General features: G+C 39.7%; 1 protein-coding gene and 1 pseudogene across 1 annotated transcript; both read right to left on the bottom strand.

Annotated features, from left to right (window-relative positions):
- Positions 1-14,304: 14,304 nt before the first annotated feature.
- Positions 14,305-51,249, bottom strand: LOC148873903 (Chaperone DnaJ-domain superfamily protein). Its single transcript, XM_088960140.1, has 8 exons — positions 49,977-51,249; positions 34,259-35,954; positions 34,042-34,180; positions 33,841-33,938; positions 33,598-33,663; positions 33,398-33,487; positions 23,683-23,859; positions 14,305-14,804 (listed from the first exon to the last, which is right to left on the bottom strand). Exons 1-8 carry the CDS (start codon positions 50,672-50,674, stop codon positions 14,766-14,768), a joined length of 3,003 nt encoding a protein of 1,000 aa, XP_088816266.1. The 5' UTR covers positions 50,675-51,249; the 3' UTR covers positions 14,305-14,765.
- On the bottom strand, positions 29,122-30,974 carry LOC148873904 (NADH dehydrogenase [ubiquinone] flavoprotein 1, mitochondrial pseudogene; annotated as a pseudogene).
- Positions 51,250-60,948: the final 9,699 nt, after the last annotated feature.

The raw sequence follows: 60,948 nt of genomic DNA, 5'->3' as shown, positions 1-60,948 counted from the left end.
TATATTACATATTATATAATGAATTTTGGTTAATTCAGTTTTTTTGGTTAATTGAATTTTTAATTCTGAAAACCAAAACCGAAAACTGAAATTTATAAAAACTGAATTAACCAAACCAAAATTTTCCAAAAACAGAATTAACCAAAATGAAAAAATTGAAACAAAAATTTTTATTTGGTTTTTTAGTTTTAACCGAATAATGCTCACCCCCATCTGCTTAGATCATATACAAATCACAGTAGGGTTGAGCTGAAGATTCAATTAAGCTTGACTAACTGCTTTGAAGTGCTCCAGGTATGCTATTCAAGGAGGCTGAAGTGGACAGTCTTTAAATGATTGACTAACATCCGATTTGGGCTCTTTGGATTTTTCATCAACATAGCTTAGGCTGTTTGGGTAGGGCCCACCTCAGAAAGCTAGAAGTTATTGCACTTCAAACCCTTCTAAATGGGCATGTAGTGTTAGAAGGGTTATAATCTATCATATGGATGGCTGAACCATGCTAGATGGTTGGGCAAATTTCATAAATTTTTCTCACCAATCACAGGAACCGATTTTCTGGTGATTTTGAAAACTGAATTTTCTGAATCGATCTTGCATTGAATCGAACTAGATTTGAAACAAAAAAAATAAAGATAATTGTACCTAATACAAAGACCACAAAATGCAACTTCCAAAGTGAATGTTTACGCTTAATATCAGTCCCCAAACCAACCTCCAACTAAAGATAGCATAGTGTACAGGAGAAGCCAGTTCAACAACACTATTTTTAGCAAAACTGCTATCCAACTTGATTGGATCAAATGGGATGTGTGAGCCTGATTTTTTCAACATTTTTCTTGCAAAAACTTAGAGGAAAAACTGATAAAAATCAGTTTTTGAAAAGACTAGATTGTGATAGGGTTCTTGAGAGACAAGAGAGAAGAGAAGAGAGCAAGAAGCTGTGAATTGGCTAGGCTTGTTCGCCCACTTCCCTCTTCATCTCTTTAGGCTCAGTTTGGAAGGAGTACAAATACAAATATGTATAGTGCAAATACATATAAAATAATACAAAATACAAGGTTTTGTACCCTACAAATTTGCATTTGCACTCCTTCCAAACCAAGTCTTATGGAGCAAACTCCTAATATGATTAGGAAATAATCCAAAACTGATTTGAATTAGAACTCTTCTATTCTTAAAACATTATCCTCTTAAGACGATAAGTGCTCCATACCCAGATTCATACCTAGTTTTGACCCAAATCACATAACTTAAGTTGTCATGTGACTGCTTAATTAATCATATCAGTAATGGGCCTTAGACCCATTTCTTTTAAAGTCTCATATCCCTTACGGATGGCAATTTTTTCCATCCTCGATGGGGATCTGACTTCCCCGACCTGATGGGGTCATGGATGTGGATTGTTTTGGTGGGGCGGGGATGGGGATTGGGGTCCCCGCCCCACCCCGACCCTGATTATATATATATATATCTTTTGCAAAATTAGATTTCAAACACAAATAAAATCCACTACAGACAGTTTAGGTTTTCATCAGAGAGAGTTTATAACATGATATTCACTTTGTCCGACAAAGAGGTCGATTCTATCACTATGATCACTCACTCAAGTAATTTCCCAAATTGCCTTAACATGCCTAGATATTTGACCCATAATGGATTTCACCAGTAGGCATATCAAAGGTAGCTTGGTCCATTACTTAGTGTAGTATCATAATCAAGTATAGGGTTATGTGCAACTTTCCAAGGTCTAGTGCATAATTGAAAATTAGTCCAAGTTCAATGCTTCTTATAAACACACCCACTGGTTGTGCTAGGGGTCTAACCCTAACCGTTGAGACAAGTTATTCCAACTGCTTGGCAGTATACTAGTGTCATCCTTGTCAGGCAGTAGATTATTGCTTACAAGAAGACCAAGAGAGAAGATTGGGTCCAAGAAAGGCAAATACCCCCCTTGAGGCTGAAAGTCATCTAGACATCCTGCCCAATCAGCATTAGTGAACACATGCAATTTCATGGAAAGAGGCTGGAGGAGAAAAAAGAAGGCCATGATTGAGCGTGGCCTTGAGATAGCACAATATATGCTTTACAACAGCAAAATGAACACTAGTGGGTGCTTGCATAAATTAGCTTGCTTTATTCATTGAGAATGCCAATTTTGGTATGGTAATAGTGACATATTGGAGTACGCATATGAGCTGTCAATAAAGAGAGGGATCAGCTAAGGGTTCCCCATCATACTTGAAGAGACAAGTGCCAATTACCATGGGAGTCGACATAGCACATCAGCTTTCTTCCTTTTAATACTGGTGGAAATTGTGATCTCCACACTAGATAATTCAATCCATTCAATTTGGCTTCTATCACAAGAGCAAATTTCAAGCCAATTGGAGTAGAAGACGAATTGATAGAGTCCATTTGAGTTTTGAGAGGTAGTTGACATGATGACAGAGAGAAGAGAAAAGATAACGCTTTGTTTTCAGAGTTTCAGCTCTGATACCGAAAGTGATTTTGATTGAATAAATCTCACTAGTGTACAACAGAGTTGAAAAATAGAAAATACTAATAGTGTTTAAGGCTTTTTATAACCTTTAAGAACATAGAAAAAACTAATTGATCTTTGCTAATCACTTTTCTAATCCATTTTATTTTAGTTTGAGGAAAGGTAACTTACATCCTTTTTTAAAACATTTTGAGGAGGCTATCACTAAGTGGGGGTAGACCTAATTCTCATTGGCTCCCCACAATACATCCCACCCAACCATGCATTGGGAAGGAGTTTGGATCTGGTCTCATTGTAGCTACATGTACATCAGGAACATCTCGCCATGAAGGACAAGGAAATGTTCCCAATGCACGGCTGCAATGGCTGTTGGGACCAGTTGTTGAGCTGTGTTAAAACTAGATCCAAACCATTGGGAACATCTCCCCATTATAAGCGTAGGAGTCAATTTGAACTCGAATAGACCAACACTATAAATCATCCATTACAATCCTATATAGTATTTATCCATCTTGTTCATGGAGCCAAAAAGAAAAAAGGAACTGTCTAGTTCACTTATGGGGAGTTCTACAACAATAACATTTTTGTTTTCATGTTTTTGGAATCATTACATCAGCAAAAAAGCAAAAACATGTTCTTGAATTCTGATTTTGTTTTCAAAGGGGAAAACAAGTTGGTTTTGTTTTAAAAAACAATACATGTTTTTAGAACCAACAAAATATTGGTTTTTAAAACAGACAGATTTTTTATTATAAAAATTATATGATTTATGAAAATAATGTTGAATAATCAGATGAAAACATGTTTCTGAAACCACATTTTAGAACATTTTCTCGATTTCTGTTTTGAAAATGGAAAACACACAACCAAGGACATGTTTTTTGTGTTTTTGTTTTAAGAAAGAATCTGATTTCACACAAGATGATTTTATTTGTTTTTTTGCAGAATTGGCAACAAGAAAAATAACTCATGTTGTAGAACACCCCCTTAATTTCTCTCTAACTACATATGTTAATTTCCTCTATCTTTTAATTACAAAGTTGCTCTCAGATTATTTTTCTTGTAACTAGCATTATGCCAGGTACCAGAATAGCCATCCAAATGCTCCATAGTATGTAGCATCTTCCATTCAAGTAGTCTAGTAGTTTAGAGTTAGCCATATGCCATATGACAATGATACTTTTATCTTTTGCTAAACTTGTTGCTCATCTTATTGCTATCACCTCCCATACATCAATGATGTCTTTGCATTCTATATTTTCCTCCAAATTTGACCCAAATAATTTTTGGCAATGCATCCTATACCACCCCAAATAATTTTTGTAATCCAATTGACTATATACATATTATATATATATTAGGTCGGTTTGGTTTTGGTTAGCTTATAAATGGCCAAATCGAAATTAACCCATTTTGGTCAGGTTGGAAGATTATTGAACCAAAGTTGATCGGAAATAATAGAGTTGGGTCAGGTTGGTCGTTTCATCGATTTGATGAACCCTAACTAAAATTAATTATTGTTACTTTTGTATTGTAAAACAATTATTAAAAGTAATATATAAATATAAATAATTATTAATTATTTAAAAAGTTAAATTATATACTCTTATGTATTTCTATTGTTTAGCTTTCGCTTAACAAAGCTCGTGCACTACATAAGTCCCCGCTAGTATTGTATATATATATATATATATATATATATTGATATTGTTGCTGCCAAAGTTGGGGCCAAGGGCAACAAGGAAATTTTATTGGTGTCCGAGGCTGACGGATCCAACTTGTAAGTAGGAGAAGAGTACACGTCAGAGTTCCTAGGTGTTATCTCACGGGCGGAGGCTTTGATGGTCAAGAATGCCAAAGAGGGGTCAGACCAGGCTTGAGATGAGGGCTCAGAGCTTAGTCCTTAATAGCCAAGAAGAGATCTCTTGGGATTCTGTAAGTAAGAGTGCAAAGTGAGTTTACCTTGGGATGAGAAGTCCCTTTTATAGTTGAATTTGCCTTGGAGTGGTTGGTGGCAATTAGAGATGTGCGGACAGGATTGCATTGACTGATGCCACGTGGTGTGATCCGAGGACTACCAAGTATACTCACATCGGATACTTTGAACTGAGAGGAGCCACTTTTTTCATAAAAGCCAAAGGTTATGACCAGTGTTTAGAGATCTAGACTTGATTTGCTTGGTCTCACCAGAAAAACGATGAACTGGTCCATCTGCCAATTTGGTTAGGCTTCAGAAACTGGGGGTTAGAAAGACCAGCTGTTTCATCTGGGAAACCGATGAACTCTGGTCATGGTTTCATAAAACCAACCAGTTTTTATTCATATAAATTCCAATGTATCTGAAATCTTCCAAGGCTACAGCTCTGCACTTGGTGGTTCATTGAAATGGTTATTTTATTTTTTTATTTATTTATTGATAGCTTGCTTTTCAAGGTCTATGCGTTTCAAGGCCTGAGCCCAGCCCATCGTGGATCCTGGAGCACTTGGAGCTGAATATAAAGCCTAGTTAGCTATTTCATAACTTCATGATAGTTTCTGCAACAGTTAAAACAATGCGAGTTTGTTGGAAAATTAATGAAAGAATCTGCCCCTCTTCATTATCATGGGTGTATGAGCTGATGAGGCTAAGTTTAGGCACTGTGCGAGCCAGTGTCGCCATTAATTCTAATTGTTAGGTCCATGCCAGCATCCAAGGTTGTTGCTTATAGAATAGACCCACCACCAATGCTACTTAATTAACTACCAGGAGCTCAAAATGAATGAGAGAAACACAAAACATGGTTGTTCTTCCACTAACAGCTTTAGTTTATAGAAACGTAGCCAGCCAAGAAGCTAGGCGGAGTGTTCTTAATTACAGTACAGAAAACGATGACATGTACATCAACTCTAATTTCTAAAGTTGGTAGAGGCTAACCAGAGTTCATGACAAAGGAACAGATTAATGGAGATCGAATTAATGTGGGTGATTCAGAAGGAGGCGAAGAAACAGACCTCTCAAAACCCATCACTGTGTATATATGCTTATGTCCTTCTGTTCTGCAAATAAGTGAAGAAGGTGGTGGATAGTGACTGTAGTAAGACACAAGCAAGAGATGGCAAACATAATTGCATTAATGAGAGAGAGAGAGAGAGAGAGAGATTGCTGGTCACCTGGTGCCCTCATTCACTGTGGCTGCAGTTGAAAGAGATGGCAAACATGCTTCCCTGCAATCAACCTAATGAAGATTGATGAGCGACCCATAATTTAATTTTCAGAAGATAAAAGGAGGAGGCCTTAAGGCTGTGTTTGGTTTTAAAAAACCCATGTTTCCCTACATTTCCTTACCTTATCTTTCAAACCAAACAAAATATATAAAATAATGGAAATTCTAGTATTTACCTTGAATTCAAAATATTTAAAATATTAGAATTTTCATTTGATAGTTGGGGTGCTCGTGTCTTAATGGGGGATCGCAAGTAAACCTGTTCATGAGCCGGGTAGCCCAATGGGCCAGCCGGCTTGGCCCGATCTAAGTCAGGCTTGGATAGGATTTTAGGCCTGCGGGCTTGGGTCGGGCTTTTTCAAAATTGCTCGACCTGAGCCGAAGCCTGACTTGATAATGTATTATATAATAAAAATATATTTTATATAATAATATACATATATAATATTTTCTTTGTTTTTCTTTTCTTTTTTCAAGTAATAGTGAGATCTTTCATTATATTGTTAGATTTTGAGGTTTATAAATATAAATAAAATAGTTTTTAATTGAATAAAAAAGGAAAATAATATTCTTTTCCCAAATTTCTGGCCGGGCTCAAGCTCGGGCTTGGGCCTGAGCATATTATGTTAATGTATAGGCAAAGCTTGGCCCATGAATAGGTTTAGTCACAAGCAAACAGTATAAAGAAAGACATTGAGAGGAATTGATGCTTGATTCCACCATGGCTGCAGTTTCAAAATATTTTCTTAAGAAATTTAAGTAATTCATTAATAGAGAACACAAAAGCAGTCCTTAAAGCTCACCGTTAACGGAACATTTGTTTTTTAGGCTACGTTTGGAAACGTTGCAATGTGTGAATGCAAATATGTATAGTGTAAAATAGTTCATATAGATAAATTGCAACATTGGGTTAGTTTTGCATAGACAAATTTACCTTCTTACCAAACTGATTTTTAGTTGTAGTGGATGCAAGCACAAATTTCAATAAAGCATATGCTTTTTTTTTATCAAAAGTTCACTTGAATGTAAATTTACTTATTTTTTATTGATGTACTTTTACATCTTATTATCAATGTAAATATGCATTGATCTGTCATTTGTCAATGTAAAAATGTAATATTGTTAAACACAGGCAAAAGTGAACCAGAGTGCAAATTTACCCTGAATCGGGATTTACACTCCATTTGTTTCCAAACGCAGCCTTATAAAAATATCAGAAAAAGAGATTCGTGGCATAGACTTAATTTTCATTCTATTTTGCAATTATCACTTATGTATGAACCCAAATTCTAAATTTTCTTATGGACCAACTTCCTAATTAATACATTATTATTTGTAGTTTGTTATGTTCTAAAGCAATTTGATAACTGTAATGTACATTTGACTGCATATTTTGATTTCGACAATTTTTATGATACCGAAAACGAAAAAGTGTGATACCTGAAAAACTTTAACCAATCAGCATCAGAAACCCACATGAATTTTGTCTTTTCTTTGAAATCAACTTTGAATTTGGACGGCTTTCTAGCCCTATGCAAACTTTGAGCTTCCTTCTTCTTGACAGACACATGTATTGTTCAATAAATCATCTGACCATGAAAGCAGTTCTACCTATATATAATGGCCAGATATGTCCACTCTATCATCAACAATTAGTGAAGTTAACTTGGTTCCTGTGAGCTCTTCATGAATCTATTATCTAGCTATACATCAATGCATGTCCTGTTCTGTTCTCTGACCTCCATTAATTACAGTTAGTAATCACCTGGAGGCACTTATCTCTATGCATTTTTTTCCTGTCTACTGTCTACAGCACTTATCTCTGAGCAGTTGCATGTCCTGTTCAGTGACATCGTAAAGTGCTGTAAGGAGATAATTAATGGTATGTAGTTGTAATGCTGTATCCCCATAACGACGCGTGGAGTTGCATCTCTAGATAGGTTAGCCTTGGTCTTGATTCTTGGGGTCATCACTAATTGACCATTCACAAAGCCAAAAACACTTGGGCAGATTCTTTAATTTGGAGGTATGTAAATTAATGGGTCGTCAGATTACCAGAAACAGAATAACAGCTTTCTCTTGCTTGGCTTGCCGGAAGGAAAGAGAGAGAGAAGGTTTTAACAGTTGGTGCACTCTTATTCGGTATCTAAGTATACATTTTAGGGTGTAAATTAGGTCGGATTAGCTTGAACACAACTCAAAAAATAAAATATCAGATTAGATAAGGTTAGTGCTAGAAAAATATGAATTTGATTTAACTTTGGGTTGGTTAGCTTAGGGACTTAGGGTTGAGGATTTAGACAACCCGATTACCTGATCCATCCTCAAGTTAAATATGTATTCATATTTGTGTATAAATATGCATTTATGTATGTATTCATGCATATATGCATACAGGCATTTGTGTTTATGAATCAATAATTTAAAGTTAAAGGTAAAGTTTTTAGTATAAATACGATAATCTAAAGCACCTAACTTCGTCCTTGTATAAAATCTTAAGTTTTAAGAAGTGAAAACATTAATGGAACCAGTCCGGTAACTTTGAGTTATAGGTTCAACAATCGGGTTGGATTGGATTGTGGGTTATAGGTTCAACCAAGATTTAAAAAATCGTTATGCATTGGCCTGTATCAGTCAATACATATCATATCGGAGCCTTCCTGATATGTTTTTATAGGGATTGTATCGAGTCAGGGCTTAGTTTCGAGGGTAGCTAGGACTTAAACTGATCCTTCTAAATCGGTTTAAAAAAAATAAAACTTAAAAAAAAAAACCGATACAAACTTATATGCCCTAACAACGTATCACCCTGTATTGATACTTTGAACCTTGGGGTTGGATTGGATTGATACATCCCTAATTCATTCTCCTCAATTGGATTGGATTGTGGGTTATAGGTTCAACAACTCGGGTTGGATTGGATTGATACACATCCCTAATGCATTCTCCTCATCGATGTTGTAAGACTCAGATCACACTATGGTCAGACTGTAAAAAATCGGGAACCGGTGGCCTATCCTCATCAGTGATAGTTTTCACAAGTTGAATGGACTAACTGCATGCCCAGTTAACTGACAAAGCCATGACTATCCAAGGAGCATTCTGGTGGTTTTTAGTCCAATCAAATCTTAAAAAATTACCCCTAATTAACGAGTTCAGATTGGCTCAAGAACTCCTTACCCACAAAACACTACCTCCCTGCGTTGAGAAGTGGGAATATTTTTCCATGTATAATAAAAGTCCGGATCTCCTGTCCATATAAACTTTGTTCACATTTATCGTAGTCATACATAGAGAACATCTCAATCTCTGCATAATATTATGCAGGGGAAGATGTTCCCAATTCACGGGAGATAATATATTATGGGTAGAGGTGGGCAGAGTTTTCATAGACAGGAGATCCGGAGTGGTATAATAACATATAAGAGAATGAAATGTTCCTTATATGTGGCTGCAGTGTTACATAGGTAAGTGTGGGTAGAGTTGTAATGGGCAGGAACTCTACGTGCAATGAGAATATCATCTGTACTTATCATAGGGAGATGTTTCCAATGAATGATTAGAATGTGCTGTAGGGTGCATTATGGGAAACCAATGCAATCACCTTATTAGCAGGGTGTGGGTCCATAAACCTTGGACCCAAACATAAATATGGGCATTTTGGATCCAAATGAGTCGGGTTCAGCTTCAGATCTGATAATCTTGATATTGAAGCGGATAAAACAAATCCACTTTTTTTTTCTATTATTTCATTGCATAGTTTAAATGTTAAATTTTAACTCCTAAGTCTAGGATTAGCCACAATGAACTCCAATTAAATTTAAGATATTTAGGCTCCATTTGTTGCAGTGCAAATCTGAACAGGATACATTGCACCCAGTTCAGTTTTGCATGCATTTATTCATAATCATGATTTAGATTCTTAATACAAAAATTATACTTTTATCTTGTTTCCAGCCACTGACAGTGCAAATTTTGCATCCCAAAAACTGATATGAATTTTGCAGAACCTTCTTCTTACCTTAATTCTCTCTATATAAAAACTCCTCTGACTTTCGTTCTCTTTTATAAAAGCTGAAGACCACATCATTTTACTCTTACAAAAAATAAGGCAAAATCAAATCTAAAGCAAAAGTAAATCCGAATTTACACTTTGTACTCCCAAGGAACTACATATAAAAATTAAATGGATTGTGGATTTAAACCAAGTAGCTCAAATGATCATTAAAAGTCCAACTATACCAGAAGAACTTGTTAAAATAACATTTGGTTTTAAATTTTAAAAGTAGTATTAATAAAATTAATACTGTTTTTTTGAGGTATGCATGTCTATTTCAATTCCTTTATCATCCTTTAATTAATGTTTTCTATGTGTATCGGTTCACACTTCATATGAACTATTAAAGATGTAATGTTGTATATGTATGTCAAAATTATCTTTTTGATTCTTTGTGATACCGATGATTTGAACTTTTCTTTTCATGTTTAATTGATAACATGAAATTCCTTGTTGTGACGGGAAATCAGGAAATATAAATGTTATTTGTGTCTGTGTGTGTCTCTATCTATCTGTCTATTTGTCTATATGTATATTTGTGTGTGTCTATATATATATATATATATATATATATATATATATTAAACATAATTTTTTAATACGGAAAGTGGGAAATTTCTTATATTTGATACTTCTTAGTCTAAAATATTTTATATCATAAATTAATTTTTTTAATTTATTTTTAATAATATCACTATAAGTTTTAAATTTTATTTTTTAAGTTTGAATCTTTTGAACCAATTAATCAAACCGAAAATCAACCCAAACAAATACAACCTGAGTTGTTTGGTTTTCACTAATGGTTAGTTGGTTTTGGGTGACCAACTCCCCAACATACCAGGTCTATTTGGTTGGCCAAACAGCCTACAACCGACCTAAACCGACTCGTGAGCACTCCTAATTTCAGCTAAATTAAAAGTCTAATCTCTAATAAATATCAAAATTTTAATCTCGAACAATTATTGAAAATTTATAGCAAAAATATACAATTATTGAAAATAAATTTATAATAAAAATATAATAATTAACTAATAAAAATACAATAAATACTAAAAATATACTAAATTAGTCAATAAAATAATTATAACAAAAGGACAAACTTATTAAAAATAAACTTATAACAAAAATATGATAAATAAAATAAGTACGATAAATTAAATTTAAAGAGTTAAATTTTAGTATATATAAATATATAATAAAATGGATTAAGATTTTAAAAATAATATTAATAAATATTATTTTTTTTAAGTTATTGTCTAGAATTACTAATTGATACAAGTGAAATTAGTTATTTACACTATTATTTAGTTATTTAAATAATATCATTATTTAAAATTTTAAATATTTATTATTTATTGAGTTTAATAATCTGTATAATTACAATTTATACTATTATTACATAATTTCGTTATTAATTTTATAAAAAATTAAATTATTATTAATTTGAATATTATGAAATCAATTATAAATATTTTTCTACTTTAAGATTTTTTTTAAATTTATTACATAATTTCGTTATTTTAACTATTTAACTAGTGGGGACCCATGCGATGCACGGAATTTATTAAGCGAAAGCTAAATAATAGAAATGGTCATTTACTAAAATACCCCCTATAGTTTCATGGATATACTAAAATCTACTATATAGTTAGTATTTTACTAAAATACCACTTATAATTAATTTACAATGGATTTAATCAATCTTCCATTAGACGACTGTGGAAAATGATAGTGTTGAACCTAATGTTTATTTAAATAAATTTAATCAAAAGAAAATAAAAATAAAAATATCATTTTTTCCTTTAATAAGACATGGGAAACCACTCTATTGGCTATATTTGGTCAATTTTGTTTTCTATGCAAAAAAAGTGTTAAGGGTATTTTTGGAATAAAAAATCATGGGCCTAATGGAAAAATTAGCACTCCTTAATGAAAGGTTGATTAAGTAAGTTGTAAAATATATGTGATGTTTTAGTAAAATGAAAATTATAAGGTAGGTTTAAGTAAATATGTAAAACTATAAGATGTGTTCTAGTAATGACCCTAATAGAAATACGTAAGTATACAATTATTTTATATTTCAACTTTTCAAATAATTAATAATTGTTCATATTTTATATACTATTTTTAGTAAACTTTTTATAACACAAAATAACAATAATTAATTTCAGTTAGGTTTATTCATCAAATTGATGAAACCAACCAATCTGATCAACTTGACCCGACCCGAGTTGGTTGGTTTTCTAGTATTTTAGGTCAGTTTTGGTTTAAAAATTTCCCAATTCGACCAAGTTGAATCAGTTTCACTTTGGCCATTTTTAAACCGACCAAAACCGAATGACTTAACCATGAATATATATATATATATATATATATATATATATATATTTTAAATATGGAAAAGTGAGAAATTTTCCATATTTCTTAGTCCAAAATGTTTTATATCATTAATCTAATTTTTAAATTTATTTTTTAATAATTACATTGTAATTTTTAAAATTAAATTAAATTTTTAAGTTTAAATCTTTCGAACCGACTAACCAAACCAAAAAAATCGACCCAAACCAATACAACTTGAGTGGGTCGATTTTCACAAAAGGCTAATTGATTTCAGGTGACCAACTCTCCAACCTGATCAAATCAATTTAGTTGGCCAAATAGCCTATGACCGAACCAAACCAACTCATGAACACTCATAATTTCAACTAAATTAATAGTCTCATCTTTGATAAATAACAATAGTTTAATCTCCAATAGTTATTGAAAATTTATAGTGAAAATACACAATTATTGAAAAATTATTGATAATGAAAAAAATACAATAAGTACTAAAAATATATTAGCTTAGTCAATAAATAGTATAATCTCAAATAATAGTTTTATCTCTAATAAATATTAATCAATAAGTTATAACAAAAATACAATAGATACAATAAGTACAATAAATTAAACTTAATTTTTTTAATAATATAATTTAATCTCCAATAATTATTGAAAATTTTCTGTTAAATAACAAAACAAAATAAATTTATACATAATCATTGAAAATACATTGATCACAAAAACAATAAATAATTAGTGAATTTAATTATCCATCAAATCATAATTTATACTATTATTACGTAATTTCATTATTAATTTTGTAATATATTAAATTATTATTAATTTCAATACTATGTTATAATTCTTTTTCTACTTTGAAGAAATTTTTGAAATTTATTACATAATTTCGTTATTTTAACTATTTAAAATCTAGTTATGATAAATATTTAGTTATTTAAATATTTGAATAATCTATAAAATATTTAAATTTTTTTATTTGAATTTTATTTATTTAAAGCTATTACATACTATTAAATATTTGAAAAGCATTTAAATTGATAATCCAGAAAAACTTAATTCAAATTGTTAATACATAATTTCATGATATATTTTATAAAAATATAAAATTAAGTTTTTTGTGTTTTAAATAAATATTTTAAAGTTATTATATAATTTTGTTATAATATTTATATAAGCTTTTGTGTTTTAAATTGTTAGTTCTTAAATTTTTTAATCCAAACTTTCTTTAGATAGATATAGATAAAAATTAGGGAAGAGGATAAATAAGAATTAGAGATAATTTAGGAGAGAAACTCTTTACTGAATTAGAGATAATTTTGAAGATAAATAGATATTAGAGATAATTTAGAAGATAAATAGGAATTAGAGATAATTTGGAGAAAGTGGGGGATAGTGGGGGAGGTAGTCTATGAGAAATTTTAGGAAAATAGATTATTTAGGTTATTGGGAAAGTGCATCTCATTGGTTGTTTAAAAAATGACATGGAATTAAAAAATAAAAAATTCAAAAATGGAAGAAAATTTCTAGACTTCATTGTTTTATTATATATATATATATATATATATTTAAAGTAATTTTCATTATTGAATTTAATTTAATTTAAAGTCATTACATAATATTAAATATTTTTTATATAATTATTTTGCTATTTTTATATTTTATTATTTAAGATATTTACTTATTGAAATATTGAAATAATATTTTATTTTTTTTATGTTAAATTTTTATTATTTGAATAAAATTTAAATTGAATAATCCATAAAATCCTAATTTATATTGTTAGTACATAATTTTGTGATGAATTTTTTTTAAATATAAAATTATTAAACCTATTATAATTATTTTTGTGTTTTTAATAAACATTTTAAAGTTATTATAATTCTTAAATTTTTTTTTAATTCATACCTTCTTTAAATAGATATAGATAAAAAGTGGAAGAGTGGATAAATAGATAAGAATGGGAGATAATTTAGGAGAAAGTGAATGCTAATGGTGCCACTTAACTAGACATTAGAAAAGCAAATCTCACTTTCTTTATCGTTGTTAGAGACAATTTATCCTATGTTGTTTCAATATTGGTTTAATGGGTAATTACGTGTGTGTGTGTGTGTGTGCACGCGCATCTAATCTAAGGCTAATTATAAATTTACCTCTTAAAATTAGAATAAGCAATTAAAAGGGTTTGAATTGCACTCAACTTCACAGCTCAAGAAATATAAATTGCAGGTGTCCATTTTGATATAATAAGACACCAATAAAAATGTTGGTATTCATTCAACCGATACAACCCCCAAAAAAAAGAAAAAAAAAAAAAGAATTATCATAGAAGAAACTAAACTGACTGCCGAAATCAGGCATGAGCGTGTATGACAATCAGTATGGCCAATAATACTTTACACTAATCAGCCATTACAATTTTCACATACAGACGGTAGCTTCAAAATTCATACATTTCTCGAGTAAGATCAATTTACAGAAACATAACAAACAAGAGGACTTTACGTTCCTTGAAGTGCGGTAGTGTAGGAATGAAGCCTTTTTGATGACACCAAGCCGCAGCAGAGTAATTCCTCATCATCTAATGCAACTCCAACGCTCCTCTGTATAATTCGTGCAACTTTCCTGATAAAGTGGCTTGGAATGAAAGAGTAGGAGGAATTTAGAAGAGCTCCTCTGAGTTGAACTTGTTCCATGCTTCCTGTTTCAATTACGTTAAATAATTAGCCAACAAAATGTGACATTTCAAAAAGATCAAGACATTGATAACACTTCAGCTAATTGCAGCTTGGCAAGCATTTGTGGTTTTGTAGAAATAAATCATAATAACGGGCAAACTGAACACTACCCATGTTTATAGCTTCCACTGAAACTGATTCATTCCCACCAAATTGTTTCCATCTCAACAGCACTAGAAATTAATGTTTCTCGGAACAAACATCAGCTTAGTGGGAGTTGGTTGGTTTGTTTTGGTTTTTGTGTTTGTAGTCTTGTACGAGTTGGAGCAGGTTTTTGAAGGTGGAGTTTTGTTTCTTTCTTCTTTCAGGTGACCGCCGGTCACCTTCCTTTGTATTTTCTTTTTCTTTTTTAATAAAATTTTATATTATTTTATTATAAAAAAAAACAATAAATTTCAGACAGAATTTTAATGCACATTTCAAGAATCCAATTCCTGCAAAGGAAATATTATATTCATAGTATAAATGTGAAACTTCAACCAAGGCATGTACCTACAAAATGACTTCAAGAAAAGTAAGAAATGGATAACTTTATATTAAATAATAAACAAATAAATAAGAGACTTTAATGCAAATTATAAACAAAAATAGCAATATCTATTGTTGTAATTTATGAGTACTTCCAGATGTTGTTACAGTACACCATAAATCGACAAAACTGCACGATAAAGTTCTACTATTTAGTATGCATCTAACATCTATTGAGACATTTTTAGAGGGAAGAACATATGGTTTTCATTGATTTACATAAAGCATATGACAGAGTCCCCGAGGAGGTAATATGGTAGGCTATGGAAAATGAGTCCCAAGTAGGCATATGGAGCTAATTGACGTACAAGGGTGCAAATTGCAAAAGCCAACATTAAAACTGTAAGACAGATCAGATTTTGCAGTTACAATAGGTCTTCACCAAGTGTCACTGCTTAATCCTTATTTATTTACATTAGTCATAGACAATGTTCAAAATTTTGTCACGTATTGGGTACTGTATCGTATTGATCCCACCCCAGTAAACAAAATATTAAATATTTTAAAATTTTAATATAATCAGGGATAGGCCATGCATAGACTGAACTCTTGTAAATTAAAAAAAAAAAAAAAAAAAAAACAGAAATAAGAAAATAGGAAGTATGTTGGTCAAATCCCCGATATGCATGTTCCGGCATTTCAAGCTGTATCGATATATTGAACCTTGATCATAGATGAAATTGACTAAACATATTGAGGATTATGTAGCTCATAAAATTAGAGCAGAATGAGAAAAATGGAGGGGTACACTTGTGATTGGAGACCAATAGATAACTCGATGTGACCTCTTCCATTACCTTGATTCAATAATTCATAACAAAGGGGATATTGAGGATTATGTAGCTCATAAAATTAGAGCAGAATGAGAAAAATGGAGGGGTACACTTGGGATTGGAGACCAATAGATAACTCGACGTGACCTCTTCCATTACCTTGATTCAATAATTCATAACAAAGGGGATATTGAGGATTATGTAGCTCATAAAATTATAGCAGGATGAGAAAAATGGAGGGGTACATCCTGAGTCTTTTTTTTTTTGGTAATCCATCCTGAGTCTTATATGATGGGTGGATACCACCTCAGCTAGAAAGAAGATTCTATAAAACAGCTGTTAAGGCCAACTGTGTATGAAGCAGAGTGTTGAGCAGTTGAGAAACGACATGTTCAAGAAATGAGTGGCAGAAATGCAATGCTTAGATGGATGAGTGGTAAAACAGAAAAGGATAGGGTCAGAAACGAAGTCATACAAAGGAAATTAGGAGTAGCTCCAATAGGTGATAACTGACAAGATGAGAGTAGATTTATGTGCTTTGGTCACGTGCATGGAAGAACATCTACAACACCCGTTAGAAAAAGTGATCTGTTACAGGTTGAAGAGGCTAGAAGAGCTAGTGTCAGTCAGACCAAAAAGGACTTGGGTGGAAATAGTAATGTAAGCACCTATAATTTGACGACAGATATGGCACTGAACAGAAAGAATGAAATGGCAAAACAGGACTCATGTTACTGACAACATATAGTGGGGACCAATGTTCAAAGAACCGGACCTGGAATACAACTAGAAAAGGGAGAGGTTCATGGGTTAGAGGTTCAACCAGTCAAACCGGAGGTCGAACTGTGATGACATGGCATAAGCATATATATTTTGTAGTCATATAAATACTACGTATAATATGTTTTTACAAATATTATTACACTTCATGTGGTGGATAGATGGAAAGTAGAAATCACTGTTTGCAAATCTAGATGAATTCTTTGTGAAAAGAAAGAAGAAGAAGATGAAGAGTTTCAGCAGTAGAGAAGAAAGAAAGAGCAAGATGTCAACCGAAATTGAATTGTTTCTGGCCGCCAACCCCTCATTATATTTTGTACTTAAAAGAAAAAGAGATTACAAGAATGCCCTTAGTAGGGCAGCTACTAAAATAGCTGAATAGTCACAACTTAAAAACATAAGCTAATGGGCCTAAAGCCCAACAACTTCCTAACTTAACAACTTAAAAATAAAAGCTAAATAACTGGGCCCAATAACTAGAAATCGGCCCAACTCAACACTCCCCCTCAAGTTGGGAGTAAATGTCACACATTCCCAACTTGTGTAGATCATGCTCCAGCTTGTTCCTTACAACACCTTTTGTGAGAACATCAGCAAGCTGTAGCTCATAAGCAATGTATGGGAGACGAACTTCCCCAAAATTCACCATTTCTTTGATGAAATGTCTATCCACTTCAATGTGATTTGTCCGGTCATGGTGAACTGGGTTATGGGCAATGTTGATTGCTGCCTAGTTATCATAATACATCATAGGTTCTTCTGCCTGTACACCAATCTCTCCTAACAAGGAACAAATCCAGAGAAGTTCTGAAACTCCATGTGCCATGGCCTTGTATTCAGCTTTAGCACTTGATCTTGCCACCACTGTTTGTTTCTTACTCTTCCATGAGACAAGGTTACCCCCAACAAGGGTGCATACTCCTGAAGTAGATCTCCTGTCATCAAGGCATCCTGCCCAATCTGCATCTGTATAAGCCTTTAGTTTCAACTATCCATGATCAGCAAACAATATGCCTCTGCCCGGGTGTCCCTTCAGATAAGCAAGAATCCTGTCCACAGCCTCCCAATGTTGGACTCGTGGAGCATGCATGTATTGACTTACCACACTGCATAGGAAATGTCTGGTCTTGTCATACACAAGTATAGCAGTCGCCCCACAAGTCTCTGATATCTCCCAATGTCCTTTAGTGGCTCACTTTCTAATGCATTAATTCTGTGATTCTGATCAATAGGAGTATTGATTGCCTTTGTTCCAAACTTCCCTGATTCTTGTAGAAGATCCAAGACATACTTCCTCTAAGAGATAAAAATTCCATGTTTTGATCTTACAACTTCAATGCCTAAGAAGTATCTAATTTCTCCAAGATCCTTAATTTCAAATTCTTTGTATAGATTCTTCTTCAGGCAATCAATCTCACTTAGATCATTCCCTGTGACAACAATATCATCCACATAAACAATTAGGATTGACACCAAAGATCCCCTCCACTTCACAAACAAGGTATGGTCAGATTGAGTCTGAGTGTAACCAAAAGCAACCACGGCCTTCTTGAACTTGTCAAACCATGCTTTGGGCAAGGTTCAAAGTATCGATCGTATCATATCTTTTGAAAACCATACGGTCCAAAACACCTGTCTGTTTCCAAGTGTTTCGAACCCCCAATTTTTTTTAATAATAAAAAGCATGCTAAAAGCTTCACAAAAAAACAGAATTTGAAAAAAAAAAACTAAAAAAAATAGAGTTTTAGCCATTTCTAAGTGTCGATACGATACAGCCAAAATTTGTATCGTATCGATACTTTGAACCCTGTCTCTAGGAGACTGCTTTAAGCCATAAAGTGACTTCTTAAGTTTGCATACCTTTCCCTTTTCAGCATCACTGTAGAAACCAACATGAAGATCCATATGCACTTCCTCTTGCAGATCTCCATTTAGGAAAGCATTCTTCACATCAAGTTGAAACAGGGGCCAAGAGAATGTGGCAGCAAGAGAAAGAAGTATCCGAACAGAGGTCATCTTTGCAACTGGTGCAAAGGTCTCTAAGTTAATCAATGCCATAGGTCTGTGTGCACCCTTTTGCAACAAGTCTGGCCTTATACCTTTCTATACTTCCATCTGCCTTATATTTGACTGTGTAAACCCATCTGCATCCAACAATCTATTTGCCCTCTGGTAGGTCCACAATCTCCCATGTCTGATTCTTAATTAAAGGTTCCATCTCTTCGTGCATAGTTGCCTTCCACTTAGGTTTGGAGAGAGCCTCACTGACACCCTTGGGTATAGACACAGAGTCAAGAGATGAAAGAAAAGCTCGGTAGGAAGGAGAAAGTCCATTGTAGGATAGGTATTGTGAAATACAATGAGTAGTCCACTTTCTCTTCCCTTTTCTAAGAGCAATAGGAAGGTCCACGTTATCTGTAATGGGGTTGGTAGAATCAATGGGAACTGAAACAATAGAGGGATCAGGAGGAATACCTGAATCCGTGTCAGCTGAATCTGGAGTCTCCAAGGAACCGGCAGAAAGTGGTGTGAGTTCTGCTGCAGTGGAATCAACCTCCCTGTGAAGTCTCTGTCGTGAGTAACGTTGAGAAGCAGGATACAAGGGAGGTGGTAAGGGTAGGTGACACAGGATGATCAGGCACAGGAGTGGACACAAGAACTAGAATTGGAAGAGGGATAGACTGCTCATCACTTCCCCAAAACACTCCCCCTGAGAAGGATTCTTCAAGAAGTATATGGACTCAAAAAAAGTGACATCCATAGTAACATACCGACTCCCAGAGGCTAGACCATAGCAGCAATACCCGTTCTGATTTTCTGCATATCCAAGGAAGACACACTTCTTTGCCTTCGGATCAAGTTTCGAGCGGTGAGAACCAAGGATATGTGCAAAGCAAACACACCCAAACACCCTGAGAGGAATATGAAACATCTCCCCCTCAGGAAAAAGGACACTGAATGGGGTGTTGAATCCAAGTATACGAGAGGGCACCCTGTTAATAAAAAATACTGCTGTGAGAACTGCATCACCCCAAAACCTAACTAGAACTGTAGATGTGATCATCATGCTTCTTGCAATCTCAACAATGTGTCTGTTCTTCCTTTCTATAACACCATTGTATTGTGGACTGTAGGAACAATTGGTTTGATGGACAACACCATATTCTAACAGATATGAAGCAAGGTGTTTTTCAAAATATTCCTTGGCATTGTCTGATCTAAACACCTTTATTCGTATTCCAAACTATGTTAGCACCATCTGATGAAATTGACTTACCAAGGATGGTACCTCATCTTGGGATCTCATCAAGTAAATCCAAGAATATCGAGAGAAATCATCCACAAATATGAGAAAATACCGATAACCACCCATAGAAGGAATATGATAGGGTCCCCACACATTAGAATGAATAACATTAAAAGGAGATGAACATCTTTTATTACTAGCTTTAAAGGAATGTGACTCTAATAGATTTGGAAACAAAAGACTCAAAGAAGAAAAAGGCAAATGACCTAAACGATTATGCCAAAGCATAATCTGACTCACAGCCCCTGACTCACTATCCCTACTGAATGATGACTCTGATGAGGAGGAAGCACATCCAGGAGGTAGATTCCATTCACTTCACGACCACTCCCAATCGTCCTATTTGAATCTAGATCTTGCAAGATACAATGACCAAGAGAAAAAATTACTGAACAGTTCAGGTTCTTAATCAAACTACTAACAGATAACAGATTAGTACTCAATCTGGGAACATGAAGGATAGAGGGAAAGGAACTGGAATCACTAATCTTGACAGACCCCTTCCCAGCAATGGGAACATGAGATCCATTAGCTGTGGAGACCTTGTCTCTACTAGAACAGAGTTGGTAAGAAGAAAAAAAAGTGGAACTATGGGTCATGTGCTCTAAGGCTCCAGAATCTATAATCCAAGGAGGTCCCTCCTTACCTGAAGTAGAAACATAATTTGCAGTGGCATGTGAACTACCTATGTGAGCAAAGGAAGTACAGTGTGTTCCACTAGAACCACCTGTTGCTGAGCTAGAACTGGTTGTATCCCGTTGGTTCAGAAAATGCCCATACCTCTCAAGTTCGGCCCTTATTGCAACAGCTACAACAGACTCCAGAGTAGTTGTAGTAGGAGGGGCCGGAATGTCACCAATGATTGCCATGTGAGCATTTCCCTTCTTATTTTTTAGTCTATTCGACACAAGATGGGGATGAAGCTTCCAACAAGTATATTTCCGTGTTTAGACTTCTTACAAATAGTCACAGATCAAATCCTTTTTGTCTTCATTCTTGATTTCACTGCCACCCCGGTCTCCACCTTGTTTAGGCCTCACAATGCTAACCATAGCTGATTGATCAAACCCAGAATTTTTCATCATCACATTTCTCTTACTCTCTTCCCCTGACACAGGCATATGCCTAGGAGAGAGTAACACTCTCCCTAGAAAGAATGTGTTGTCTTATAATATCATACTTGGGATTAAGGCCAGTAAGAAATTCAAACACCCTATACTTCTCTAAGAGCTTCTGGTAGGCAGTTGCATCCTTAGTGGTTTCCCAAACAACTGTCTCCAAATGGTCGATCTCCTGCCACAGGGTTGAAAAGGGCTGAAAAGTAAACAGCAATAGGTCTATCTCCCTGCCTTGCAGCAACAATCTGATTTCTCAACTGATAAGTCCTAGCAACATTCTCCCTCTGTGAATAGGTCTCTGCAACCCCATCCCATATTTCCTTAGTTATATTTGCCCACCAAAAGTTTTTACTTATATGGGGCAACATGGAATTACCCAGCCAAGTCATCACCATATAGTTCTCCTGTACCCACCGGAAGCTATTAGTTTCGGGTTTCACTTCTTCACCAGTGCTAACTTCCCACGAGCACCAATGACCATCTTTGTAGATTGTGACCATTCTAAGTAATTTGATCCATCCAATTTAACTATAGTAATGGTCCCAGCCCCGAAAAGGTCTCTAGTACCTCCTCCCACTAGTCCCATTTCACTCTCAGGCTTGTTTTCAACTCCGTTACCCTCCATACTTCTCAAAAAGGGGATAGAAGATTACTGTAATATGCAAGAATATCAAATAAATCACTTTTGGTACCAACGACACCCTTCTGGTGCCTTAGATGGTCCTCCCACAAAAGATTCCTTTTTTGCGAGACGGGAAAAGAGAGAGAAGAGGCAGTCGCTCTCTCCAAAAAACTCCAAAGTCAGGCAGGACTTGAACCGACCCCTACAGAAAACTCCAAGGAACCCTAAAAAATTAGGACACCACTTCCTAGGTCAAAATTGAGAAGTCCAACCGAAACAGGACTATCCCCCCTTCTCCAGTTTTTTTCCTGATTTTGATGGAAAACCCTAGACCAGCTATAGAGCTAAGCAGATCCACCAAAAAAATCCCAAAACTGGGCTTACTTGAGATCTTTGATCAGCCTCTTAAAACACCATGCAATCGGCCGATCTAGGGCTGCATGAGAAAACAGCTCAAGGAACCTTCGTCCCGCTCTGATACCAAGTAGAAATCACTGTTTGTAAATCTAGATGAATTCCTTGTGAAGAGAAAGAAGAAGAAATGAAGAGTTTCAGCAGTAGAGAAGAAAGAAAGAGTAGGATGTCAACCAGAATTGAATTGTTTCTGGCCGCCAACCCCTCATTATATTTTATATTTAACTTAAAAGAATAAGAGATTACAAGAATGCCCTTAGTAGGGCGACTACTAAAGTAGTTGAATAGTCACAACTTAAAAACATAAGCTAATGGGCCTAAAGCCCAACAACTTCCTAACTTAAACAACTTAAAAATAAGAGCTAAATAACTGGGCCCAATAACTAGAAATTGGGCCAACTCAACAGCTAGCTTTTGAGTTTTTAAAATAAATTACCAGGGCTTAAGTCTCATAATTCATAGTTTCCTTAAAATACGTGTGTTAAAGCAATATATACATTAAAAAGGCACAAATAAATTCAAGAGACAGATTAATGGTAACAAGGTAATACACATAAATAAGAGGTCTTGGGTTCAAGTCTTGTCATTACCATTTTGAAGTTTCTATCTACCAGGACCAGTTCATAAGTTACCCAGTTAAACCAGCCAGTCAGCTGGCTTTTAGTGGTTTTCAGGGTATAACCAAACCAGCTAGAGGCCCAAATCATGGCCCAACCGGCCAGTCCAGTCTGGGTTTTCTAAACAATGTTTGGGACAAAGCTTAAATAATAATGATGAAACATTAAAATGTTACATGTTAGTTTGGTATTTTTTTTCCAACTTTTCACTGTATTTTCTGACATTTCAATGTTCTTATAAAATCTAGACAAAACACTTATATTGAAGAAGACAACTTTATTTGAAGGAATGGATCTCATGTCCATGCACAAAATGATAATGTCAGTTGGAGCATAAATTTACATTACAATTTTCAGTTAAACAATTCTCCTTGGTTCAAGGTCTGGATGATGATTATACATTATATATGCAACATAGCAGATATCGACATTATAAAGGATTAAGATTCTTCTGTAAGAAGTAGCACCATTTAGATGATATGCTTCTAAACCTGATGTGCATTTTTATCATATGTAGAACCACTTTCCCAGAGCACTTTAAAACTTTGCAAATAAATTACATAGTATAAGAAAAATATATCAATGCAACCTTTCATCTATTATGTCTTCTATGTCCAAACTATACTAATGCAGAATTATGTATAAATTACATAATGGAATTCACTTAAGATTAATGGTGTACCTTAAGAAGGTCAAACACCTTCTCTGCTATATATTTTTGTTGAAGATTGGCACCTTTCTGCTGCACCTTATCGGGATGGATAAACAAGGTAGCCTTTCTATAAACCTTTTTAACTGAGGCAGATGTAATCAAATCAGTCAAAGAAACTGGCTGCCAACCACATTCCGGCCAAAGCACCTGTTAATCATTCAATGGATAATGGAGATCAGCTTACATAAAAAATAATGGGTCTAAAAATGATCCTTAAATAAAAATAAACTCTACCCTCACTTGTGACAGAATTTTTATATGATTAACCAATTTGGCAAATCGTAGTAAAGCATCAACCAAAACTCAAAATGAAACAAGATCAGAAAACTTGTACATGAGAAATTGTAGGACTTAGCCTGACATTCTCATGATGCAAACTGAAAATCAAACAATTACACTTCCTCGAGAAGTGAACTACTGGTCCTTTCACAAGATGTAAGGTGACAATTCATTGTTTCTTTCCCTTGGAGTTGAGGATTCACTATTTAACAGAGAATATTACCCCTGATAGTGGAATGACAAAATAAGATACTAGCCAACTCAAAATACTAGATCCAATGGAAAGTTTTGACATGCTAGGTGCATTTCATCAATTTGAAATTCCTCATCAGTCATCTCATTATCCTTGCCCACTTCAACTAAGTCTCATTTACCATTGCAGATGGAGGATCTTTTCCCTCCTTGAGATCCTGCTCTGACCACAGCCAAGTTCTACCTCCACTCCAAACAAAAGATTTGGGCCCTGTTTGGTTTCACTTCTTTTAAGTACTTAAAAGAAGTGCTGAGACCACACATTAAGTGAAAAATAAGCACTTATACCTGTTTGGTAAATGTCAGGTACAAGTGCTTATTTTCAAAAAAAGCACTTAACAAATAAGCAGCCTCAAGGTGGCTTTCTTTAAGCACTTGTTCAATATGCTTATTCAAAAAATTCTGGGATGGTCCAATCCCTTAAATTTTTTTGAAATGCCCAAACTACCCCCCCCCCCGGTTCAATGGAAACCAATGTCTTCTCCATTCGCCCAGTTCGAGCAGGGCAGCGGCGGCAAGAGTTTAGAGGACAACCTGCAACGACTTCACCAGAGTGAAATTGACCAGTGGGTGGGTAGTTTTGCATTTCCAGACGTTCATCTTCGTTCAAAACTCAGTTTTCTTTGTTTTTTGAAGTATTTTAACATCTGAGTTGTTTCTTGTGTGATTTCTCCCAGATCTGAAATTTTGGACAGAAACCCCACCTGAAACTTGCTGGCGACCATAGGTAGCCTTCCTAGTCCTACTACTTTGGTCATTTCAGAGTTTCTACCTTTTTTCTTGTATATTTTAGTGAAAGTCATTTTTTTTTCGATTCTTCAGTAATATGAACTGAAAAATGATGCAATGTTGTATGTGTGTTTGGTTTTATAATAGTTTGTATGAACAACTACAATTCTTTTCTCGTTCTTGTTGGATATTACACAAATAATAGGTAATTACTGATTTTTTTTTTGTTATGTTCTTGCATATTCCGAAATTTGCTTCATTATTTTTGGAATTTTAATGTGATCGGTGATATCTTTTTTTAATTCCTATTGCATTCTTGTGGTGTTTCTAGTATTTTTTTTGGTCCATTTTTGTTGAAGATTATGTTAATAATATGCTGAAATATGTGGTTGCTGAATTTTTCTTGAATTTTAACATGAATAATAATATGCTGAAATAAGTAGTATTTTTTTGTAGTATCCATCTCTTTGCATATTTGTGATGTTTTCTACATTTTTTTAAACCGAAATTTCATTTATTGTTTTATTATTAATATGAATAAAAATTATTATCCTACTTTTTTTTTTAAATCTCTCATTGCATTTTTGAGATGTGTTTTACATTTTTCTTTCCATCTCTTTTCATTTATATGTGGATGAAATGAAGGCTAAAATTGCCATTTATGGTAAAATAAACACTTGTGGGGAAAGTAGCTCACCAAACATCATCCCCACCCCAATAAGTGCTTAAAAAACCCAATAAGTGATTTGGCAAATGGATCACCAAACCGCTTTATCACCAAAACATAGCCTTAGAAGAAGGGAGGACATCCACTTCTTCCATTGTCTTGAATGAACCTTGGAAGGCTTAGAGTTTTATAAAATAGCCCTCAAGTAAATGCTTTCATATTATACTCCAATAGGCAGTGGGTCTTAAGCATCCCTGGGCTACTAATGGCCTTCAGTTTGTCCACACTGACTCTAGTAGAGAGGGCCTCTAGCTGCTTACCCAACCTGGGTCCAATCTCCAAGCTCAAGAAAAAGCACCCCTCCCCCCTCCAAGCTTCTAAATTCAACATGTTTGGGAGCACAATTCAAAACCTACTTGAAAGTCAGCATTCCCCTAAAAGGTGGAACAATTCAAAAGTTGCACCCGCCTCTTCAGCTTTGTCAATCTCAACAATGGTGCTCAACAAGCCTTCTTATCAGTAACCCACTTCGTATTCTTCTCCTTACTCCAAATTTTTAGTTTACCCTTGACAGCCTTTAATTTTGATGCCATAACAAAAGAACTAGAGCCCTCCACTTGCAACTCATTCCACACAGAGCTGATTAAGGGGATAAGATTTTCCTCCTCAAACCAAGCGTTTTCAAACTTAAATGGGGATTTGACTGTCTCACGGAGACCACAAACAAGCTGAATAGGGCTATGGTCAGACATCAGTCTAGGAAGGGTAAGCTGTCTGAAATCAGGAAAGGATTTGTCCCAGTTTGAAGAAACCAAGAATCTGTCCAGCCTAACCAGGGTCGGGACAGATTGGTTATTGGTCCAAGTGAATCTATTACCCTGAATTGGGACGTCCATTAATCCCATACTATTTATGAAGTCAGCAAACATGTTCATCGAACCAGCTCTTCTGCCCCTTGTATTCTTCTCATCCACCAAAATAGTTGCATTAAAATCACCCCCAATTACCCAAGGACAGTTCTGAGGGTCTCTCAAATCTGATAATTCTGCCCAAAAAGCCACCCGAAAATTAGAATCAACAGGACCATAAACGTTTGTGACTTGAATAAGTTTTCCATCTTGTAGTTTCAGCCTCAAAGTGATTGAGAAATTACCAATTCTGCAAGAAACCAAAGAACAGAAAGTGGGGTCCCAAAGGCTCACAAGTCCACCAGCACTTCCCGAGGCAGCCAAGGCTTTCCATCTGACCTGACCCTCCCCCCAAACACTTTGGATTGTAGCAGCGTCAACCCTCTCCAGCTTAGTTTCTTGGAGCAAGACAATCTTTGACTTCGATTGCTTCAAAGAATCACATACCATCATCCTCCTCCTTCCCAACCCCAGCCCTCTAACATTCCAGGAAAGAATTTTCACTTCCATAAGAATTAACTAAAGAAAAGGACCCACACCTCACATCTTCTTTGACCCCCTTGCAGCCCCTTCACTGCTCCCCGCCTTATCATTCAGACCCCAAGTTAATCTCATCATTTCTCTACTTCTCTTTGTTTTTAATCCCCCTTTTATGCTGCCAATTTTCCCTTCTCCATAAGCACTCTTTGTTCAATTCCTTCCAAGAACTTAATAGTATCAGCTTCCATCCCTCCAGCGATATTCCCAGGAAAGTCCCCAGCCCCAGAAGTTTCGATGTCACCCAAGAAGATTGATTATTTTCAGACTTACTATCCTTGCCTACCTCCGTTGCTTCTCCACATTTGCTCAAGGCTTCCACCGCTATTTCCCAACTCTTTGGATTGGTCAAGACAATTTTCCACATTCCCACTATGAACCTCATTACCCACCACCGCAATAGGGGTCACCACCAACGGAGTCTCTTCCACTGTCTCTTCCACTGGCACCAAAGGCAGCTCTTGACTTTGTTGCCGCCTGTTGTCCATCTCCCACGCACTTTTTGAAGAAGACCAAACTTTTTGGGATGAAGTAGTAGCTTGACTTAGACCACCCATCTCCATATTATCAGGACTGGGAATGTGGTCTAGAGGAGAACCAGCACTTGGATTCAACTGCTGTTTGAATGGCAGACTAACTCAGGTCAGTTCCAACCGAACCAGACTATAATCTGTTTGTCTACCAGTGGGCCACCGAGGCTCACTAAAAAACTTTTTACCTTCAAGTTTCTTCGCCATTTGAGTAGAGCGAGTAGGTAAAGACTTAAAACTAGCTTGACCCGGATCTGGAACCTGAGTCCAAATCTGAGTCTCCTCATCTTCCTTGGAATCCAAGTCGGGCCCTTGTCGAGCCTCCCTCCCCTTAAACCTCAAGATCTCCACGTCTAACTCCACGTGTAGTTCTTTAATGCACTGCTTTATAAGAATTTTTAAATCCTCCACCCTTGGAAAGCCCCCACTTCTTCCCTTCATTAACTCTGGCGTGCAAGATTCAAAGCACTCAACCTAAGGACGATCCTGGCCATCCAAAGGAACTGCTTGTGGACGGATAAGATTGATCCCACGACCACTTTCTTCCCCTCAATCGACCTCTGGCAAGCTACTTAGTGGCAGTTTGAAACTCAGTGAACTTTTATGAAACTCTTGCGGCAATGAGCTTTCTCCCTCGTCTTCTAAGACCACTGTTTTAGAGATTTCCGAGCTCCTTCCCTGCAATCGGAACTGAAAGTTCTCATGAATCTCCTGCATCCAACTTCGGACCGTCGGTAGTGATTCAGACCAAATGCGGATTTAAAATTCCGATTACCCCACAACCACCTCCACTTTTTCAGGAATCTTCCCGGACCTTATCACCTTCATTTGAACTTATCAACACTACTAATATCACCTGGATGAGTCCCAAGACATCAACTAATAGATACAAGGTCTATTAGTTTCCCCTTCCACCAGAATCCAAAGAATGTCCCTTTCACCACCAAGGCATCAACTAATAGATACAAGGTCTTGAACATTACCACTAAAGATCCTCCCCAAATAAGCAAGCATGCTGACCCCACTGATAGCTAATAACTAAGATTGTTTTTCATCTGCTTTGATGAAGACAGGCAATGCATCCTTGATTTCTTTAAAGACCAAATACTAAACATGGATAAGGATGACAAAGAGTCTAACCCACCTCCAAAAATGGCCTTTGGCAGTTTGGCTTCCTAACCAGTTGTTAGGTCCCAAAAACTTGACACACAATTCCCAGACTCACAGCAGAATTCACACAACTATAACATCAACAAAGGAACTGGTACTCATTCAGAAGAAAAGAAGAACATTAACAATTGGTCGGTTCTTCGAGAGACCGTCAGCTCTCCCAATCACTCAGTAATCTTCACTCAACAAAAGCCTATCTCCCCCATCCCCCAAAGCCCCTTCTTATACTCTTCTCATAGCATAACTGACTCCCTCAATAAATGCCCAGTTGGCCAAGTTATAAATGCCCATACTCTTCTTATTCCTAACTGACATAGCTATAAATGCCTCTCAAGACTCTCCTTATTCCCTCCAGCTATAATTGCCCTCATGTTCAATTATTTCCCCCCTTAGCCGAAAGCTGACCTTTCCCCTTCCTGGCATATGTAAAGTTAATTGGGGGCCTATCATTACCCACCGCCCAAAGTCTAACCTTGTCCTCAAGGTTAAAATGAGGAAATTGGTCTCGAAGCAAGTCAAAAGGCTCCCAAGAATCTTCAAAATCAGGTAGGCCCTGCCAATGAATAAGCACTTCCAAACCAGTAACTCCACGCATAGTGGATGGATGCACATCGCACACTGATATGTCCCTGCACAGGCCAAGCAGCAGCATCGCCCAATGCACAGATGGTGTGTCTGCTTTGTCACCTCTTGAAGCATGTCTATTTCCTCCAGCTTTGCGTTTCCAACCTTCAGCCTCTCCATGATCATCCACAGCCATCCTGTCCCCTCCCTGCATGGTGTGCACTGCCCACAACTTTCATGCTTATAGAAGTAAGAGAGCCTAGCAAATGCATCCACAATATCAGTTGACTTGTCCATCACAATTACAGCAGCTGTCCCTAAACCCGTTTGGACAGCCTTGAGTGCATCATAATCCATCAACACATCATCACATGTGTTCTTTGGAATCAATGGAACAGAAGAACCCCCTGGTATCACTATAAGCAAATTATCCCATCCACCTCTAACTCCTCCACAGTGCCTCTCTATCAGCACCTTCAATGGAATACTCATCTCCCCTTCAACTGTACAAGGCTTATTCACGTGGCCTGAGACACAGAATAGCTTTGTCCCAGAATTGTTCTTCCCGTCAAAACTAGCAAACCATTCAAGACCACGCCTTAAAATGGTGGGGGAAGCAGTCACAGTTTCAACATTTGTAACAGTTGTTGGATATCCATATAGCCCTGCATTATCTGGAAAAGGAGGCTTCAACCTTTGTTTTCCTTGTTTTCCTTCAAGGCTTTTCAACAACGCCGTCTCTTCTCCACAAATGAAAGCATTAGCTCCATAGTGGATATGAACATCAAAATCATATCCAGATCCACAAGCATTTTTTCCCAAAAGTCCAGCTTGATAAGCTTCCCTCCTTGCCTTCTCAAGGTTTTTCCACTCATTTACATACTCTCCCCTTATGTAGATATAAGCAGCAGTGGCCCACATACCAACCCCTGCAATCAAGCAACCCTCTAGTAGTTTATGTGGGTCATGGCGCATAATTTCTCTGTCCTTACATGCTCCTCGCTCACTCTCATCAACATTGACAGCAGGATAAGGACGGCCATCAGATACTTTTGGCATGAAAGATCACTTAAGGCCAGATGGAAAACCAGCTCTACCATGGCCTCGAAGACCAGATTTCTTCATTTCAATGACAATCCAATCAGAGCCCTTAGGTACCAAGTCTTTGGTTCTATACCAATCACCCCGCTTCATTGCACCGTTCAGGAAAGGGTCATGCAACCCATTAACAAATGCTACTTCAAGGACTAATTCCGGCAGGTTACGTAAGGAAGCGGAGATCACCTCGAATTGGCAACGATATCCCTTAATAGTAGAAGACTGATGTAACGAGAAGAGTTGCTCCTGTAAATTACCCTCCTGAGTCAATCGAAAACATTCAGAGAGATGCTCTTTGAATTCTGTCCAACCACGAAAAGGTCACCGACCAACTTCCCAGTAGTACCACGCCAATGCATCGCCCTCTAGACAGACAACTGTAGCTCGCAGACGCTCTACCGGAAGCAATCCATTAATCTCAAAATAGCGCTCCGCATGAAAAATCCAGCCATCTGGATTTTCCCCATCAAAAATAGGTAACTCCAACTTCCAAGGAAGTGAATCAAGAGTATGTTCCGACACCGGCATCGAGGAAGACGTCAGAAATGCCGCACTCTTCCCTTTGTCAGTCGCACGACTAGATGCGACTAAAGGAGGAGCAATATCAGTCGTAGACAAAGGAGCTGAATAGGCCTACTGCTTAAGCAATAGATCAAAACGTCTCACCAGATCTTGAACTCCTCCTTCCAGAGATTGTACCAAGCTCTCCAGAGACGAGATCTTCGAAAGTCCAGTTGCTACCTTATCTGGATCGAGTCGCTGAATCTCATTGCATAAGCCATCCATCTCAACACAAATTCCAGACTGCAGAGAAGTCAAGCGTTCTTCAAAACCCTCCACCTGCGATGCCACTTCCTTAGTTGTCACCATGGCCGAGGAAAGATGGGCTCTGATACCACTGTTAGGTCCCAGAAACCTGACACACAATTCTTAGACTCACAACAGAATTCACACAACTAGAACATCAACAAAGGAACTGGTATTCATTCAGAAGAAAAGAAGAACATTAACAGTTGGTTAGTTCTTCGAGAGACTGCCGGCTCTCCCAACCACTCACAGTATTCTTCACTCAACAAAAGCCTATCTCCCCCATCCCCCAAAGCCCCTTCTTATACTCTTCTCACAGCATAACTGACTCCCTCAATAAATGCCCAACTGGCCAAGTTATAAATGCCCATACTCTTCTTATTCCTAACTGACATAGCTATAAATGCCTCAAGACTCTCCTTATTCCCTCCAGCTATAATTGCCCCCATGTTCAATTATTTCCCCCCTTAGCCGAAAGTTGACATTTCCCCTTCCTGGCATACGCAAAGTTAATTGGGGGCCTTCACCAGCCCAAATGAAACATCACAGTTATCCAAGTGAATTCGGCAACAACTGAAAAGTCTGAAATCATTGTTCAAGATGTTCAATGCCTCCATTTCCGATGATAGCACGAACAAAAAGCTTACTCAACCAAGACATGATCATCAACGTACTCCAACAATGCCATCCCATAGCCATCTAACCTTCAATCTCTTCCAGCTTGGGCAACCACCCACCTTATTGACAGACCCCCCTTATATATCTCATTTTGCAACACCCACCTTATTGACAGACCTCTCCACCTGGGCAGTTGCACCACCACTCATCTACACCAAAAGTCACAACATCCACCATCTTACAACTTACTCTGGGGTTGAACCTCCTCATCTACACCTCTTGCCAAGACCTTGGAGTCATAACATGACATATTTATATGTATAATATAAATGAAATTGGCGGTTATACAAACATATTATATAATATCTATAGATATTTAGTAGGTCAATCATTGTCGGATCAAACCTGAGAAAGCCAATTACTTAAAGGCCCTATTCTTTTAGATTCAGGAAGGGGGAAATCGGTCAATAGGTTTGTGGTTCCCATTATATATTGGTTTGCACGACCATTGGAAATATTTAATATACAAACTGATATTTAATATACAGAAACCATGTCCAAATGATCCATTGGGAATATTCTCAAAGTGGCCAACAGTTTCAGGTAGTAAAAAAGCTAGAATCTTAGGGAGTATAAGTTTGCAGTCTGTTGGGGTTTGGAAAGGAACATACACATATTCAAAGATTGGTTCAGAACAAGAAGGAAGATAGTTCTTGATATCTGCTCAAAGATGGTTGAATGGTCTCTATCTAATTCAGAATTTAAGGATGTTACTAGAGAAGATCTTGCAGACAATGTATGGTCATTTGTGGGCCTGGTCATTGAGAATCATTGATACACTAGCGTAATTTTTGTTTATGTTGAGAAAAGTTTATTTTACAGTAAAAATGCTCCACCACATGATAATATTTTTCTTCTAATGAAACTTTGCTTTTACTTTTACTATCGAAAAATGATAATAATGATGATCCAAGGCATTAAGAGTATCTCTAAGATTTATTCCAACATAAAAATATTCAAAGATTGGTTCAGAACAAGAAGGAAGATAGTTCTTGATATCTGCTCAAAGATGGTTTGGAAAGGAACATACACATATTCAAAGATTGGTTCAGAACAAGAAGGAAGATAGTTCTTGATATCTGCTCAAAGATGGTTGAATGGTCTCTATCTAATTCAGAATTTAAGGATGTTACTAGAGAAGATCTTGCAGACAATGTATGGTCATTTGTGGGCCTGGTCATTGAGAATCATTGATACACTAGCATAATTTTTGTTTATGTTGAGAAAAGTTTATTTTACAGTAAAAATGCTCCACCACATGCTAATATTTTTCTTCTAATGAAACTTTGCTTTTACTTTTACTATCGAAAAATGATAATAATGATGATCCAAGGCATTAAGAGTATCTCTAAGATTTATTCCAACATAAAAATAGTCACCTTTAAGAGGCAGATCACCACATATCTGCTAATAGAAATTGAATCCTGCAAGCATCCAACTACAATGTATAGAATACATGAACTTACATATTGTAAAGTTGACAACAAAGCACGCAAATTGCCTTCTTTCCCTGCAGCCCAACGCTTGATCTCAACATCCAAAGTTTCAGCAATCCTCTGGAACAGATTGAGATAATGGCAATTATTTCAAATGACTTGTAGAAACAATCTTTTTCTTCTCTCACATTCCTCAACTCCTCCCACAAAACCCAATTTGGAAAACTTACATGTCTCTCTGCCTGTTCTCTCTGAGTTTGAAGGTCACGCTCATTCTTCACAGCCAGTGCCTTTGCCTGAACATGTAACTTAACAATCAGAAACTGCAGAGCCTAATATGGAACTCAAAAGTAAATAATATCTCATTCTAGAGAAGAATAGTCCCACTGAATGAGAACACATATTTTGTTATCAACTATTTATAGAATGGTATAGTAACCAACTAGTCAAAATTAGAAAGGAAAAATCCATACAGCCCGCTCTTGAGTCCTTTGGTGACGCTCCCATCTGGCTTTCCGTCTTTCCTCACTTTCACCTTCAACTTCTTGAAATTCCCCAGATGATGGGGCGCCTTTCCAAATAAAAGTAGTTGAATCAATTAAAATTGTAAAATTATCTCCAGGAAAATTCTAATAACTTCACAAGTGAAACTCAGATTTCAAGATTAAGATTACTTCCAAAAATTGAAGTAAGGTCTTCAACAATGTTCGTTGTGGAAGATGCTTTCCTCATGCTGGATGAGGTTCCAAATGATGCATTCCTTGTTCCATCAGGACCTCCCCGGTTCTGGAATTGGGTTTCAAAAAGAGTGTCCTAAAATATACAGTACAGTCAGTGGTGCAATCTACTACCTTAGTTCAAATATGACTGACGTGACAGAAATCTTCTTACCGAAGCAGTAGGCCTTGGCCTTTGAGCACTGTTTGCTCGAGCACCCATACTGAAAAAGGATTCCAGATCATTTTCATTCTTTTGTTGATTCTCCTTTGCAGCAGCAGCTGCTGCTGCCCTTTGTCGAGCCTCTACAGCAGCCCTTTCTCGAGCCTCTGCAGCGGCCCTTTCAACAGCAGCTCGTTCTGCTCTAATTCGTGCGTCTGCTTCTGCCCTTGCAACAGAAGCCCTTTCTTTTGCTTCCCTATCCCTTGCTTCAGTTGCTGCCTTCTCCCTGGCTTCTGCAGCTGCCCTTTCAACTCTTTCCCTTGCTTCTGCTGCTGCCCTCTCACGTGCTTCAGCTTGTGCTCTCTGCACTGCAGCCCGCCCTGCACGTTCACGTGCTTCCTGATTAGCTTTTTCAACAGCAGCCCTTTCAGATTTCAGGCGAGCTTCAGCAGCTGCCCTTTCTGCCCTTTCCTTTGCTTCTGCTGCCGCCCTTTCACGTGCTTCTGCTTGTGCTCTCAACACTACAGCTCTCTCCCTCTCTCTTTGGAGTCTCTTTTGTTCTCTCTCTTTCTCCTCTCTTTCCTTCTGTTCCCGTTCACGGTCCCGGAGCTCTCGCTCTTTCTCCTCCCTTTCCCTCTGTTCACGTGCTTCATCTTTTTCCTGCTGTGCAGCTTCTCTACTTCTAGCCTTAGCAAATTCTCGCTCCCTTACTTCCCTAGCCTGTTTGAATTTTGCCTCAGCCCTATCCATAGCTTCCTTCATAGCAGCAGCTGATGCAGCAGCAGCTGAATTTGCCTCAACCTCTTCTTCACTGGAAAGAATATCTGCACGTTCATCAGCATTACTTCGGGGCCTGCCCATGGCAAAGTCCTCAAGTTCATCTATTGAAGACACACTTTGACTCTTCACTGAATCAGGAACTGGCTTGGAACTCTGGTAATTCTGAGTGGAATGTGGAAAAGAAGAGAACTCATTAACCTTTTTAGTATTTACAGCAGCAAATGAACCTCTATCCCTCTTTGAAGCTTGAGATGGTCTAGGAGGAGGGGGCCTTGAAGGTGGCGGAGCACTTGTAGGTTGCGTGAAAAGGGGAATCTCAGAGACAGTGAGCCATACCTCATCAGCTGCTTCTGAATTTTCTTCAGATCTTGGAAATGTATCAATCTGAGGACTTGTCTCATTAGAATTAGCATGCACATGTGAAGTACGAGAACTAGTCTGACCAACAGGTTTATGAGAGTCCGAAGAAACAGTAGGAATGTCAAACAATGTTTGATGGGAATCCCGATAATTATCAACAGGCACCTTTTTCTGGGAGTTGTTCTCAGAGACTTTTTCTGAAGACTTCTCAGTTGGTTCTTTGTCAGATGAAGTATATTTAAAATTTACATGTGGTCCTGTCTTTAAAGGACTTTTACCCCTCTCTATGTTATTCATCTCAGATGAAAACAATGGCACTGACTTCCCCAGACCATCAAGGGGATCTATATCATCAAATACTCCCCTGCTAACAGAAGGATCACTTTTCATGCTTCCAGTGTTATTAGGCTTACCCATTTGTTCCAATGGATCAGTAAAAAAGTCTGATGAAGAATATGCTGGAGAAGAAGTTGATTCTAAAACTACAAAAGGATCTTCCATCATGCTGGTAGTAGGTTTAGTTGAAGGAACAGTAGGCTGCTCACGCTGACTAGTCTCTGAAGTTCCTCTGCACAAAAATACATACATGTACATGATGGAGTTGAGACCAAGGTTTAAAGTACCAGAAACACAAAGTGTATCGGAAAGGCAATTTTAAGAAACGTATCAAGATACGCTTTGGATATGCATAGATACAGACGAAAAACTAAGATATGCATGGATACGCTATGAAACTCAAATAAATCCCAAAAAAATATAGTAATAACAATAAAGTACAAGGTATATATGATCATAAATAAGTTATTTAAACATAAAAACCTTACATATATTACTTCATTGGCCCTTAGCGAATATCTATCATATAGTTTCTCAGATACATATAAAGATACATAGTCTCAACCAAGGTTCAAAATTTTGCAACATATAGCCAGTATGTATCATTCTGTTAAAAGCCCAATACACGGAACATATAGAAACCAATTGTCTCATTCCTTTTCACCTGTATCGGGCTGATACAAGCCGATATTCTAATGTATCGGTATATACATTGCAAATTAATTACTCTCCCTCTCATTAATCTAGAGATCGGGACATAATCGGTAATTGCTGGAAATGATGGAAAAACTAAAATGTGTGCATATATACCTTGGCTTTTAGAATTTCAAAATAATTTTTCTTAATATTTGTTAATATTAAAATTTAGATAATCAATTTTAGCATTTATTAACAAATATCTAGGGGTGATCATCTCAGCCCAACCCAACTCAGAAATTCTAGGTTTGGAGTTGGGTTTCATGTTCAAGATTGACCCAATCCATACATACATACAAATACAAGTATATACATATAATGACTTGATTGTTCTCCATGCAGATAATGAATTCCTTTCGTTTTGTATCTCAGTTTAGACTTTAATTTCTTATGTTGTATATAATATTTATTTGTTATGTCTCAATGTGTAGCTTGAAACTTGAACTATTTTATTCTTGATTCTTGAATGATGAAATTGAGTATGTATAGATTCTGGCTTATGCAACCTAGCTGTTATATGTTAATGCATATCTCTTATTTTAGTATTTTTCATGCATTCTTATGCATGTCTAAGTCTTGACTTTAACAAGTGAACAGAGAATTAGAGACAAAACTTTATGGTTTTTCCCTAAACAACTAGGGGATAAGGATAATCAAAGGAAGATGGATCTCATCCTTCTCTTACTTAGATATGATAAATCTGGTCAGTACTGGGTAAAAGTATTTTTTTTTCTATTTTTGAGAGGTTTATGTATTGTTATAGTTTTTTGACAACTTTTAGAAAAATCAGTAAAAAAACTTATGATTTATGATATTGCTCATGATACGATCTATTTGAATCCCTTTACAATTTATAATACAATTATGATTTTCATAACATTGGGAACAGGGAATGGGATAGGTTTTTGGGGAGATGTCTGGTGTGATGACAGAGCACTGATGGAAGGGTTCCCTTATCTTTTCATCCTAGCGGACTTGATGCATGTCTTTCAAAAGTGGTGTTACTTGCTCTGGACTAGTGGTAGACAAGTGCCTCACTAGAGACAGCCTACAGAGAAGAAGCTAAGTTTAGAGTTAATGAGCTCTGTACCCTATGGGAACTGGAAAGGGAAACAGTTCAGTGGGATGGTATTCTCTTTGTTTTCTTAAATTGACATCTAATGGTTCAATTCTCACCATCAATTTTGTGACTGTGACTGGAGTAAAGTTAATTTATGGTTAATAATGGGGTGTTTTTTATTAGGGAAGTCAATGGTCATGTTCAGCACTGGATGGGCCCAACCTGACTTGGGGCACAAAGCCAAGAAAGCAGGAAAAGCTAAAAGGTGACACTTTGTTAGACAGTGTTTGGGTCCCGCGCCATACAAGGATAGCCAACTGGGCAGCAGATTAAGAGGGCTAGTGAGCACATAGACTTAATGGGCCTAAAGCCCAATTTAAACTGCTTAATAAGATTAATTAAAAGAGGGGGGGTTCTAGAATTTGGATCAGCAGGTAGGATAAGGGATTATCCCTATCCACTCAAAGAGTCCAGATCCAAATAAAGATTTGGATCAGGAAACTCCTAATTTGATTAGGGAAGGCTGATCTTTATCTGCAGATAAGAAAGGGATTATCCTTATCTCTTAAAAGAGAGTCCAGATCCAAATATAAGATTTGGATTAGGAAACTCCTAATGGGATTAGGAGAACCTCTCTTTAAGGCTATAAATAGAAGAGCAGGGCGAACCTCCAGATCATGTAACAGTCTGTTGAATTACAGAGAGAGACAACACAATCCGATTGCATTGTCTTCTGCTCTTGTTCTCTCCTGCTCTTGCCGCCCTACCCAGTTCGATCTCCACCAGTGGGAGTGATCAAGAACAGTTCTTGATATTGCACTTGCTAGAAAAGGCAACCTGAAGTCGTGTTCACCAGCCCTCCATCATATTCTTGTTGAAGAATCAATTCTTGCTGAAGAACCGTCCTGCTGATTCTGCTTCACCTCACACTGTGTCATCTTCGATGGAAGCAATCTTTGGTCTTCTCCTTGGGCGTGAACACCTTCATTGGGGGTTTATTATTACTTCGTATTAGGTATATCGCTCTACTCCCTTTTGGTTTCAGATCTGGTCCGGTTTGGTTTCAAGATTGATCCTTGAAAATGCAGTTTCTAAAATAGGGAATGCGATTCCCACATGGGAGAGAGAAATTTTTGAAATTTCGCCCAACATCATGCAGGGTTCGGCCATCCATATGATGGATCTCTCATCCCTTCACACTTTTGTTTTACGACAAATATTTGGACAAGATCTGTTAGCATGTTCAGCACTGGTTGAGCCCAACCTGACCTGACTTGACTATACCTTAACCTAGACCTAAATTGTAACCTGCCCAGTGCAGTAGTGATCAGTCCCCAATTCCTGAAGATGTTATCAAAATTTTTTTTGATCAATAAGATGTTATCAAAATTAAAGGCATTGAGCAAGCTTAAAAACTCCGCCCAATGCACAATCCTTACACTGATGAGATCAATGATAGCACTTCTAACCTGAAATTTATCCTTAAACTCCTCCCAAACTACCCAAAGGATTGCAATTGTAGTACATCTCCACAATATTTTACCTCTTCTTCTAGGGTCGATAGTCATATGTTGTGTCCTTTTGCTCTAGTCCATTCAGATGTTCCGAGTCCAATCAGAATTGAGTCTTATAATGGTTACAAGTATTTTGTCATTTCCATTGATGCTTGTTCAAGGATGACATGGATTTATTTAATGAAAGAAAGAAATGAATTGTTTTCTATTTTTCAAAAATTCCATGCTGAAATACGTATGCAATTTGGTGTTCCAATAAAAATTCATCGTTCAGGTAATGGCAGAGAATACTTTCTTACTTCCTTTCAACAATATTTGGAACAACATGGCATCATTCATCAAACATTGTGTGCATCCACCCCTCAACAAAATGGGGTGGTTGAACGAAAGAACAATCATCCTCTTGAGATTGCTCGGTCTATCCTTCATCATATGAATGTTCTTAAGCGTTTTTTGAGTGATGCAGTGCTCATAGCTTGTTTCCTCATTAATTGGATGCCCTCATCCATCCTTCATGGTTGGTCTCCCTTTTCCATTTTGTTCCCCACTTTATCTCCATTTCCATTAGCTCCCAGGGTCTTTGGGTGTGTGCGCTTTGTTCACAATCTTATCACTGGTTTAGACAAGTTGGGCGCACGTTCTATTAAGTGTATCTTTCTTGGTTATTCTCGGACCCAAAAAGGGTACAAGTGTTACAAACTTAGAATCCTATCACTTGGAAGTCATTTGTCTGTCTTGATGTCACTTTTTTTGAGTCCATGTCGTTCTTCTCGGGTCCTGATGTCCCGGCCTCTTCACCATTGGTCCCTCTTCCTCTTCCCGTTGGTGATCCCATTCCAATTGTTCCTTTTATGCCTGAGCCTTCACCTCCTCCAGTGCAAATTCCTACTGAACGACCATCGATCCGACATGTGTATACTCATCGACAAACACCGGCACCTCTTCCAGCTTGTACCTCATCTGCGGATCCTGTAGTTTCACCTATCCCAGAGCTGCCTACCTCTTCCGACTAGATCTTCCCATTGTGTTGCTAAAAGGTAAACGTAGTTGTATGGTTGTACCTTACATCCCATATCCAATTATGTTTCTGTTTCTCATCTTTCCACTTTATATCGCCAATTTGTTTCTTTGTTGCCGTCTATATCTATACCCAAGGATTTCCAAGAGGCTCTTAATTCAACGAGGTGGCGTCAAGCAATGGAGGAACTCTCTGCTCTTTAACACAATCACACGTGGGAGCTCACCACTCTTCCTTCATGTAAGCATGTTGTAGGTTGTAAATGGGTGTATACAGTTAAATATTTACCAGATGGTAGTGTGGAAAGGTTGAAAGCTCGACTCATTGCTAAGGGTTATTCTCAATTGTATGGAGTGGATTATATGGAGACCTTCTCTCCTATTGCTAAGATTAGTTAAATTCGTGTCTTGATTTCCTTGGCAATTATGTATGATTGGCCTTTGTTTCAACTTGACATTAAAAATGCCTTCCTCCACGATGATCTTTTGGAGAAGGTCTACATGGAGAAACCACCAGGGTTTGTTGCTAAGGGGGAGGATGGTAAAGTGTGTAGACTCAAAAAGGCAATTTATGGGTTGAAACAGTCTCCTTGTGCTTGCTTTGGGAAGTTCAGTGAAATGGTGAAAGATTTCGGAATGAAACAATGTCAGGTCGATCACTCAGTGTTCAGTTATGATTCTGAAGCCAGAAAGATTTTCTTAGTGGTTTATGTGGATGATATAGTCATAACTAGTAGTGACAGACTAGGAATTGACAGGCTAAAGGCCTTCTTGCAAGACCATGTCCAAACAAAAGATCTTGGGAAGTTGAAGTATTTCTTGGGTATGAAAGTTGCTAGGTTGAAACAAGGTATAAATTTGTGCCAAAGAAATATGTTCTTGATCTGTTGGAAGAAACAGGGTTGTTAGGTACTAAACCAGCTAAAACACCCATGGAACCAAATGCTAAGTTGAGTAGTGATGCAAGTGAAATGTTTGATGATCCCTAGAAGATATAGATGGTTAGTGGGGAGGCTAAACTACCTAACCATTACTAGACTAGACATGTTCTTTGCCGTTAGTGTGGTGAGTCAATTTATGCAAAATCCCCGAGTACCTCACTGGGATGCAATTTTTAGATTTGTACAGTACTTGAAGGGAGCTCCAGGTCGTAGGTTGTTGTACAATCCAAGAGGAAGTCTTAAGGTAGTTGGGTATACAGATGCAAATTGGGCAGGCTCGGTGTCTGACACAAGGTATTGCATGTTTCTTGGAGGAAATCCGGTGACATGGAAAAGTAAGAAGCAAACTGTTGTGGCAAGGAGTAGTGCTAAAGCTGGATACAGGGCCATGGCACATACCACATGTGAACTAGTATAGTTGAAAAATCTTCTACAAGAAGTTGGATTCTCAACGATCAAACCTATGGGATTGTACTGTGATAACCACGCTGCAATCCACATCTCATCTAATCCAATTTTTCATAAGAGGACGAAACATATAGAGGTTGATTGCCATTTTGTAAGGGAGAAAGTCCTTATTGAACAGAGAAGCACAGAGCGCATTAGATCAAGTGATCAATGGGCAGACTTGTTCACAAAAGGTTTAAGTTCAGGGAGAGTGAACTATATATGTAACAAGCTGGGATTATATGACATATATTCTCCAGCTTGAGAGGGAGTGTTAGAGTTGGCCGAGTAGGGGTAACTTACTCTTTTTCATTTTACTTTAAGTGGTGACTTGGCAATACTATTTTATTTTAAATTTCTTCTCATACATAAGGGCATATTTGACTTTGTACCCTTAATGAATATAATAAAATTGGAAGTAGAAGGAGCAGTTTTATCCCACCCGGCAAAAGTAGAAGAGGCCTTAGTAAATCATTTCAAATCTATGTTTAGAAGGCCCTTAAATGAGATGGTGTGGTTGGAGGGTTTGGAGTGGCCGACTCTAAGTGCAGAGAACAGAGAGTGGCTAGTATTGCCATTTTGTAAGGGAGAAAGTCCTTATTGAACAGAGAAGCACAGAGCGCATTAGATCAAGTGATCAATGGGCAGACTTGTTCACAAAAGGTTTAAAGTTCAGGGAGAGTGAACTATATATGTAACAAGCTGGGATTATATGACATATATTCTCCAGCTTGAGAGGGAGTGTTAGAGTTGGCCGAGTAGGGGTAACTTACTCTTTTTCATTTTACTTTAAGTGGTGACTTGGCAATACTATTTTATTTTAAATTTCTTCTCATACATAAGGGCATATTTGACTTTGTACCCTTAATGAATATAATAAAATTGGAAGTAGAAGGAGCAGTTTTATCCCACCCGGCAAAAGTAGAAGAGGCCTTAGTAAATCATTTCAAATCTATGTTTAGAAGGCCCTTAAATGAGATGGTGTGGTTGGAGGGTTTGGAGTGGCCGACTCTAAGTGCAGAGAACAGAGAGTGGCTAGAAAAGAGTTTTGATATGGAGGAGATAAAGGAAGCAGTCTTCTCAAAGGATAGGACAAAAGCTCCGGGTCCAAATGGCTTCACAATGGTATTTTATCAGGATTGTTGGGATATTGTGGAGAATGATCTTGGGTCAGTCTTTGAGGAGTTTCACTGAAGGGGAATAATTAATCTGGGTTTGAACTCAACTTTCATTGCTTTGGTCACAAAGAAGAAAGAGGCATCAAAACCAAGGGATTTTAGACCTATCAATTTGGTGAATAGCTTGTATAAAATAATTGCAAAAGTGTTGTCTCTCAGGATAAAGAAGGTCCTTACCACCATTATTGCATCCAACCAAGGAGCTTTTGTGGAGGGAAGACAAATCACTTATGAAATCCTCATTGCAAATGAGAGTTTGGAGAGCTTTAGGAAATCTAAGAAGAAGGAGTGGTCTGCAAATTGGACTTGGAGAAGGCTTATGACCTAATTGATTGGTCTTTCTTATTGGAGGTGTTGAGAAGCTTTGGCTTTGGAGACAGGTGGTGTAAATGGATGTGGGGTTGTGTTAGGACTTGTCACTACTCTATCTTGGTGAATGGAACTGTAGTTGACTTCTTTCCTGCCTTGAAGAATTTCCTTATATAAATTCTTGAAGAATTTCACCACCACCTTCTTAATAGAGGATTCATCCTCAATAAGCATGTCCCCCACCTGCAGCTTCTTCAAAGTATTCTCCCTTCTTCGACAACTCGCAACTGCGTGGAAATACTTTGCATTCCTGTCCCCCGCCTTCAGCCAAGAGATTTTAGCCCGTTGTCTCCACTTAATCTCTTCCTGGTATGCTACTTTATCAAAACACATTTTGGCCCCACTCCTAGCTGCCTTCTCTTCTTCAGATAGGTTCACAAGCTCTTCTTTCCTATCCAGCTCTTTAATGGATTCATCCTCAATAAGCATGTCCCCCACCTGCAGCTTCTTCAAAGTATTCTCCCTTCTTCGACAACTCGCAACTGCGTGGAAATACTTTGCATTCCTGTCCCCCGCCTTCAGCCAAGAGATTTTAGCCCGTTGTCTCCACTTAATCTCTTCCTGGTATGCTACTTTATCAAAACACATTTTGACCCCACTCCTAGCTGCCTTCTCTTCTTCAGATAGGTTCACAAGCTCTTCTTTCCTATACAGCTCTTTAATGGTGCTTAACAGCTCTCCTTTCTTTAATTCTAATGCCTTAAAACTGTTTTTCTTCCAGTCTAGGATTTTCTCTTTCAACAGTTGTAGCTTCTTCGCTAGGATATGAGATCCTGAACCTTCTACCTCAAAGGATTGCCATCACTCCTTCAACATCGCTTCAAACCCAGCCTCCTGAAACCACAGGTGTTTAAACCAAAACGGACCTGGCTTCCTCCTCACGCCCTCCCCCCTAAGAAGAATAGGCCTATGATCAGACACAGACAGGCCTTGGTAGGGCTTCCTGAAAAAAAGGTTAGGAAACCTTTCCTTCCACTCTGTCGACACCAGGAATCTGTCAAGCTGAATTAGAGTAGGATCACCCTGGTTATTAGTCCAGGTGAACTTGGCACCAGACCATGTCTGTTAACAAACTCACCAAAAGATCTCATCCCCGTAGTCCTTCTCACACCTCTATTTTTCTCCTGTGGGAATCTGATAATGTTAAAATTTCTGCCTATACACCAGGAAATATTATCCCTACTCCTTATCCCGCCCAACTCCTCCTAGAAGACCTGCCTTTCAGAATCATCATTAGGACCATAAACCCCAGTGGTTATCCCCTTGAAATCTCCTGCCCCTACAACTTCAATGGAAACCGAGTAATTTCCAACCATGGAGTCACTGACAGTGACAGTATTAGAATTCCAGACTACTAGAATTCTCCCTACTGTTCCTGAAGCATTTAAGCATCTCCTCCCACACTGTCCATCCCCCACCACACACTTCTAACCACTGACGCATCCATCCTACTCAGTTTAGTTTCTTGAAGCAGAATGACATCTGGTTTGTGAGCTTTACTACTAAACAGATGACGACCCTTCTCCGCCCTGAACCCAAGCCTCAAACGTTCCACGACAAAATTTTCATCACAACACAAAACAATCCTATCCCCCACCCCCTTTCCCCTACCCCTTGACTTATCTCCCTTTTCTCCTCCCCCTACCACCATCCTCTCTATACACCCTGCCCTATCATTCAGGCCCCAAGTAAGACCTAACAGCTCCCTTTTCCCTTTCGCATTCTTCTTACCTTTGGCATTTACTACACCCCTATCCCATAAAATCATGTGTTCAATCTCCATCAGGAAATCCTTCGTCTGTTTCTCGAGACCAGCCATTGAGACCCGAAGGAACTCCCCAAAACTCAAATATTTGGATAACTCCCCACTCGATAGAAGTTTTCCCTAAACCAAGTTCTGAGTCCATTGTCGCAAAATTCCCTCCTCTAACTCGGAGCCCTCCGAGAGTTCCCCTCCCTCGAGCAATGTTACCTCTCCATCGCCCGAACTCAAAAGAGTTTGTGATTCCACTAAGGCCAGGCTATGCAGAATCTCTCTCCCCTCTCTTTTTTCCACCCTCCCTTCTGATGACGGTTCCACAACCTGTAGCGGAGACACATCTTCCCTGAACTCAAAAGAGTTTGTGATTCCACTAAGGCCAGGCTATGCGAAATCTCTTCCCCTCTCTTTTTTCCACCCTCCCTTTTGATGGCGGTTCCACAACCTGCAGCGGAGACACATCTTCCCCGAACTCAAAAGAGTTTGTGATTCCACTAAGGCCAGGCTATGCGGAATCTCTCTCCCCTCTCTTTTTTCCACCCTCCCTTCCGACTACGGTTCCACAACCTGCAACGGAGACACATATTCCCCATGTAGGCCCTCAATACTCTCCAAAGAATTCTAGATTTTACTAGGGCTCCCTCTAAACTTAGGAGCATCATTAACAATCATTTCCCCCACATCTTTGTCAGTCGACAACTCTTCTGTCTCCACCATCACTACTTTCCCTTTTCCCATTGCCGTTCCTACATGGACTCCTTGAACCTTCGCCTGACCCCTTCTTCTCTCGAAGAACTTGATCACCCCTGGGTCCCTTCTGAACAACTTTGAACTCTTCTGATTCTGGCATCCATACTCAAGGTTGGGTTCTCGACTCCCCTGACTATCTTCCCAACAGGCCCAGAAACTAGAGAGCCTTGGGCCCTAGCTTTTCGTAGGTCCTCCCCTCTCTTTTCCCCAAACCTACGATCCAAGCCCTTTTTACGATAAGGATCCCTGGACCTCCTTTTGTCGTTAGAGTTCCAAGTCTTCCATCTAACCGTTCATCACTACCCACTCCGCATGTGTGACCCAACTCCAACAAGCATTCCCCTATTAGCTCTTTCAACTCCTCTTTACTAGCCGGCCAATAGCCTCTCCTCGACTTGTTCAAATTTGAAACTGAGCCCCCTGATCGCAATCAGCACAAAGTCAAACGCTGCACTCCTCTTCGCCTTGTTCAAATTTTGAAGCTAAGCCCCCTGTCCGCAGTCAAGCACAAAGTCAGATGCTACACTCCTCTCCATCCATCACTCAATTCCCTTTCCCGTTTAGTACAATCAACGGTTCCCAATTAATCATCTCCAAACCTCCCGACCTTCGACCCTCCTGAGGATCACTCGTGGAATGTCTGACCGAAACAAACCCCACCCCACCCCACCCCCTTCTCAACCACCCCCGAGGTCTCTTTTGCATAACTTTCAATCATTTCGTCCCTCATAATGTTCTTCGCCAATTTGTGTAAATTCGTAACCGGCCTCACCGAAGGTTCCAGTTCTTGCCAGATGTGTATAGTATACACCACTTCTCCCACTCTAACTTTCACCGTCGTCATAGTCTCTCCCCTCCACACCACCTGCAATCTCACCCATTCACAAGTCGCCAACTCCTCTGTGGAGTCATCTATGGCTAGGAAACCCCCACAGAAATCCCCAATCGCTAAAATAACTTCCAAACTCCACAAGATCAGTGGAAGGCCATATATACGGACCCAAATCTTCTTATTGAGATTGCCTTTCCCGAAAGGCTCGTTGGAAATGCATCCCGCACAAGCACTCCATCTATCAAGGAGGAGCATATTCTCCCCTAGGTACGACAGTGCACCACTAAGTACTACCTCCGCTTCCTTCTCCGAGGAAGCTATGTACAAAAACATTCCATTCACAAGTTTTTTAACCTTCACCTCCCCTAATGCACCCCAAGCCTCCTAAATCCACCTCTCCACTACTACAAGATTGGAAGGGGGATCCATTGTTGCATCTAGCACTACTGCCATTCAAGCCTTCCTGATCTTCTTCCCAAGCTCCATTAGACATTATCTTCTCACATTGCGACATCACTGTCGATAAGGTTGCCTTGAATTCTTTCAAATCTCACTCAAACTTATGAAGTCCAACCTCCAAGCAATCAACCTTGCTCTCCATCAATACTAATCTTATCATCGGCAACCTGGTTCTGATACCAGATGTTGAGTTTCTGCCCATCCCAGGTGTTTCTTCGAGGGAAACGTTGCCTCCTTATAGAAGAAGAAGAAGTAGAAGAGAGGGGAGAAAGTGAAGGAAATTCCTCATGTTGTCTTTATTGCTCGAGGTAGGCTCCTTTTATACTTTTGAATCACAACGTTAACCAACTCATGATTTTGTGAACATGGTTTAATTAGTTACATTGACATGGCTTCTTCCTGAAATACACCTACCTAGCAATGGGCTCGAGTAGAGTTTTTGGTGGGTTTACACAAATAATAGCTTCTTCCCCAATTGGCACTAGGACACTTTGTTGGGTTTGGATCTCTAGTAACGCAGCTAGTGTCCTAACAGATTCTCTCATTCCTTTCTTCCCAAATTGTCCACAATACTACCACCATCACTTCTCTCCACATGATTCTTCCCAATCTTTTTAGGTTGTCTTAAAAAGCATGGGCCATAAAGGGTAGTTGTGTCTTGGGTAAACCCCAACTACATGCAACGAGAGAACAACACACCCAAACACAATCCACAAAATAACAGGAGGATTCCCATAGTATTGTTAAACCTTGGCAGTAGGCTATTACTTGCTATTCCTTTCTTTGATGAATCTATAACCTTAGGATTTCTCTGGATCAAGTGATGCAAGTTGTGACAAGGAGTGAAAGAGGAAGTGAGAACCTTAGTTATGGATGTTCACATTGCTAAGCTCTCTCACGTTTCATCATTTGTTATTGAAAGACACTTGGCAACTATGATACCTAGATACCTGTACAAGGGGTGTCATATCATGTTGGACAACTTTTAGGCCCCATTTGTTTTCACTTACCTAGGTAAGTCGTTTACCCGGGCAAGTGTTTCCCAGGTTTCACTTGCCCCATTAAGTGAGGTTCCAGCATTTTTGCGCAATACACATTACCCAGGTAAAGAGAGAGGTGGGAAGGAGAGTGTTTTATTGGCATCCGGGTAAGTTACTTACCCACCTTCTAGGAGGGTATTAGGTACCTGGGTAATGGGTACTCTCTTGTAGCTTGGCTTACCATGGGACCCAATATAGCGGCATGCAAACATAGGGATTGTGATCAATTGCCTGTTTGACCAACTTAGCCCACATTAAATACTGGCAAACAAACAAGCCCTTAGTGTATATTCCAAATCCAATGCCTTCTCCAGCCATGCCCTTTCCATATCTGGGTAAAATACTTCAGAAAATGTTATCTAATGGTGACAAAAAGTGGGCAGCAAAACTTAGCATCCTCCATATTTCTCATATTTAGGAAAAATTGGCCAGTATGTGCAGAAAGATCCTTCAGTAAGACCATATGGCGATGCAAGAGCATACCAACACTTGAACTCCTAAAAAGTTGGGTTTAGACTCACATACCAGTCCCTAAATGAGCCACTGAACAAACTTTTATTTGGCCTTCTAAATTAGTAAACAATCCAGAATCGAAACCACAACCTAGCCCAAACTCAAGCCAATTGTCAACCCCTAACCAACATTAGGCTCATACACAAGGTAATATCCATAGCCATATCAAAAACTATATCAATATATCCATATCCATTACCTGTATCCAAACCTAGGTTCATGAGCAGCTAACCCAATAATCGTTTTTTTTTATGAATTAATAGATCATATTCATTTCCATAAAGAAACAAAGTCCCTGATCTGTTCGAAGGACAGTAGGGTCAGATACAACAGAAATAGCCAATCCAATAATCTTGAAAACAGCACAATTGAATGTATTATGCATAAACCTTGGTATTGGTGTTTCATGGAATTGACAGCCTGAGAAAACAGCAGCATTAATTCTTGGGGCATTCTACAGTCAAGTACTCAACCACTAAGAAATGAATGGAAAACTAAAGTTGTGGTTCTCTAAATAGATTAGTTAGAAAGCAACTATTAATTTAGATGCTAGTTTCCTTCACTAGCAGGAAAGTTTTCAACATGGTCAATTGAGTCAACAGTATTTGGTTTCTTTAAGCACTCTGTGCCTTGGTGGTGTGACTCCAACTATCTTAGAGGTGTGACATCTTTGAATGATTGATTTGACTTCAATATCAAATTAGCAAGCAAGTTGACATGGAAAAAATCAAGTCAAATAAGAGTTCTAGTTCAATTAATTACTGTCCTCAAAGACTCCAGAGATAGGGCCATCAACAAGAGAACATTGTATCTCCAAGACGTGTCCAACATGAGTACATGATTATGCTTGTATTCCATCATTCATGAAACATGCAACCACTTATGCCAAAATTATAAAATTCTAATAACGGTGGTCATAATGAGGTAAACAACCAATGAGACATACAGTATGAATGGACTGATATGGCCACAGAAAAGAATAATACCTGTCATATTACAATGATATCTCTGAAACTAATGCGGGCATATAAATGCAAACTATTGAAGTCACATTACTACGGTGAGCTACAGTATTTTGATAAGTTCAATACCAGAACCATAGAGTTGCTCCTAGACAATACTAATAAGGAAAATCCTTATTATTTACTAACTGACCATGGAAAACACTCGTCCAATTCCAGAAGTTTTTGTAACTGTTTCTACCAAATGACCAAGTAAAATAGCAAGAAACTAAAATGGGGTTTTAAAAAATATATATTTTGAATTAATAGTGTCAAATGTAGGTTAGAACTCAGAGATTCCTCCAAACAACGAAAGTTTTGGTTTCATGCTGAGGACAACGAGTCAATGACAATATTATAACCTACTGAATGTTTGAACTTAAAGGTAAGAGTCCAAGAAATGGCTCACTAAACCAGAGTCCCATTGTGTGAGTTGGGTTCAGCAGGAAGAAGAGAAGTGCAATTACTTAAAATCAGCAAATTCTAACCGCAGACTCGTGTTTTTATATAATGAAAATTAGGCATTCACCCAAAATACCATCTAAAAAATGGCATTCCAAATTAGTGAGCTAAAGATCAACAGTTCAACTGGTGGAAAAAATTAGTAGGGAAAATCATTTAAAATCATAAAGCAATAAATCATCAATTGGTTTACTTGAAAATTAACCCCAAATGTACCTTTTATTCTGCGTGTTGCTCCCACCAAATCCGGGTATTAAATCATCAAAACCGGGCAAATCCTTCTCCACATCTCCCGGCCTTTTCCCGCTCGAGCTCTTGAATTCTGGCTCCTTTCCGCTCAAACTCCCTAGCAAGTCATCAAATGCTGCAGTCTGTTTTGGAGGCGACGAGATCGACGAGAACACATCGTCATACTTAACAGAAGACGAGCTCTTCATCCCCGGCAACCCATCAAAAATATCGTCATCGTACACAGGCTTATCGAAAACTGGCAAAGATGGAGACTTTGAACTAGAATCCTTGGACCCCTGAAAAATTGAATCATAATCAAAAGTGGAAGCTGAAGACGCACCACCACGACTATCAGACCGGTTCGTGTACTTGGGAGGGGCACCAAATACATCATCGTAACCCCCTAAACCTCCAGAATCCTGGCTCTTCTGATTACCCGCAGACCCAAAGAGCCCATCGTGGTCATCAAGGAAAGACCCACCAACAGAATTCGAATTCCACCCGGATTTCGGCCGGTTCGAAGAGACTGAGGAGGATCTAGTGTCACCTCCCGATCCGATACCAAAATTTAGGGTTCCACTACTACCGAGGTTACCAGTTCCCTTGGATGCTGCCATTGGAGCCGATTTGCCTTGCGGTCTGAACCCAAAATCTCTCGCCAAAATACCAGGAAACTCATCCATGATTTGTCAGCTTCTTTCAGTTTCCCCAGATCTGGGCGGAATTGTGATGGGGGGGAGGGGAGGGGGGAGGATCCAAATAAGACGTTCCGATTCTCAGAGCGCGAACTAGGGCGAAGCAAGGTGGGGGATTTATGCAGCGCCGGCCGATCTAAGGTGATGTGATTTGTGATGAAGGTAGAACAAGAAAAGGTGTAATGGAAATGTGAAGATCAGAGAGGCGGAGAGATTCGAGCGACGGCGGTAAGAGGGTCCTCCGTCCTCGTCTTCTGGGGCTTACGGTGGTGGGACGATGCTAGTGGTGGTGGAATTGTGACCTGAGCTGCCCTTTTGAATCTCTCTCTCTCTCTCTCTCTCTCTCTCTCTCCGTTTGCTTAAATTGTTTGCACTTTTTATTCTCTTTCTGTTTAATTCTTACTTGCTTGCCTACAATGAGTAAATGCAACTCTTCGATGCTTCGCCGTGCAGACATGGTAGGACCCATGTTAGGGAAGAAGATACAATTCAACACAAAGTTGTCCCACCATGTCTCTAGGGCGAAGAAGATCAAGATTGCATCATCTCGTTGTTTACTGGCTATTCTTCGGGACAAGTTTTTCTTCCTTCGAGTTTTGACAGGGCCTCTTGGAGAAGGTTGTAGATGATGATGCATATAACCACGTGGAGTGTATCTATTGGTTAGCTCCTGGGTTTGAATAGAACTACGTAGGTTGGTATATATATACAGTAAAGGCAGAAATGTTATATTAGGATGGACTAGTGACGGAGTGAAAGTGAGTAGCCCCACCATGGTAACGTGGATGCCATCCATCGGCTCATTCAAGATGTTTTGAATTGCGTGGCTGAATCTAGGGTACCCATCTAGAGTAGCGAAGCACAGCATTTAACATAAGGAGTGAAGGTGGGACTGTTTCGAGGTAACAAGGTTTTGTTTTGTAGTTGAGTAGTCCACATCATTTAGCTGGACGACTTGGAAGCATTACGTGGAAGGGCTGACGTGGGGCATTATTATTGGTGATATAGCCACTAAACATAGCCATTAAGTTGGTGTTTGCGAACAGATGCCAATTTCACAAAAATCGATGCCACATGAAAGCCACATCAACAATTCAAAAACCACTGAGTTTGGTGTTTGGTTGGTCGATTTTTTAGAATTTGATAAATTGGTCAAATTTTGATTGGGCTAAAAATAGGAATCACTATTTTTTATTATTCCTCTTTTCAAGCCGATTCTGATTTTTTTTTACGACATGGCATCTGACGTGGATGGGGGAGATAATTCCCATAAAAGAAAATTCAATATTAATAATTCATGGTGCGTGATCTGACTACTCCTATTTCGAGGATAATCCGAACTCCAGGTGGACGATGAGCTGGATTGATGATCTGCAAAACAATCTATCAGAGAACCCGGGGTTGCTAACCCAGTGAGGTCGCTCCAACGCTTAAGTTAGTATGCTATAAATGCGAGCTGAGTGCTTGAGAATTTGAGAGCTTGAGTGCTAGAGAGTAGAGTAATCACACATACCTTTGCCTTGAGGTTCCCGTCTTTATATACTAGAGTAATCGTGGGTCTCACAAAAGAGTTTCGGGATCTCTAGGGTGTGGAGATAGGGTTCGTTCCACTTCCGAAGGAGTAGTACATAGATTAAGGCTTATCGTTTCACTTCCGACTTTGGCGGAACTGGGATGAGTCATCATCATGATCTCGGAAAAGTCGGGATCTGTTAGCTCATCGTGATCTCGAGTAACTTGGTATCCGTTGGAGAGACCTTTGGAGTCGGTTACGTGGCAATTCGGGTTGTTAGCCCCAAGTTGATACTTTGATTCTTTAGTTTCAAACTGGATTGAATACCGAGGTGCCTCGACGCCGAGGTGAGTTTTGGGCCGAGGTGGCTGAATACCCGAGCTCAAATGTTGTGAACTAGGCTTGCTAGGATGAATTGTCATCCCTTAATCAGGTCGAGTCCACATGTCCCCTTCTCGCTAGGTTGGGCCAAATCACCCTTCATCAATTGCCCCCCACTCCCTGAGCCAAGGGTGTCAACCCGATGCGGGGAGTTCATGACGAGTCTAGGTGGATTTGGCACGAGGTCTAGGGGGCTTGACGGGCGAATCATTGGTTAGACCTGTTCGGCCGCCTGGATAAACTCCGGAATAACCCGGGTCGCGTCTGAATTATGTGCGGACGTCACGCCGTTTTATAAACTCCGTGGACGTCAAAACACGCGCTAAATCGATTTAAACCTCGGGGGTTGTGCAACCGGTTTCCCAATGAGCCGTTGGATTGTGTTGATCTCGACAGTTGATCCCCAAGTATACTGGCTATAAATAGAGGCCAAGGGGCTCATTTTCCTCGCCACAAGTCTGCAAATCCGCAATCTTTGAGGTCACATTCAAGTTTTTCCGATGTCGCTTTCCCTTCTTCAGTCTTCCTTTTGGTGAGTCTTCCTTTGTTTTTTCTTTTCGATTCCGTGCCTTTTTAGTATGTCTAGCTTTAGTTTTGATGGTCTCTTAGACGGGAGCGGTGAATCCGCTAGAGCCGAGGTGGGTACCTCAGCTCAGGCCCTGGATCCTCATCCAACCGAGGAGGTTACTTCGGGCTAGGTGCAGTCCACGGTCCTCCCGAGGTGAACTCACCTCGGTGGGAGCGAGAGGTGGTCTCATTTCTAGGATGGCTTTTATTTTATCCGGGTTGGCTTCGATGCCACGTCGGTTGACTATAGCCTCGAAATTTTCTTGAGGTGACTCCGAAGACGCACTTGTTTAGATTTAACTTCATGTTATATTTTCGCAAAATTTGAAAAACACTTTTTAAATCATTCAACAAGAAATTCGAAAACTGGGTCTTCATGACCATGTCATCAACATAACACTCTATTTTATTGCCGATTAACGGCTCAAAAATTTTATTTACAAGGCGTTGAAAGGTTGCCTTGACATTTTTTAGTCCGAAGGGCATGACCTTGTAACACTATAATCCAAACTCGGTTATGAAGGCGGTCTTCTCTTTGTTAGCATGGTCCATCCTAATCTAGTTGTAACCGAAATGGGCGTCCAAGAAGCTCAGCAACTCATGCCTTGAGGTCGCGTCCACTAGGCGGTCGATCTTAGGCAATGGGAAGCAACCTTTCAGGTAGGCTCTATTCAGGTCGGTGTAATTGATGCACATGTGCAACTTGCCATTGGCCTTTTTCTCCAGAATTGGGTTAGCCACCCAGCTCGGGTAATGGATTTCCCTAACGAAGTCTGCCGCTAGGATCTTCCTGACCTCTTCATCGACTACCCTCCAATGTTCTAGGGCGAGGTTGCGGTCTTCTGCCTTACTAGCCTGACTAAAGGGTCAGTGTTCAATTTGTGAGTTATAACTTTTGAATCAATTCCGGGCATCTCTGCCATGGACCAAGCAAAAATGTCTAAATTTTCAACTAAGAAACTTATTAGCTGGGAGCGGACTGGTTCGTTGGTCGAGGCACCGATCTAGAGAGTCTTGGTCAGTTCATCAACATAGACCGGTATGTAGACTGTCTCCTTTGTTGGGGCAGCTTGCTCATCGGTGTACTCTATAGGCCGCTTGAGCTCGACATCTTCTACTAGCTTTGCCTTCCCTTTGAGAGCAGCTACGTAGCATTTGCACGATTCGAGTTGGTCACCTCGCACGGCTCCCACCCCGTAATCAGTTGGGAACTTCATCACCAGATAGTAAGTGGACACTACCGCACATAGAACATGCATGATGGGCTGACCTACCATGACGTTGTAGGGGGAGTGAGTAACGACTACTAGGAAGGTGTGCTCAAACCGCACGATGTTCGGCCACGTGCCGGCTTCTACAGGTATTGTGACTCGCTCGATAGGTCTGACCTCCTTGCCGCTGAACCTTACTAAAGGGGTGTCTACCGGTTTTAGGTCGCTCTGCTGTAGCTATAATTTGTCAAATGTCTCCTTGAAGAGAATGTTGGTCGAGCTGCTCGAGTCTACCAGTATCCACTTTACTTTGAAGTCATTGATCCCCAGCTTTACTACTAGGGCATCGTCATGAGGATACTGGATCCTGCGTGCATCATCTTCAATAAAGTATATCAATTCTTCAAGTCAAGGTCGGTTTGGCGGGTTTTCTTCTTCATTTTCTAGCTCATGCACTGAGGTCCTCTTGGCTGCCGAGGTACACCCCGTGATAATGAACTCGCCAGTAATCATGTTAATTACCCCACGAATCAGTCTCTCTTCCGACAACTGTCATGGCGGTTGCTCGTTTTGCCTGCTGGCTTCTGGACATTCCTCTGATCTTCTTGTTGGTCTACCTGCTGATCTGTCTGTCTTCTATCTTCGCGCAAGATGAAGTTCTTCTGGTATCCTCGTTGGATGATTTCCTTGATCTCATCGCGAAGGTTCATGTAGTTCTCTGTACTGTGCCTGTGATCTCGATGAAAGTGGCAATAAACGTTTGGGTTTCTTTCTGCTGGGTCTCCTCTTAACTTGGGAGGCCATTTGACGAAGGAAGAATCCTTAATGGCCATTAGAACCTCTCCTCTTTTGGCATTCAGGGGTGTGTAGTTCGTTATCTCCACAGGAGGGGTCCTAGAGCATTGACCTGATTTACGAGATCGTGAAGGGGGCCGACTTCTGGAGTTGTTTCTTCCCCTAGTTAGGGACTTGCTTTTCTTCCTCTTCTGACTGCCACTACTCGACCTTCTGATTGATCTCCTCCTCGATGCCAATGAACTGGTCTGCGAGCTTTAGGAACTCAGTAATGTCCTTCAGATTGTTTGCTACTACATGCCATTTGAACTCTCTGTGGGTAATTCCCTTCTTGGTTGCAGTGACCCTCACTGTAGGGTCGAGATCCGGTATCTACAGGCAAGTGTCATTGAAGCGTTTGATGTAACTCCTGATTGATTCTCCTTCCTATGAACCACATTGAGAAGGCTTTCCTGGGACTTCAAATACTTTTTTCTGGTGATGAAATGTGTAGTGAACAAATCAGCGAACTGTGACTAGCTTTTGATCGATCCCAACGCGAGGTTCCAATACTAGGTTCGAACTACGCCTTTAAAGGTAGTAGAGAAGGCTACACACATGCAAGACTCATCAGCCCCAACTAGGTCTATCTGAGACTGGAAAGAGTCCACCTGGTCGTTAGGATCGAAGGACCCGTCGTACTTGTCTAATGGGGGCATCTTGAAGTCTTTTGGCATCGGGGCCGCCAAGAGTTCGGGAGACAAGGGAGACAACCTGCAAAGTAGTGGAGGAGCGGCCTTTGTAGCCACCGAGCTCGCTTATTTCTTCCCTTTGGTTTGCCCTTCTCGTTGGCTTGGCTTCGCTAGTAGGCTGTTCTAAGCCAAGGTACAGCGTGTCTTGCGATGTCTCCGCTGTTATTACTTTACTGGCTCGGTGTTGGTGCTACTAACTTCAGTTCGATCTAGTACTACGGCCCTGTCACGAGGCAGATCTTGGTTTCTCAAGGGATTCTGGGGATGACTATCACGGGGGACGAAGAGGTCCTCTCTCGAGTTCGCACCCCGAACTCCGAACTGGTTATCCGTTCGTGAGCCATCATTCTCTTGTTGTGAGTGACGAGGCGGATTCAGTTGACTATCTCCGGACCTATTCCTGAGATTTCCTTGCGAGACCAGTGGAGTGTGTTGACCGTCTCTCCTCCCTCGGGTGAGACCTGACTCCTGAGAGGATTTAGTGCTTGTGAGGTCTCTTCACGTCGATGGGGGATCGATTGATGTTCTGGTCAACTCCGAGATGATTTGGGTTCTGACCATGATGGGGTCCTGGGTGCCGAGGTGGAACCGGCTGCTGGTTTGGCTGCAGTGGAGGGAACTGGTTTTGATATTGTTGGTAGAGGTAATAATGTTGGTAACCTGTTGCATCTGGATCTGAATGGCCTGGAACGCACAGAATGAGGTCGTGAAGCTGGGAACTCCCCACTCTGGGAGGAACCACGAAGGGCTCAAAGAAAGTTGCACCGACCACCGGGGAAGTGGGGTGCTCACCTGTGCGGTGCTCGATAGTGCAGTTAATGGTGGGACTCCAAACGCCGTGAGCGGAATGGTAAACTGTCTGATGCACACCGTAGGAGCTTGGGGAAAGGTTGGCTACTGGGCTTGCCCCCCGGTGGTGTTCATCTCAACGCTTTTCCCGGTGTGGATGGAGGATGCCATTGAAGTTGAAGTTGCAAAGAGGTAGGAATGACCTTTCGGTCGTTTCCCACAGACGACACCAATTGATGGTGCACGATCTAACTACTCCTAGCTGGAGGACGATTTGAACTCCAGGTGGACGGCGAGCTGGATCGATGATCTACAAAACAATCTATCAGAGAACCCAGGGTGGCTAACCCTGCGAGGTCGCTCCAATGCTTAAGTTAGTATGCTGTAAATGCGAGCTGAGTGCTTGAGAATTTGAGAGCTCGAGTGCTAGAGAGTAGAGTAATCATGCGTACCTTTGCCTTGAGGTTCCTGTATTTATATACTGGAGTAGTCGTGGGTCTCACAAAAGAGCTCTGGGATCTTCGAGGTGTGGAGATAGGGTTCATTCCGCTTCTGAAGGAGCAATACATAGATAAGGCTTATCGTTTCACTTCCGACTCTAGCGGAGCCGGGATGAGTCCTCATCGTGATATCGAAAAAGTAGAGATCTGTTAGCTCATCGTGATCTCGGAAAAGTCAGGATTTGTTAGATCATCGTGATCTCGAGTAACTTGGGATCCGTTGGAGAGATCTTTGGAGTCAGTTACATGGCGATTCGGGTTGTTAGCCCTGAGCTGATTCTTCGATTCTTTAGTTTTGAACTGGATTGGATACCGAGGTGCCTCGACACCGAGGTGAGTTTTGGGCCGAGGTGGCTGAATACCCGAGCTCAAATGTTGTGAAGTAGGTTTGCCAGGCTGAGCTGTCATCCCTTAATTAGGTCGCGTCCACGTGTCCCCTTCTCGCTAGGTTGAGCCAAATCACCCTTCATCAATAATACTAAATCAGATGACATGGCCACAATAGTACCAAACAAACAATTTCTCTTATTTTTAAGAAATCAGTGATTTACGAGAAATCTCATTCAAGGAATCAGAATCATCATCAATCCCAAACACCTTCTTAGCTCTATTTTATCATCATTAGCTCCCATTTGGGAGTGCTTATTTGACAAATAAATGCTTATAGGATAAGTGCTTATACTAAGTGCTTCTTTTTAGGTTCCATTTGGTTTGTGGGAAGATTTGAGTGAGATGGGAAAAGATGGGATGGGATGGGATTGGAAAGTGTAAAAGTTCATCTTTCCATTGTTTGGTTTTATATACGGGAAAATAATAGGAAAAACATTATAACGGGCTAGTTCTTCATCGGAGTTGAGAAAGCGGATCTCCGTGAGTTGCAGCGGTGAGAGTTGCCGAGAGTTGAAGAACAGAACTCCATGAGAACTGCAGGGGTGAGAGTGCATGCGGGCAATGCAAGCCCAAATGCAGCAGTTCCAGCAACATCAGCAAGTACTGCACCACATTTCTCGGCATTACTACCAACAGTAGTTCCCCCAACTGCCTCTGAACCAACTGCAGCTCCCACCTCGGCACCCTGCTCCCAAGTCGGTCAAGCCCTCCCCTCAGGGTGGGCGCCTTCACCGAGGGGAAGCCTCCCAACATTAGAACCCCTCCAAGAGTTAGGCCTCATCCCCGGGCAGGAGGAAAAGACTAACTACCCTCGTCTCATAGCTCACCGACGGATCAGGAACCTCCTTGCCGATCAAGTCAGCACCTCGGCATCCTGGCCGTGAACTACCAACAATTCGGGCCGATCGAGTTCGGCAACACTGAGGAAAGTAGCGCCAATATCGGGCCTTCTAAGCAGCAACGAAAGACACCGGTGAAGTCGCCGAACTACCACCCGCATCCTGCCTGAGCTCCGAGGTAAAGAAGAAACAAGCTCGGACAAGGTAAAAGTTGCCCATATTCTTTTAGTTCCTTCCCCCCTGTCATCAGAACTCCTTGCGGTTCCCATGACCAAAGATTTCAAACTCCCTCCCCTAGACAAGTATGATGGGTCCTTTGACCCCCATGACCACGTCGATGCTTTCCAGTCCAAAATGCACCTGGCGAGGGCCAGCGAGTCCTGCATGTGTGTGGCCTTCACTACCACCTTTAGGGGAGTGGCCCGCACCTGGTACAGGAACTTGGCCCCCGAGTCGATAAGAAGCTGGACCCAATTCGTGCAAGTCTTCACCGCGCACTTCGTTACTAGCAAGTGGTGCCCCCGAACCGAGGAGAGCCTCCACGAAATAGTCCAGAGGGAAGGAGAGTCCATCTGAGGCTATGTGAAACGGTTCAATAATGTGTGCTTGCAGATACCGTGCCTAGACCCTGCAGTACAACTCGTGACAGTCAAGAGGGGTGTGACACACAAGGAGTTCAAGTGGCACATGGTAGTCAACCAGCCCGTGACTCTAGCTGAATTCCTCAAGTTCGCGGACAAATTCATAAGAACATAGGAGGAGATTAACCAAAGGACTGAAAGCGGGATTGAAAAAAGGAAGAGGGAAGGCGAACCCTTCAATCCAGATGATAGGAGAAAGAAAGACCCAGCCTGGGGGACGAAGCCAAGCCAGCCATTCCGAGCTCCCTTAGCAGGTCGGACGGACTACACACCCTTAAACGTGAAGCGGGCCGAGATCTTAATGACGATCAAAGACACCCTGTACGTGAAATGGCCACCTCATCCGAAGGGTAACCCGAATGAGAGGAATAAAAACTTGTATTGCAGTTTCCATAGAGACCACGATCATAGCACCGAACATTGTAATAATCTCCGCGATGAGATAGAATAACTTATCCGTCACGGGTACCTATGAAATTTTGTACAACAACATAATAATAACAATAACAGTAATAAGACAGGTTGGCAGGGAGAGCACAACAGAGATGCTCCCGAGTCCAGTAGCCGGCTAGCCGAGCTGTAGAAGCAGCCCCTGGAGGGAAGACCAGTTCGGGGAATAATCCACGTGATCGTTGGAGGATCGATCGTAGCAGGATGCACCTCGGCAGTAGCTCGGGCATCAACTGGGAGGTAGCTATAGAAGAACAAAATCCCCCAAAGCGGCCTAAGATGAAAGACCCCATATTCTTCACCAAAGACAATGCGTGTGGGGTCCACTACCCCCACGACGACGCACTTGTCATAAAGGTGAAGATCAACGACTTTGAAGTCTGGCATGTACTTGTTGACTCCGGCAGTTCGGCAAACATCCTTTTTAAAGCGGCCTCCGACGAACTTCAATTCCGTGAGAGTGAGTTGAAGCCCGTGAACATCCCGCTGGTCGGCTTCAGCGGAGAGGAGGTCAGACCTCTGGGAAAGGTCACAGTATCTGTGGAAGTCGGCACGTGGCCTAGCACGGTAAGACTCAGGCACAACTTCTTGGTGGTTGCAACCCCCTCCCCCTACAATGCCATAGTAGGTCGGTCAATCACCCACGCTTTAAAGGCCATGGTGTCCACTTACTACTTAGCTATGAAGTTCCCCACAGACTTTGGCATTGGGGTAGTGCGGGGCGACCAGCTCGAGTCCCTCAAGTGCTACATCGCCACCCTCAAGGGAAAGGCCAAGGTAACCAATGACCTCGAACTAGAGTGACCGGTGGAACAGAACAAGGAGCGAGCTGCACCCACGGAGGAATCTGCTCCCATCCCTGTCTCGGCAGAGGACCCAACCAGATTGCTTCAGGTTGGTGCTTCCCTAGAGGAAACCTTGCGATCCGAACTGGTACGCTTCTTACTCAGTAACTTAGATGTCTTCGCTTGGTCCGCGACAGAAATGTCCGGCATAGACCCTAAGCTCATAACTCACAAGCTCAATACTGACCTTGTAGTTAGACCCATTAGACAAAAGAAACACAACTTAGCCCCAGAGCGCTGGAGGGCGGTCAATGAGGAGGTCGAGAAGCTCTTCGCAGTAGACTTCATAAGGGAAGTTCATTACCCGAGTTGGGTAGCCAACCCCGTTCTGGTAAAAAAGGCGAAAGGCAAGTGGCGCATGTGCGTCGACTACACTGGCCTGAACCGAGCTTGCCCGGAAGATTGCTTCCCCCTCCCCAAGATTGACTGCCTAGTGGACGCGATCTCGGGACACGAGTTGTTGAGCTTCCTAGATGCCTACTCGGGCTACAACCAAGTCAGGATGGACCCAGCCGACGAGGAAAAAACTGCCTTCGTAACCGAGTTCGGCCTATACTGATACAAGGTTATGCCCTTTGGACAGAAAAATGCTGGGGCAACCTTTCAAAGG

The sequence above is a fragment of the Nelumbo lutea genome, chromosome 1 (assembly GCF_056320005.1).
Source record: "Nelumbo lutea isolate HS-2025 chromosome 1, American lotus-T2T, whole genome shotgun sequence".
Classification (NCBI taxonomy): Eukaryota; Viridiplantae; Streptophyta; class Magnoliopsida; order Proteales; family Nelumbonaceae; genus Nelumbo; species Nelumbo lutea.
Note: the sequence above shows the minus strand (reverse complement) of the source record. Positions and strands in the feature narration are given on the sequence as shown.

Bases quoted from the DNA above. Each gene is read 5' to 3' on its own strand.
- LOC148873903 (XM_088960140.1), bottom strand. From the start codon at position 50,674: ATGGATGAGTTTCCTGGTATTTTGGCGAGAGATTTTGGGTTCAGACCG. The intron at 34,181-34,258 runs GTAAGAAGATTT...TGTATATTTTAG, and splicing joins GGCCAAGGCCTACTGCTTCG to GACACTCTTTTTGAAACCCA. The intron at 33,488-33,597 runs GTAAGTTTTCCA...AATCTGTTCCAG, and splicing joins GAGAACAGGCAGAGAGACAT to AGGATTGCTGAAACTTTGGA.